Raw genomic sequence first — 72,089 nt, 5'->3', positions numbered from 1 at the left:
TAAAATATCAATTACAGTGATAAACATTTAATTCTTAATGAATTTTGCTATTAAATATCCCTTCAAAAACTCAATTTAACCAAAGTATACATAGGAAGTAGGTTTAAGTAGCACTTAATACTTGTATCCAAAATTGAATTGAGGGTTGTGTGTAATAGACTGCAAACTTTAAAACTTGTGTCTAAGACATTTTAATTTTGCTTCATATGTTTTTGAACTATACGATTTATATTTTTTGTTCAGTTATATCCTATATCCTATTTCTACTCCTTTTTATTGGATTTGATCCATCTTAGTTTTTTTTTTTTTTTTTTTTTTCAATTTACATTAACTTCAGTAAATCCTAAACCATAAAATCTATCGAGAGATAAACTAAATTGAAAAGGAAAAATGACAAAAAGGATTTAGAAAAAAACAATCTATACAACTTCTTTTTTGTATATTATAAATATGACAAATATGAAAAGTAATTAGATATATGATAAGAAAAGGGAAAAATATATACAAGAGCATACTCATTTTTAACTGAATTGAAGTCCAATACTTACTTTTCTTAAACTTTTATATATATATATATATATTAAATTGTGGTCGAAGGAGTAGTTGCTTTAAAAGATGCCTTTGTTCTCTTCTTTTTATTTTTAATTTTAAAATTTTTGCTTTTTCCCTTTTTGTAACCCACAAAGTTCATAACACTCACTGTTTGTACCGTATGATGCTGAAAGTACATTATCATCTTCTTTTTATCTTTCCAAAATGTGCTTTTCTATATTTACAGAAACAAAACAAAGCAAAATGACAAAAACATTGTATATAATTGCATCACCAATCAGATTCAAAGGACAATAATCACCATTGACTCTACAGCTTTTCTCAAAAATCAACCCTTTTTATACTTTTATTTTTGTACCAATCTACTATTTCATACCAATTTAGTTATTAAGATTTCTAACCTAAAAAGACTGAATACCTAATTACATATCCAATATCTTTGTAAAATACAAATTCTATATCACAAATTAATTAAAAAAAATTATTAATCTTTGAAAAAATATTTCATTTGGGACTAAATTTTTACAATCAAACTTATTTATAAAAGGTTTGAAGAATGAAAAATGATATTTTTAACCAAATAATAATAAATATATAAGCTTTTAGATTTGTGTTAATTGAAATCCCTATTTGAGAATATGGGGTTTATAAAATGATAAAAGTTAGTCAAATTTGTCCTCTTCTTTGAACACCAAAACATTGAAAAATTAACAAACTTTACAAGCAAAGTGGAAAAAAGGAGAGATAGAGGTGAGAGAGAACTACTTTCCTTGATTTCCTCATGAATGTTTCCCCATTTGCCATTATTTCTGCCTCCTTTCTTCTGCAGCCTAAGTAGCCTTTACTTTTGCTTCCTCTCGTCTTTTCAACTCTTCTTTGTACTCAACTTTGGTCCCACAAAGCAAGTATTCTCCCCAAATATTAGGAACTTCCTTGTTAGCTAATTTGAGTTTAATATCATTTGGGGGCTGAAAATCAAATCTCTTATCAATTTTCTTTTGCTAACTCCATCGTCGAAAATCAAATCTTCGGGATGGCGTTCATCCATTTGCAGCACGTGAAAAGAAAGAATTATAGTCTTCTTGTCTTGAACTTTGATTGTGTTTTTGGTAATGGTGAGATTTTACAACCCGAGAAGAATGTAGTAGACAAGAGTGATTGGAAGTGCTATTAACATCCCAAATATGACTCTGCAGAAATACATGGAAAACCCCATTTTTTTTAATTAGCACATGATCCAACCGTCAAAGCAAATATTAATATTAATTAGAAAGAAAGTAATATTATGAATAATCTTACTTTATCACCAAATAACGCTATTATCAAATTCAAAAGTTTAAGCTATGTTTGGTAACTATTTATTAAGTCTACAAACACTAATTCTATCAAAAAAAAAAAAAAAAAGCAAAACATAAATTTGGATTCTTTGTAACACTCCAAAAGTTAACTTTTTAAAAATTGAATTAGATAAACGAAGTAATAAATAAGCTTAATTTTTAAAAAACTAAATAATTATCTGACAAATCTAATCGTTAGCGAACTTATTGGTTAGAAACTTACGCAGTATTAAGAATGGCAGGATGGACGTTGTACTCTTTAGCAAAAACAAATGGAACAATGCCTTGGGGCAATGCAGCCTAAAAAAAAAAGAACAGATCAAAATTACCATCAATAACTTTGCATTAATATGATAAACCAATTTCCAAATTCTATAACAGTGAAACATATAGTGAAAGTAACCTGAACAATAGCAACACGAAGGAGATTGCCGTGCAGACCGATAGCAACTGAAGCAGCCGCCATCACAGCAGGGCCTGTGAGAAACCTCACAGCCATAGCAAATGCAGCAATGGAGTTTCCACAAGCAATTAGTTTTGGCTGTAAAGCCATAAAGATACCTGTGAGAAAAAGTCATTTGGACCATTTAATGAGATGAGATTGATTTGAGAAAAGTAAAGAAGAAGAATGAACAGGAAATGTGACCATAGAGAACTTAAAGCCATGAAAGAGAATGAGGTATTGGGACCCACATGTTGGGTGGTAGAGATTCATTTGTAGTGAAGGAGATAAATATATTTATGGATTTGGTTTGTGACAGAGAATGTGAGAAGCAAATGGATGGTTCTGAGTTGGTGTTTAATTGGCAGTAAAGGACCAAAAGCTATAATTTCAGACAGAGTAGACAATAACACCAACCTAATATCTGCCTAATTTAATTTGGGATTTAAGAAAAAGATCTACACATATAACAAATCACCTTTTCTATGTGAAAATTTTGCAAAAATCCAAACTAAAAATATTGTACCCTCCTCTTATGTTAGGAAAATAGAAAAGTATCTCTTTAATAATCATTTGAACTTATTTAATAACTTTTTAATTTTTAGTTTTGGTTGTTAATGCTACCCTATTTATATGTTCTTTCACTCTTTCACTTTGTTATTCACTTTTGTTTACAAAAAAAAGTGAGAATTTAAAATTTGATAGTGATTTTTGGTTTGTTGTTTTTGAAATTTGTGTTTGTTTTTATAATTTATTTACTCATTTTCATCTTCTCTAAATAATTATTTAAATTCTTCACTAGATTTTAAAAACTATTCAAAACATAGCAATGTAATTTTTAAATAGATAACAAAATAATTATGGTTAAAAACTTAGTTTTCAAAACGACACAAACATAGAAAACCTCATCGAAAGTTTTCCAAATTAGAAAAAAAATGAAAACTACTTTTTTTTTTTTTCCTTCAAGGTCAAAAGACCAATCAATCAGTTACACCCTTTTCCATAATGAAACCATTTTGTGCTCTTCCAAATCAGAAAATCAAGACCCCCAAAACTCAATCAAACAACAATAGATGAACACGTTTCCAAACATATAAAAGTAAACAAAAACTTTGTAGTAAAGATAAACATTGACTCACCTAAGCTAAACATTGCCATTCCAAGCCCAGCATCTGAGAGAATTGAGATTGATTGTGCTATTATTTTAGGCATAGACACATGCCAACTGCAGAATTACACACAAAATAATAAAGAGACTAAAACAAAGGAGTTAAGTTAACACAAGAAACTAAAGTCATTCAAAATCAATGGCTTAAAGTTTAGAACATAGTACCGAAATGCAATAAGAGACCAAGCAAGGCCAATGAGACTTGAATATGTGTTTGGATTTCTAATCAACTTTCTCCACACCATGATTAAGATTAAACGTGTCATAACGCTCGTAGGAGGCATTTGTTTCGCCGCCCCACTCTCCGGGGCTGCAGCCATGGCAGTGGCGGCGGTGGTGGCGGTACTGGAGCCGAGCTTGTGGAGTCCTATAGGAACTTGTTCTTCTTTCTCATTGTCTACATCCTGAAAATTTAACTCTTCTCCTCTGAACTTCCCCTCACTTTCAGCAACTGATTAATCATAGTCACAACATTAGTTTATTGTTAAATACATTGAATGAGGATTTTGATTACTGGTTTTTGGGGTTTTACCTTTTCTCTCACCATTTTGTGGGTGATCGGCGATGAACATCCTGATTTCTTTGGCGTTTTGATCGGAGGAGCGTCCAATTTGTTCATTAGCTCCGAAATCGGCTCCTTTAAATACATGGAGACCGTCGGTTTCGGAAACTGGCGAAGCGCTTGAACTCCATACGAACATATGAAGCTCCTTCGCGTCATGGCTGGCTTTACTCGTCGGACCACCGTTCTGCGGCGCCGGCTGCTGCTGTTGCGGCGGTTGTGTTCTACCGCTCTTCGTGAACTCTGGATTCGGCGCTGGATAGAAACCGAATCTCGGCGAATTCACTGTCGGAATACCGGAACTCTCCTCGAAATTCGACGGCCGAGGTGTCGGACCTCTGGACGACTGAACGGAATATAACTCCGGCTGACCGAAATTGGAGTGTCGTCCTTGATATCCCATCAGAGAGTAGAAATCCGTGTGGTTGAAATTCGAACCTCGTGGCGTAGGGTTTCTCGAAGAACTTAAACTGTAAATCTCTGCTCCAGTGAGATTCGACGGCCGCGGCGTCAACGCCGGAAGCGAACAAGGCCCTAACGACCGCCGTGAAGCGTTGGATTTCCTCACAGTGACGTGAAGCTTGCCGTCGTTGCCAATTTCAGCGTCGGTTTCAAGAAAATCCCTCCCGTCTAACGAAACCACATCGGAATCGACCTTGAAGGAAACAATGGAGGCGGCAGTTTCAGGAAATTGCTCCATAATTAGAATCTTCGCTCCACGATACTCAAACAGAAAAAGCAAAAGCGTATACCAAATAATGCACTGCATAACAACAACTTGAACCATCAAACTTCCAGAGTTGCCTCCATACATAGCCTGTAATAGAGGAATCCCCATAACCAACGTATTCGGCAAAGTTGAAAGCGAGAAAATCGTAATCATCCACTCCAAACTCCCATTCTTAGTGAAATTCGCCCAAATCGTAAGAGCAACAAGCATAATAATCTTCTGCAGAGTATCCGCGGCGATGAACCGAAAGTTCATAGCATAAGGATCATTAGTAGAGATGAAATGAAACGAAAGCAGCGGAACGGCGAAGATGGCAACAAAGCGATTGATGCCGGAACACTGGTCCGGCGAGAAGATCCTCCACCAACGAACAGAGCCGTAGGCCAAAATCATAGCCACATAGAGTGGAATCACTGCCGTCAAGACAGTATACAAGTCCTTTCCGGTGATCATCTCCGGCGAGGAAAAACAATAAATGGGGGTATCTCTAGAGCTTCAAAATTGAAGTGGGTAAGAAGGGAAGTGACTGAAAATTCGATTCTGGATAATGGGGAAGTAGAAAACCGTTAGATAACGAACAGTAAGAGAATTATTTGGGTGGTAGCAGAGCAGAGCTGGAAATTACAGAGTGGAAATTGGGTTCCACTACGAATGAGTTAGAGAGTGATTTGTAGAAGGAGAGAGGGAAGAAGTTGGAAGGAGAATATATATATCCACACACATATATATATAGAAATAAAGAGAAAAGAAGATAGATTGAGGATATTGTGGCTAAGAGAAAGGGTGGGTGGAATGGAATGGAGCTATGGCTTTTGGGTTCTTTTGGTTCCTTTTCCTTTATGACTTTTTGGGCTTTTTTTAGGGGACCATCCCCTGTAGAATTGGGACACTACTCTCTATAACTAACTATACCATGTGGTTGTCTTCCTCACTCTTAACCTAACCCTTAGGTTAACGTTTAACTTCCTTTCCCACCACCATGGGATTTCAGTCATCCTTTTGCTTTCTCCTATTATTGTTTTAGTTTCACAACTCAAACATGAAAAATAAGGATTTACAATTGCTAGTATTTACTCCAATTTTCTCTATTATTTGTTATATTTCCAACAATGATATTACTAATGTGTACTAATTCATTTGACACTCTATACTCAAGTTTACACTTTACCTATTTAAAATAGTTAAAAAGTATAACGTTCCTCATCTCTATGTATGTATTTTTTCAATAACAAAAGAAAAATATATATAAAAATATATATGTTATAAAAAAAAATTGTCTTTGTCATTGTAGTGCATGGCTTCAAAGAAAGAAAGATTGCATACAAAGAACTTATATGTGGAAAGTTCTTTTTTTCTTTCTAGCGGGAGAGAGAATGAAAATATTTAGGAGTCGTTTCGATGGAGAAAAAATAGGAATGAAAATAACATTGATGAGAGTTAATGATGTCTCATAATAGTAAGTCTAGCAATTAGATCACTGAAAATTTGAAAATTAAGGATATAGATGTTTGGTTGTGCATGGAAATAATATTAAAATGTATGAGAATAGTACGAAGAATTTACGAGAATAAATCAATTTTGTATTTATCGTAAAATTGATCCTTAAAACTCTATAAAACTTTAATACATTAATTGATACACAGTAAACCTAACTCAAAATTCTCAAAATTGATTATTTAACAATCAAATAATAATATCAATTAAATATATCTGAGATAAGTTTGATGAATTTATAGGATAATTATCATATATTAATCAATAAATAATTAATAAATTCCAATTGACTATTGATAAACTAATTATAAAATGATCAATAAATAATAATGATAATGATCATTAAATAACTACAAATTAATTAATTAAAAATAAATATGAGTATATATATGTGTGTGTATATATAAATAAAGTAATTGTAAAGACCCAACTCCTTATACTAAGTCGAAGTCATTACTATTTAAAAAGAACATATAAGTTTGTAAAGTTTTGAAAATAGAATAAGTCAAAACCTCAAGTTTTCAAATAACATAAAATATTTAACAAAGAAAATGTGAAATAAGCGTAAAACGAAGTCCTAACTCGGGCCCTATCTACTTTTAACGAAATAAAATAACCAATAAAATAAACGAGAAACTAAAATGCAATACTAAAATCCAATTTTGACACAAGTGGAAGCAAGCGTGTCCCTATGGCCCACCACGATCACTTCTGGTCACTCGTCAGCTTGCCCTTGTTCCTAGCTCTGCCTCTGCCTGAAAAAAATGAAAATGGAAAGAGTGAGCATAAAAATACTCAGTAAGGGACCCCCTACTAGTTTCACCAGGTGTCTATCAACTCCTTATTAGAGCCTTGAAAGTGGTACTCCTGAATTGGCAAGTCCCCGAACACGTGCAACATGTGCCCCGTAGGGACAAGCTGGTCCTTGGTAATTCCCAAGGGAATACCTAAGACGCTCGGGCTGTGAGCGGTTCCGTCGGATTACTCACATCATGTCTATGTCAATGTCAATGTCAGACTGGTAATCCCGTCAGACTACGCAGTCATAAGTGGGAGCGACCCCATCAGATCTCTCCATCATGTATGTGTCATAAAGGTGGCGATCCCGAAGGACACCCATGTGGGTACGACTCTAATAAGAAGCTAACATACACCTTACACATCACATGTACACGACATCTCATCAATCATATCATAACTTGTCATGCATAACATAATTCCATCAATTCATGCCATAACATATCAACCATAACGTACCAACCCTAACACATCATATCCGTCATCCTAAACTACTACTATGTCTCTAGAACGAAGACATTAACATCGACATATTATTTACGCTAACCATGAAGTCAAATCAGCAGGCACAATGGTAAAATCTGTCCCTCTCTCTCTCTCTCTACAATCTTAGGACAGGTACTTAGCTACCATCCATACACAACCATAAATTCAAACATGCGGTCCTTTTTATGTAAAGCGAAGTTCTAGTAGGAGAATCTCTTACCTGGAGATTATTCGACAAGTCCTAGCAGTAACAACACGCTCCACCAAGCGGCGAAAGTCCTAAAGGATCAAAAGTCCACAATTTAGTAATTTACCCTCAAGGGAATTTGGTCCAAAACTTACTTGAGGTGACTTACCCAAGATCAAGGTCGGGCTCGGTTTGGACTTAGTTGGACAAGTTCCCAGCTCTGCTTCCAATTAACTAAGTCAATTTAATCCAACAACCAAATTAGTTAGGGTCAAAATAATCTTAGTTGGATAGGTTAAAATCAAAATCAACCTACCGAGGCTTACTGAAAAATGTGAGTCAAAACGGGGCTAAAAGGGAGTTGGGAGGCTCAATTGGCTCGGCTGGGGAGGCAAAATCAACGGCGGCTCGGCTGTAAGATTCGGCTCACGGATACTGGCGCAGACGCGGACGCGGCTTGCAGCAAAAGGTGCACGCGGCTCACTCGGCGAGCGGCTAGGCTACAGGGCAGGCGCGGGTCGCGTGTGGCTCGACGCGAAAGGGCGGCTCGAGTCGTGAGGGAGAGGCGCAGGTCGAGTCGACTTCAAACGAGCGAGGGCAGAGACGGAGCGCGGGTCGCGTCTTCGAGTTCAGGCGAGGGCAGAGACGGAGCGCGGCCGCTCGGCGGCGCTTCTAGACGGGGAGGAGACACGGAGACGGAGCGGCGAAGGTCAGCGACTTGAGGCGCGGTCGACGGAGCAGCGCTGGTCGGGCGACTTGAGGCGCGATCAGCGGAGCGTTTCGCTCGGCTGCCCGATCGACTGCACAGCTCGGGTTTTCGGCTTGCGGGGAACGAACGGCTGGCGACTCGGAGGCGAGGCGGTCGACGTCGGCGGCAGCCTAGGGTTTTTTCCAAGAAGGGAGTTTTCCTTTTCTTCTTTTTTTTTTCTTTTTTCTTTCTTTCTCCAAAAGTGTGATGATGGCTTGCACGGGTCCCAAAGGCTCCTTTTTAAGGGAAAATAATAATGATAAGTTTGGTATTATTCTCCTTTTCTTTTTCTCTAATTTAACCAATTAGATCACTTAAATCTCCCTTTAAATTCAAATACCCTTTCAAAAATTTTAAAAAAACCTTCACAAATAAATATTTTATCCTTAAACCTCATTAACTAAGTATCCACACACAAAAATACTAAGGCCAACCAAAACAATCATTAATTCCAAACATTTAGACAATTCGATATTCAAATATCCGGTACTTCCACATTAAATAACACTCGAAATTCCAAATTTACCCTTAAGCTAATAAAACTAAGTTCCCCGGATTTTGGGGCGTTACAGTAATTTATTAAATTAAAATAAAAAATAATTATATATTAAAGGGTATTTTAAAAAATATAAGAAAGCGGCAAAATATTTACATTGAACAATTCTAAAAATGGAAAAGCCCACAGGTCCACCATGGAAAATACCAAAAATGCCTCGTCAATAATGCGCCTAATATATTTGGTAACGCGCGTTTAGATTTGACTATTGTTTGGTATACGATCGTTTAGATTTGTTTTTTCAATTTTATCGTTTAGTTTGGTTACAACGATCATTTAATTAATCAATTCTTTTTTTCAAAATTTGTTACACGATCGTTAGATTTGGCTAAACGATTTTTTTTCAAGATTCTTTATACACAATCTTCTAGATTTAGTTACCTTGATCTAAATAGCTAAACGATTTTTTTTTTATGATTCTTTATGTACGATCTTTTAGATTTGGTTACCCTAATCTAAACAACGTAAAAAAAGAAAAGAAGAAAGACGATGCATGTAGGGAACGAAAAAAAAGAAAGAAGAAAGAAGAAGAAAGACTGCACGCAGCAAAACAAAGAGATAAAAACAAGAAAGAAAGATGATAGAAAGAAATCAAATTTGGTTACATAAATCTAAACGACCTAAAAAAATAAGAGAAAAAGAAGAAAGATGGAAAGAAATCGCAGCTAAAAAAAAAGTGAAAGAGAAAGACGATAAAAGAATCACACAGAGGGAGAAGAAAGATTGAAAAACAAACTTGAAATATTTAAAAAATGAATAATTTTATGGGCTTTGTTACACAGACCGTAAATATTTTAGTAGTTTGTTATATTTATAAAAGTTTCCCTACATCAAATTGTTTCATACATATTTTTTATTTTAATTTAATAAATTAGTTTATATATACATATATGCTCAATTTGTTTTTAAATAAATGGTAAAGAACTAATAAATTAGGGTACTTAAAAGGCTAATAGAATTTTATAAACCACAAAGGTTAATTTAACAAAATTAAAAAAATATTTATGGTTCATGTAACAAAAAACAAAGGCCCATAAAGCCGGGTAAAATATTTTCACAATTTAAAGTTTGTCCTTGCATCATTTCTCTTTCTTCTTCTTCCTTCTTTGCGATTTCTTCTTTTCTAGATTTCTTTATCTCCTCTTCCAAATTTTCTTTCTACTATTTTTGAACGATTTATTCTTCTGTTTAAATTTCCTATTTCATTTTCATCATTTTCGGCAAAATTCTTTGAAGTTACTTCATCTTCCTCATATTCGAGAATATCGAGATCGTTTAAATATCATTTTCACATGATCTAAACGATCGATTATCATTGTCAACATAATTTGAAGCCCTTTTCTCATCGTTTATAACGAACTACACGATCGTATTGATATATTCTAAACAATCGCTTACCATAGTCAACACGATTATTTAGCATGGTCAACACGATTGTTTTGATTTGAAGCTCTTTTCCCATCGTTTAGAAAGAACTACATGATACTGTGGATAAGATCTAAATGATTGCTTACCATAGTCAACACAATTGTTTAAAATTGAAACTTTTTTCCATCATTAAAAATAATTACACGATTGTGTATCATGACCTAAATGATCGTAGACTATTCATTTAGATTGTAGTACACGAGCATTTAGAAGAAGATTACTCACGTGCACGTGTGGTTGATTAACCGTGTGTTGACTATGGTATTTTTGGTATTTCCCATTATGGGTAGCTGTGGGCTTTTTTTGTTTTTGAAATTGTTCTATAGAGTGAATATTTTATCGATTTGTTATATTTTTTAAAAAAAAACCGCAAGCACAAATTTATTTTTCATATAATTAATTTAATAATATATAAAATAAATAAATAAATATATAAATATATATATATATATATATATAAATATATATATATATATATATATATATATATATATATATATATATATATATATATATATATATATATATATATATATTAAAAGAGAAAAGAGAGTGGAAAAGAAGAAGACTCATCATTTTGAGTGGGTATGGTTAATGGGCGTAAATGATACATGGTTGTGTCATACCCGTTCTCACCATTATCCCACGCAATACAAATGGGTGTAGTGAGTGGCTAGGTAGAATTGAAAGAAGGTAGAGTGGGAAATGGTACGCATGGAGAGGAAGGTTAACTAGGGAAAAAGTAGGTAGTACATAAATTAGAGAAGAAAGTGGGTGCAGGGAGAAATTTAATTTAATTTAATTTGTACGTAAAAGAATTAGGATATAAAGCTTTAATTTGTAAGAAAAGAGATGCATGCATTGTTCAGGAAAGCACGTCCAAAATAAACAGATGTTTGTAAGAGATAGAGATAGAGATTATTCTACCTGTGTGGGGAGAGAATTAATATTAATTACCCATGCATTATATTATAGAAACGACCCACTATATATTCACTTTTTTACTACATTCATCATATTATATATCCAAGTGTTTATAATATTTTACTATTCATTTCATTTTAAGTGTCTTGTATCAACGTACATGTGTGCCCCTAATTACAAATCATTGATCTATTCTGGTAGGTTATTATGTCCAATCTTCACCCAACTTAGAGTCAGAAGTTATTAGATTTTTGTCAAAACTAAACTCAGATTGAATATATGGTGAAGTACTCAATAAAGAAAGAATTATATCCAAACAATTTTTATTTTGTATATATGCAAAATATTTATACTATATAAAACAATTTCGAAAACAAAAAAAGCCCGCATGCCCACAATAAAAATAACAAAATACCCCAATCAACACGCGATTAATCTGCCACACACTTACATATAATTCTTCTTCTAAACGATTATGATACGCGATCGTGTAGGAAATCATACACATTCACATACCAAATTTAAACAATCTTGGTTCAAGATCGTGTACCAAGATATTTTACAAGCTTCTACGTACTAATATCTAAATGATCGTGTACCAAAATCTAAACGATTTTTATTTAAAGATTTTATATTTGGTACACGATCTTGTATCAATATTGTTTAGATTTGGTACACGATTGTATACCTATATCTAAACGATTTTGATTCAAATCATATATCAAGATCTTTTGTACACGATATTGTTTCAAGATTGTGTACCAAGATTTTTTTATTTGGTACATAATCTTGAACAAAAATCGTTTAGCTTTGGTATACGATCGTTTAGATTTGAAAGAGAAAATATATGAGAGATAACGAGGATAATTTACTAGGTGAGAATTTTTACCAAGTGAGAATTTGAAGTGAAAAAAGAAAGACATAAAAGAAAGAATAATAACAATTGTAGAACAATGATCATGATTTCAAAGAAGTATAAAAGAAAAATTGTAGAACAAGAAAGGAAGGAAGAAGATGAAAAGGTTGAAGGAAGAAATTGGATTCGGGAAAATTCAAAAGCAACGAAGACAAGAATGATAGAAAAAGAAAAAATAGTTGGTTGTTTTTTTATATTTATGAAAACAAACCTTTTATTAATGGATAAATGTCGAAATTTGTCAGCTTGGAAGTTTGTGGTTGTGATGGTTGAAATAGGAAGAGAGAATTGATGTTTTAATATTGTTATAAACTTGAGAAAAGGAAGGTTACGTAGGTGGGGGATTGAGATGGCGCAAGTGTGTATGCATCTGAGTTATAATAAAAGAAATTTATTAATGAAACGATCAACTAAAAAAAGGTCTTTACGTTTTCCTTTCTTCAAGCTCTAACTCTTTCTAATATCCAAATGTCGACCTTATTTTTCATGCAACCGATCAATTTAAATGCAGTAACGAAACTCTTCATTATTAATCTCAAATGTTTTCGTCTGCATTCTCATCGCGCTACTTCAATAATTCTAAAACATCTATCTCGACCAAAATTATAAACCTCGAATTGATTAAATCGTGCCTAACCATTCAATTGGAAAAAGTACTGCAAACATAATAGAAAGCCCATAGGATTTAATCAAATTAATTCCCATCTACCCCCAAACTTTAAAAAATTCATATAATCACTAGAAATTACAAATAAATATGTGTCACTACTTAAGTTAAAAGAACCCCACGAATAACATGTACGAATTACAAAATAAAAGAAAAGACAAGAGAAAAGTAAAAAGTTAGCCATTGATCTTGATCTATCGTGATTGACACCGCATCAACATTCTTCCTCCTGGTCAATCTTCGATCAAATCTAGTGTAGAAAAAGCCCCAATTGTAACTTTTCCTCAAAATCCCTTAATAAAATGATGAAACATTAATTTAATATATGAGAAACTTATTGAAGCGGTGTGGCCCTGTAAGTAGTATCATAATGGCGGTTCGTTTTAGTTCTTGTGAAGTCCAGGTCTGAGAAAGGGAGTCCTATTGAAGAAGAAAGATACAGAGAGGTGTGGTGGTCCTCCTAAATTGAAAGGAATGATTATTCTAAAGATAAAAATTCAAAGGGAAGGAAACTACATTGAAATAAGGTGATGGAGAAAAAGTTGACAAGCCAAATAAATCCTATTGCAGTAAGAGTTAGACGATTGGGGAAAGTGATGCAAAGAGAAGTTAGAAAAGAAGTGGGTGGTTGGCCTATCGCGAGGAAGAAAGAGGTGGGAAAAAGGAGTTTAGCTTCCCAAGAAGATAACACAAGGAAAAGTTTGGCTTTCCGGGATGATAAGAATTGCTTCTCGAGGAATGTCAAATCGGGAGATTGACCATTGGCTTACATGATGATAAGAATTGCTTCTCGAGGAATGTCAAATCGGGAGATTGACCATTGGCTTACATGTCAAGCTTGCTTTGACTGCATAATGTGACAAAACAGTAAAGTGACACATGTAAAGTTGTAATTATGAACTGGCGGGTAGAAAGTAACTGGTCGAAAGGGTTAGTATAAATATGAGCAAAGACCTAAGAGAATTGTTGTTAGTTGGAGGTTCCGTTAAGAGGGTGTAAAGAGTTGAGTTCTTGTTGAGAGAATTCTAGGCAAGTAGAAGTGTTCAGGTAAGGAAAGGACCAAAAGCTTTCGTGAGTGATTTTCTTAAACTCTACATTCCTGCGTGAGTAATTTTCGTAACTAAACGCCCTTGCGTAGGGTGATCTTTCTTATTACTTCTGCGAGGGTGATTTGCAAGGTAATGTTTTGTAAATATTTTCTTAATTGATTCTTCTAAGTCTAAGTTATGCATATATAACATGTTCTATATCTTTGTGTTATTATTGTTGTTGTTTGAAAAGAGAAAATGATTGCTTTCTACATGTTGATTGTTATAAATGCATGCAAACCACATTAGCCTTATTCCTATAAAGTGAGCAGTGCTTATATGGTGTCTGCATAATGTGAATGTCATCATGTGGATGACCAATGCAACAAGAAAGAAGTGAATCAAGAAACTTTCCAAAGGCTATGAATGGAGTGAACATCACAATAACTTAATTGCAAGATACTAGCAAGAGTGAATCGATGTAGGCTTGGCAATGGGAATGATTCATATTCTTGGTAGAAAGGAATAGGAGCTAATGTGAGACTTCTGTGATTTACGAAATGGGGCGTTAGAAGACACATTTGATAAAAGAAAATATTTTGTGCTTTGACTTGTATTCCCAAAAATGGTTTTCTAAAACTTTCACCCACACCCTCTCCTAAATCACCTGTTACAGACTTGAAAGGTGGTGTGATGTCAACTGAAATCATTCTCCTCCGAAATGATACTAGCTGATCTTTAAACTTAAATCTTTAAAACAATTTGCAAGCGGAAGCCTCTATACTTTAGAAAACAAAACTGAAGTGTGGCCCATTTGGGAAAAACAATGTTTTAATGGAAAACACATAAAGCATAAAAGGTACAAGTTTTCACAAATCATATGATAACACATTTTAATATAGTAATTTCTTTTTCATGACTAAAAATTGATTGGCCTGGCAGTAGTAAGTTCCGCACTTGGGAATTCACAATCTGTACCTGGAAAGAGGGAAAACATTTTGAAAGAGTAAGTAAAAGAAACTTAGTGAGCGACAGTTTTATAAAACAAGTTTTCATAAACTTTTTAGCATACAATTGTAGCTTAAATAAAATTTATCAATAAACATTTATTTTACAACATGATTTTCTTGAAACATTGAACTTTAAGTAACATTGCATAGCTTTTGGAAGACATGATCCATAGCCATATACAGTATTAAACCTCTTCATCCTAAGACGGAACATGTAATAGGAAACAACTTTCACTGTAATCCTCCTCCAGGCATAATAAATATACCCTTCCTGATGGCCCATAGTTAAAAATAGACTCGTCAACCCTACCATCAGTTTGGAGTTAACCACATGTATACAATATGTCCCATGTAATATTTGAGCTATGATAAAACATACTTGGAAACCTTGAAACATTCCTTTGCTTTCATAATTCATAATCATATCAATAAATTATAAAATATCTTTTGGGAAATTGGTTTTTAAAGCATTTAAGTTTTTGCAAACACAATAGAAACAGTAACTTGAACATTTCCTTGAAACATACTTTGAGCAATAAATCATGTTTTAAAGAACATTTTAAGAAATCATTTTATCACTCACTATACTTGATTTGATCCTTGATTTAGGGATTCTTCCAATTTCTCCTTGACCTAAAAAATTCACATTTAATTCTTAATTAATCCCTTGCTCATGAAAATATCCAAGAATTTTCTTAAAAATTGCAAAATAGTAAAACAACCCAAAAAACAACACAGAATGGCCTACTGGTGCTAATGACATGGTGGTTATTCTTAGCGTGCAAGCATGGCCTAGGCAAGCCTTGTCGCGTGTTAAACTCGCTGAGGGGTGTTGTACGTGTTTGCTTACCACACAATGAGGTGTCGTGCATCACATGCTAACCTCCCAAAGAGGTGTTGCGTGCGTCCTGGCCGCACACCCTACGCGCATCACGGTTACGTGCCTTGTGCTCGTTGTACTACACATGCTCCATCCTTGCATGTTAATCTCTACGCACAGCCTGAGCCCATCCTTACCACTCAACATTGCCATGGTCGTGCCACGTGCCTCAAGTCAAGCCCAAAAACCTCTATGAGATATAGATTCATGCCCATCTTGCCTTGCTTGACACTCGGCCATTTTCCTAGAAACAAATTTTCGTCCAAAAACTTGACTTACCTTTGAAAAATCATAACTTAAAATTCATATATCATTTGGGAAAACTTTCTTCTACAGAGTTACTTAAAAATGTTTTAGCATTCTTACCTCAAAAATTTAGAATCAAATCTCAACAGACGCATTCTATAGTCATCAAAATGTGCATCTAGCTAAGTTTCTTTCAGAAAATGACCTTCTCATCTTTCCTTTGGTTAAACGCAAACCTCCTTGCCTCCAACTTGATCAGCAGCCCTTGAGTAACATCTAGACTTGACTTCAAATCTTTTGAAAGTAGTTTAAGGTATATGGCATGAGTGAATTGTGAGAAACCCTTGCTAGAAGTTGCCTATTTATAGTAAGACTTTGCATGAAAATGGAATGACATCTCCAGCTTTGCTAATTCACCTCTTAATTTCCTTAATCCACTTTCCACTTCTTAATCCACCTCCACCTTGGCTGCAAAGTGCATAGAGTTTAATTAACACACCTGGATTTACATTAAACCATTTGCCTTTAATTAGCCACGTAGCTTGCCTAAACTCCTTACTCACCTCTATGGTGCTTCCCGCATGCATAGCCCTTTCAAACGCCCTAGTTCCTCGCTTACTAACCTCTATGACTGTAAGCTTCCTCGTATATGAGTCCTTCCTCACATAGACTTAGTTGCCTACTTCTTTGCTTGCTAACCTCTTTATTAATCTTGCCTGACATATAACTAACCCTCCACGCATGCCCAACAAACCTTGTTAACATCTTGATCAATCATCTCACCTAGCAACTTTTTGTTCACTAAGCATCATTAAATGCCATAACTTTTCTTTAGAGGTTATTCCAATGTTGGTCGTCTAGCCCATGATCAAAACATCTAACCTCTTGTGTCTTTAGAGGTTATTTTTATTTTTTTTGGCTGCCTACCCCATTGCTCTTAACGCCTAGCTTTCCTTTCTTTTGACACTTTGTCAATTTTTCAACTTTTCCTTTCTTGACTTAAACTCAAAACCTCAATATTTAATCTTTCCAAGAGTTGAGTTAAATTTTCTCTTATCTTTACCAAATCTTAACAAGTTTCAAAGTCATTAGAAAAATGGGGTTTCACACTCACTCGCTAAGTATTTGACTTATGTGTTTAAGTTTGCCTTCCCTAGGTCATCAGGCATTGAGGCTAAGAAAGAAGAGGTAAGATAGACTGTGGCTCAAAAAAGTTGATCAAGTTATCTATCTTTGAATAGTTTAAAGTTATTTTGTCCGAGGGGCGTTGTAACATAGTTTTGTGCTTGGGTTGATCTTGTCTTGGAGATGGATTGCTAGGTGAGCAAGGAAAAGGATAAGAAAAGGATTCTTATACTCCTAAACACTTTGGCACAATGAGTAGGAATCTAGTGGGTGAAGGAAGGCATGGAGCTTAGGATTTAGGTTTCATCTGATTGGCTTGCGAGGAAGAGATGTATTTGTAAAGTGTTAAAATGAGTAATAAAATTGGAGTGTGTTTTCTACATTATTTTTCCGTTCTCTTACGTTGTTTTCCTTTTGTGCTTATCGCTTAGAAGTTGAGTTAAGATATGAAAGCTAGGCGTTTAAGCTAAACTATTTGGTCTAGTGTTTTCTGTTGTGGTAACTTGAAAAGATCTTCCTAGTTCAAGTTGGAACTCTATGATGGAGTGATTGAGAATTCTGCTTACTAGGTGTTCAACTTGTTATCTCGTGGAGAGATATGCGCGTTGGGTATCTAGGCGACACACCTCCTCTTAGTCGCATGATGTGGTTGGTGGGGTGAGACGTAACAGTTCCTATCTTTGTAAAGTGCTCTAGAGCAGTGGTATTGCCTTATATTTCACTATTGGTTTGAGGCATCAAATGTCATTGTTATAATTTCTGTATTAAATCAGAGAACACAACGACAAACCAACCAGAACACAATAGCCAAATAACCACAAAGTAAGCGATAAAAGAATAAACAACACAGATATATAGTGATTCGACCAATTTGATCTACATCCACTTTGAGAACCAACTTGGAAATATTTTATTAAGAGCAATATCAATCAAGATACAAATTACAGATCTCACCAAAGTAATATGCAATCTGTAATTTTACCGTTGAACCCGACTTTACCGTTAACCAAACACCAAAAAACTGAGAGACCCATGTGCCAGATGTTACCTCTGATACCGAGACCCAAAAACCCACCAGAAACTGCCTCCTCAAATTAGAGACTCACGTGTCGAATACCTACTACAAACCCAAGAAGAGCTAACTACCAAGAAAAGCAACCACGGTTAAAACCGTTGTCAATGAGTGTCACTGAGAACGCTGAAAATCGCTCACGAAACGACATTGGAAGAACCACCCCATCGCACTCAAAACTCGTGCCCGAGATGCCACCTACGAACCACAACGTCGGAAGAATGCCTCTCTCTCATCGAAAAATGCATCAAATGCCGAACAGAAAAAGATACCAATCACTCTTCACCTCTTCGTTGAACACCACTGCACCATCAATCTTCCTCTCTCAGTTTAATAGTCAACCGCCTCTGTCCTTTTGTTTCTCTATATGTTTGCAGCTGTTCTCATTTTCTAATCTTCTTCTTTTCTTTTCTTTTAATAACCTAAGATAAAAAGATTCAATTAATTGCAAAAATGTCATTAAGGCGTAATTACAATTTTTCCCTCAATGATAAATTTATTTTAAAACTCTTAAATATTTTATTTTTCTACAATCTCCCTCATGACAAACTATTTAAGACACCAAACATATTCTCTCAATCACCCTATCATCCATAATTAACCTTCAGCTCATCTAACCGGTATTTAAACATATGAGCTGGAAGAACCTTGGCTACTAACCTATCCTTATACCTAGGTTTACTGTCACCTTGAACCACTTTGTTTGAATGAGTTTTTGAATAAGAGGCTTTGTAACCAATGACCATGTCTGATTCTTTTGCAAAATAAGCAACTCTGCTTCCATTGTATCCTTCCATTATTTCTTCGAATTAGATGTAATACTGTCATTGCAAACTCCCTCATCAATCAAAGTCCTCTCGTATTGAGATTGTACACCATCAAATTCAAACTATCTGTAGCCTCTGTTTATGAAACTAGTGGTGACTAATCACTAGATACATTTGAACCTTTGCCTAATGGTCATACTCTAGAATAACTTCTGACCTTTGTTACAACATGATCAACTGTTTGTTGTTTCTGTTGTTTGAATTTATGTCCTAAAACTCGTATTTTGTTACTTGATTCAATAAATTTTTTACTGAATGCTATAATCTTGAAATCAATAAATTAAGGTCCCGAGGCTATTTTACTAAATTTGTCAATACACTTGAACTTTATGTAAAGACATAAAAATGGATTAAGTTCAAGTTAATAGCCCAAATAGTTTATAGTGTATGAATAAGGTTGGACACTTTATTCTGGAGAAACACTATGGATGCAGTCCTCTCTATAGTTAGTACAAACGATGTAATCCTGAATCGTTCATGTGAAGATATAGGAGTGGGGGCATCTTATGTAAATGATTTGCATAAGACTGGAACCATGAAATAGTCACTTTTAGTTATAACACCATAAACTATATAAACTGACTATTTCAATTATGATGACCTAGGTAACTTGATCTTATTCATGAGCTAACTATGAACTTCTGTTCATTCGGTAGTATCCTTAGATCTGCATAGGTGAGGGCAGCTCTTCTTCACTGGCCCAATAAGCCTCTCATTTCAGGGATAAGACCGAGTGAATAGCTAGGGACATAGAGTGCAAGACGGAATTCACTCCTACCCACTTCTAGAATAGTAGATAAGTTGTTCCCTTAAGGACTGAATCCAAGTCTTGAACAAGGGGCCCCACCTTCTCATTGGCCCGAGAAGGATTCAGGTTTATAGGTTAGACCATAAACCAATTGTTCAATAGTGGATCGTGGGTCTTAAGGAGCAAGATGTAATCTCGGAGGTAAAACTATATTTTGACCCAGCCAAGATTACGAACAACCTGTGAAGGATCAACTTACCCATATGGTTATATCAGGTGGACATAAATATATCTATAGTGAGGGGAGTGCAACTATGAGTCTTTAGTGGAATGACTCATTAATTAATGAATATTGATTAAGCTTGGTCTAAAAGAGTTTAGCCAGTTAATCTCGAAACATTGGAGCCCATGATCTATAGGTCCATTAGGTTCTCCTACTAGCTCATATGGATTCAACTAAGAACAATATGTTGAAGTAACTCGAATTGTTTGAATTAGGAAAAGAAAGAGAAACTGACATATATATATATATATATATATATATATATATATATATATATATATATATATATATATATATATATATATATATATATATATATATATATGATATAAGTTGGTAGATATAAACTATAAGCTTTGTGTTTAAATATGATTTAAATAAATATGAATATAGATTCATATTAGAAGCTTGGAAAGTTTTGAAATTGTCAAAATTGTAAAAGTCAAACATGTTGACTTTTGACTTTGAAAAACAAAATTTTGACTGGATTTACATTCAAATATGATTTGAATTTTAGAAAAATAAATGCGGATTCATACTCGGGAGGTTGAAATTAGTCAAGACGGGTAAAATAGCAAAAAGTCAAAAAGTTGACTTTTAACTAAGCAAAGTCAAAGTTTGACTTTAACTTAATTGGTCAAATGACCAAATTGTCCTTTGATTAATTTCCTTATTAACTAAAAGTTAGTTGGAAATGTGGCAGCTTATAATGAATTAAGAAGCCACTAATTCCATTAATAGTTAATGGATTAATTAGGTCTTGAGATTATATGAAATAAGTTGCATGCATTTTGCATGTAATTTTTCTATATATTCTTCTCATTTCTGAATGAGAAAATGATGATGATTATGATTCTCATAAAATTATCTAAACGATACACCTACCTCCATCCTTCTCTCTAAAGCTTTTCTTCACAAAAATGAGTCCCACAACTCGGTTCTTAGTCCTGAGATTAGTAGGTCAATATAGTGGTTGTCCTTGCTCGTGATCTTCAGGCAAAGAAGTTTTTTTTGGAACAAAGAAGAAGTTGTGAACTACAAAGGTAAGCTCATCGTTTACCTTCTATATTCCTCGTTTAGGTCTATCATTTATTCGCAGCATGTTAATTTCTAAATCGTTTAGATGCATATAGAGTAATTCATGATCCTAGTCTTCCATTGCATGTTTCTCTGATGCTTTTTTTCCATCATCTGTTGCTCTGATGTCGTAGTAGCACTACCTAAAACTGTAGTACCTTCCAACACATACAGATCATTCCTCAAGGTTCCCCTCAGTTTAACTAAAGAACCATTGGTAACTTTCATAAGTCAATTCTTAGATTTTATGGTATAACTTAATCTGTCTAATTCACCAAGAGATATTAGATTACATTTGTGTTCTGGAACATACCTCACATTAATAAGCATTCTGATCATCCTGTCATATGTTGCAATTTGAACTGAACCAATTCCCTTTACATCACGGATACCATTGTCACCAATAAGACTTTTCCCCATCATTTTTCTAAAGTTAAAAAAAAAAAATTCCGATTAGCACCTTGAATCCATGCTCCAAGCATCCTTTATATCCTTGTGAGACGCCATCAAGATCTCTGTTGAATCATACCCATCAATAACATTCGCTTCACTAGTCTCAGTTACATGCTTGCTACTTGATGCTTCCTTGCTCTTATTCAAAAGGCAATGTTTCTTAAAGTGTCCTTTTTTATGACAAAGGAAACACTTTCTACCTTCCCCCTTTGAATTCATTCTTGAACTTTTCTCTTTGCCTTCCCAGCTCTTTTTGTCAAGTCTTCCTCTTGCCATGACTAACTCTTCATCCATGCGTTCTTTCTTAATTTCGAGATGTCTAGCCTTCAAGGCATCCAACACTATATCCATGGTCAATGAATCCTGACCATATTTAATAGTTGCCTTAACTTCTCGATATGTTTTAGGTAATGAATTTAAAAGAATCACTACTTGATTCTCACCGATGTTATTGAGATCAACTACAATCTTATGAAATTTATCCAAGTTCTCTTCTAAGCCTTTACTTTGGTCCATCTTATATCAAAAGAATTTCTCCTTTATATATAATTTATTTAGCAAGGACTTTGTCAAGTAGAGACTTTCTAGCATTTTCCACAACTCCCCCGTAGTAGTAGCCTCATCCACTAGCCTAAGCATTTCATCTGACAAATACAGAAGAATTGTTGAATAGGTCATTTCATCCATATCCCTTTTTTCACTTTTTGTAATAGTTTTTAGAAGGCTCCCTTCGATTTTAGCTACTTTTTGTTGAACCAAAATAGCTCTAATCTTTTTCCTACAAAGAGCAAAGTCACCATTCCCATTAAACTTAGACACTTTAAACCGTGTCGAAGCCATCTTTACAAAAAAATGATTTAACCAACAATATGGCCAACTACAAACTACTATACAAAACCCAAATCTTCTTTGGATCTAACGAAGCTCTAATACCACTTGTTATGATTTCTGCACTAAATCAGAGAACACAACGACAAACCAACCAGAACGCAATAGCCAGATAACCACAAAGTAAGAAATAAAAGAATAAACGACACAAAGATATATAGTGATTCGACCAATTTGGTTTACATCCACTTTGAGAACCAGCTTGGAAGGATTTTATTAAGAGCAATATCAATCAAGATACAAATTACAGATATCAACAAAGTAATATGTAATTTGTAATTTTACCGTTAAACTCGACTTTACCGTCGACCAAACACCAAGAAACTGAGAGACCCATGTGCCGAATGTTGCCTCTGATATCGAGACCTAAAAATCCATCGAAAACCGCCTCCTCTAACCAGAGGCTCACGGGTCGAATACCCACTACAAATCCAAGAGGAGCCAACTACCAAGAAAAGAAACCATGGCTAAAACTGCCACGAATGGTGAGAACGCTGGAAACCGCACTCATGAATCAACCTTGGAAGAACCACCCCACCTCCGCTCGAAACCTACGACCGAGATGCAACCAATGAACCACAATGCCGAAAGAATGTCGCTCTCCCTCACTGAAAAATGCATCGATTGCCGAACAGAGAAAGATGCCAACCACTCTTCACCTTTCAGTGGAACGCCACCACACAATCAATCTCTCTCTCACTTTGACTATCGTTCGCCTCTGTCCTTTTGTTTCTCTATATGTTTGTGGCTGCCCTCATTTTCTAATCTTCTTCTTTTCTTTTCTTTTAATAACCTAAGAGAAGAAGATTCAATTAATTGCAAAAATGTCATTGAGACATAATTATAATCTTGCCTTCAATGATAAATCCATTTTAAAACTCTTAAATATTTTGTCATTTTTCTACCGTCATTAGCATCATTTTCATCCTTCGTCAAGTATTAGGTAAAAATTTGACCTTTCTAAGGTATTTCTAACATTTCTTGCTCTAGTTAGTTTGTTCTGGCCCAAAGTCCCGGTGTTTAAAAATTTAACAAATACAATCATTAACGAACACACAATTTAATGCAATAAAATCTATGACATTATTCTAAGCCAAAAAAAATTATTTTCCAAAAGTCCATGAAGTCAACTATTTTATTTTAATTTTTCAGGTTTTCCCTTCCTTTCCATCTTTTTTCTTCTGCAATTTTTTCCTTTCCATCGTCTTTTTCTCTTCCTTTTTAGCAATTTTTTTTTCTTTTCAAACTGTTATTTGGTTCAAGATCATGTACCAAATATAAAATATATATTTTTTATTTTTTTTTTCTAATTATTATTTGGTTGTTCAAGATCGTTACCAAATATCAAAGATCTTGAAAAAAATCATTGGAATAATGGGTAGCCAAATCTGAACGATTGTTTACCAAAGAATCTAAAAAAGAAAAGCCGTTTAAATTTAGCTACCGAATCTAAACAATCGTATACCAAAAAATCTTGAAAAAAATCTTTTAGATTTGGCTACCCAAATTTAAACAATCAAATCTAAACAATTGTGTACAAAAAGATTATTTAGTACACGATCGTTTAGACTTAACTATTCTTTGTACACAATCGTTTAGATTTTGGTAGCTAAATCTAAACGATCATGTAGTAAATAATAGCAAAATCTAAACGATCGTATTTACCAAATGAATCTTGAAAAAAAATCATTTAGATTTGCTACCAAAATCTAAACGATCGTGTAGCCAGAATTTTAAACGATCTTGATACAAGATCGTGTACCAAATATATATATTATGTGTGCTGAGTGCCAATTAATCACATACTAACGGGAGCATGTTTGGTATTTAATATTGTGGGTCTGTAGACTTTTTCCTTCTTTTAAATTGTTCTATACAATGACAATATAAATATTTTGTCGTTTTGTTATATTTTTTTAAAACCCTATATAATATTTGATTTAAGGTAAATCCAAGAGGCAAAAATATTAAACTACATATATAACCTATCCTTCTGAATTTACCTTAAATCAAATATTATGTATCATAAATATAATTTGATAAATTCTTTTTTCATCTTCTCCTACTTAACGATATCTTTTTCTTCCATTTCCAATCAACCAAAATGTTTATAAATATAATATATTTAATTTTCTATTTTTTGTTTTCAAATATTTAGATTTATATATTATTTTGATTTTCAAATTTCAAATTTTCGATGGGATTGTTTTCTAATAAAAAAATGAACCAAAATTTTTATAAGTAATTGCAAAATATTTTATTTAGGTTCATTTCAATATTTTTACAACCATCACATTTATAATATAATATAAATGGACTTAGATTTGAGTCAACGTCCTGTAAAACTTAAAATGAATGACTTGAGTGAGATATAATATTGTAAATCAAATTTTAGGAAAATATGAATAATAGATCAAATTATTGTAGTGTTATTAATTTTACATCGAAACATATGTGTATTTTATAATTTAAATATTGGATAATTATTTTGTATATTTTAATGCATGCTATATATTTTTTATTTTATATAATTAAATTATATTTAAACTATAAAACATGGAAAAAAATTTAGGAAAAAATATAAGAAGAAATGAGAAACAATAAATCGTTATTGAATAAGTTTCTTATTCTTGTTTATTTTATTTTCAAGAATAGAAAACATAAAAGGTATTTTTTAAAAATATAACAAATCGGCAAAATAATATTTACATCGGAACAATTCTGAAAACAGAAAAAGCCCACAGGACCACAATGAGAAATCTAAAAGATGCCCAATCAATACGCGATTAGTCAGCCACACACACGTAATCTTCTTTTGAATAATCATGATACATTTTTGTATAGTTCTTTTTCAACGATGAAAAAAAACTTCAATTTTAACGATTATGTTGACCATACTAATCATGTTGATCATGAAAAATGGTCATATTGATTATAGTAAGTGATCGTATAGTTCAATGTAAATAGTCGTTAAAAACTTCAAATTAAACAATCGTGTTTTGACTAGGTAAACGATCATTTGGATAATATCAATATGATTGTATAATTCTTTTTAAACGATGAAAAAATTGTTTCAAATTTAAAAGATTGAGTTGACCATGGTAAACGATGGTTTAGATCATCTCAAAATGATATTTAAACGATCTTGATATTCTTGAATCTGAAGAAGATTTGCTTTAAAGAATCTTGCCAAAAATAGTGAAGATGAAATAAAAAATTTAAACAAAAAAATAAATCATTTAAAAGTATATAAGAAAGAAAATTTAGAAGAGTGGATAAATAAATATAGAAGAGAAGATAAATGAATCGCAAAAAAGAAAAGAAAGAAAAGTGATGGATTATCCGTAATATTTCAAGACAAATATGAAATTTATGAACATTTTCATTATTTAGATTTAATATTATTTCAATTTTATAGGTATAATTTTAAATTATTTTTAAATTATAACTTTTTAATTTTGTAATATGCATATTTATATCATTTTAGTTTAATTTTTTTAATATATTTCAATTTTGGTTAGAATTTTGCAATATATAACACCAACTAGATTTGCTTAAATATTTTACAACCTTAGACATTTAATGGAAAACAATTTACAAAACGTTTTTCAAAAGTTAATTTTCCTTAGGCTTTGTTTGAATGACTTTTAGAAAACGTTTCTCAAAAGTTAATTTTCCTTCTAATACTTTTAATAGAAAACAATTTACAATCAAAACAATCAGATATAGTTGATGGCTCTTTCTTCCATGTGTTTTTATATACACATTTGTTTAGTTTGTTATATACCAAAATCGATATTACTAATGTGAAATCATTAAAAAAGAAAAAAAAAACTATAAATACTCTAAACTAATAATTTAAAACAATGGTCTCAAAAGTTGGTTATATGAGTGGTCATCGTCAGAGTTCATCATGAGGTGGTTGGAGTTGGCCAACGGTGATAGTGGTCGGAATTAGGTAGTTGCAGCGTCAATTGGTGATGGTTAAAGGTGGTGATCGGTGGTAAAAAAAAGAAAAAAAAAAACATGAGAAACGAGAAACAAAAAATAATTATCTGTAACGCCCCAAAAATTAAGATAATTTTGGAGTTAATTATCATAATTTTGTTTAATTAGATTTAATTTATTGGACGTTGTTTTGAATTTCCATTTAATGAGAATTATTTGTTTATGTGGAAATTGAAATTAATTAAATATTTGTTGGATAAATATTTAATTAATTAGAGATTTTGACATGTGGCGTTTGCTGAGATTTTGATTAAATGGTAAGTTAAGAGGATTAAGTAAAGTTGTATATTTTTAGTGTTGTTGAAGTTGAATTAAATTAAATAATTATGGATGTTATTTAATTAAATTGTTGAGTGGAAAATTTGTTGGAGATTTGATAATTATATGTATTTGTGAAAATATATATGTATATTTTATTGTGTAAAGAAAAAACTAATTATATTTGTTGAAATATAATTATTTAAAGAAAATATAATTGTATTTTGGAGAAAAGATATTTATTAAGGGAGAAAAAGTAAAATAATTATATTTTGGGAAAATATAATTGTTTGTAAAAGGATAATTATTTTGGAGAAAGATAAATAATAATTAATTATTGTAGAGGATAATTAATTATTTTGGAGAAAGATAAATAATAATTAATTATTGTGGAAGATAATTAATTATTCTGCGATAAATATTGATTTTGGAGAGAAGTTGTTATGATTGGCTAAATAAGAAAAGAGAAGAAATTGGATTTATTTAGAAAGAAAATTAATAATTATATATTGAAATATAATTATTTGGAAAAAAAATGTAACATCCCAAATCTTGAAGAAGTTTTTATTAATTATGTTAAATTATTTGGGTGTTATATTAAAGATTGAAACTAAAATTTAATAGTTGGGTTAAAATAATTCATGTTGGAAGTTATGAGAGATTGATTGGAAAAGATTTGATTGATTAGAAAGAATTAAGAATTTCAGTTAATTTGAGATCTTGAAAGGAAAAGTTGATTTTGGTGGAATTAGATTTAATTGAGTATATATATATATATATATATATATATATTTAATTAATAATTTAGATTTTTGTGGAATACGATATTAATTATTTGGTTTTGTCTAAATAATTAATATGGAAAAGTGAAGTTAATTATATGATGAAATATAATTATATTTATTTGGAAAAGAAGATAATCCATGAGAAGGGAGATGATTGATTTGATTGGACGAGAAAATATATATTTATTTAGAAGAGAGAATAATGGTTTAAATAAATATATATGTTTATTATAGATTTTTGTGAGAGAAAAAATAATAATAAATAAGTATTATTATTATTATTCTTAATGGTTATAAATGCTTAAGATTTTGTGTATTTAAGGAATTTATTTAGGAAAGATAATGAGAATAAATGCTTAAGATATAATAATAAACATTATTGTTATTATTTAGGTCTATAAATAACATTGAAATATTTAAGTTGAAAAAGAAAAGGAAAAAGAAAAAGGTTCATCTTCTTCATTAAGATAACCCTCTGTTGCCGCCTCACCAATTTTAGTTATGATTGGTTCCTTTGGCAAAGCTTGAAGATTTAAAGTGATGAATTTTTCCATCAGAGAAATTTGCAACTTCCATTTGGGTAACCTTGGTAAGCCAATGAAATTAAATTAATATTTTGTTGATTTAATTTTGGATATATTTAAGGTTTCTTTAAAGGTTCAATTGGCTAATTTTTTAAGATTTAAATCTTGGATTTTTCCCAATCAAGGTTTAATTGGTTTCAACCCCAACTTTTAGAAAGTTAATTAATTTGGGAGAATTTTTGGATGATGGCCAATTGCTAATTTCATTAATTAAGACACTGAAATTTCTTTTACGATTAGGATCAAATTAATTGGAGAATTTTTACTGTCAGCTAGAGAGTACTTTGTTTGACTAAAATCTTCAGGTAAGAGATTCTCCTATTAGACATTCGAACTGAAGTTAAGAGCTTGCATGTAATTTTTTCATTATGCATTAATGTAGCTAAGATGCATAATGTGTTGACGTTGATGATTGATAATGATGACTGATATTATGTTTATGATTGGTAGTATGTTGATGATGATGATATATTAATCACATGATTAAGGATGTTAAGATAATATTCATGTCATGTTTATGATATGTTACATGTTATGGATGGGCCGCTTTCTATTAACTTTGTCTATTAGAGTCGTACCCACATGAGTGTCCCTCAGGATCATCGCCTTTTTATGATTGTGTAGTCCGACGAGATTACCAGTCCCATATAAGATGATATGTATATAAGTGACTCAATGGGGTCACTCACAATCCAATTGTCTTAGTGTTTCCTTTGGGTCCACTAAAGGTCAGTTTGTCCTAGGTGTCCCTTTAGGTTCACCGAAGACTAGAGATGTTTCTACGAAATTATAGATTGCATGTGTTTGGGAACGTGTCAGTTTAGGGGTATTACTCTACAGAACTCTAATGGGAAGTTAACAGACACCTAGCGGGACTAGTAGTGGGTCCTTTACTGAGTATATGTTTATACTCACTATTTCTATGTTTAATATTTCAGGCAAAGGTAAAGGTAGAGGAAAGCTGGCGAGCGATAGAGAATGATCCGTGATATGCCATATGAGGACTCAATTTTGCTTTCGTGTCTATGTATCGGTGTTTCAGTATTCTATTTTTAATGAAAAATTATTCTTCCTCTTTCCAAGAAAGTGTCTCTTGTTGCTATTTCTTTTTAGCAATGACCTCAACTTAGTATAAAGAGTTGGGTCCTTACAGTTGGTATCAGAGCGTCAGCTTTTAAGTTCTGTAGACTAACTTATGATGTGAGTCTTTGATTTTGTCCCTATGGTTATTATGGTCATTCGTCACTCGCCAGGTATGTTTTTACGATACATGATTATGAATATGCATGTGAGCTTGCCTGTATTAAACTAGAATTGCATGAGTGTTATGATTTAATGGTGATGAATTTGGTGGTGAAATTTAAGAAAAATGTTGCCACGTAGAGGTGCTTACCTCAACTTAGTATAAAAAGTTGGGTTCTTACATTATCAAACAAGTTCCTGTTTATGTTTTTTTTAAAGAAACAAAAAACATAAATAGTTACCGAGCATAATCCTATTTCTCGTTCTAAAAAAAACAAAAAATAACAAACAAAAAACAAGAAACAAGAAACGGGCAACAAGAAACCGTAAATGAAAAACAAAAATATCATTAAATGAGCCCTAAATATATTTCTTGTTTTCAAAAGAGTGGGTACAGGAAACAGTAAATAGAAAATGGAAAACAAGAACTTTATCTACGGTTATGTTATAAATCTTAGTCGTTGTATGAATTTATATTTTAAGACAATATTGAGTGACTTCTATTGAATTCTTTATTCTATAGAGCGAAAAATATAAATCTTAGGGGTGTGTTTGGGCCTCGAGTATAGGGAGAAAAGGAAAAGAAAATTGGGCCAAAATTTGTTTGGTCCAAGTATTATGTTAAAAGGGGATTAGGGTTTTCCTAATCCTCATATAACCTATCTTCTTCTACAGAGAACCTATCATACGCCTCTTTTAACCCTACCGAATTCCGTTTGAAATCTTTCGTTTTCCCTGTGTTTTTCGTTCCATTTTCCTCTCATTATCTTCTTAATTTTGTGTGATTATCTCGATTTTACCTATCTCTTCTCCTTTCCTCTTCAAGTTGATTTACATTTCGTTCGTCCCCTTTTTGAAGGAATGTCCTTGTTGTTCGTTCGTCCCCGTTTTTCCCTACTCTCCCTAAAACGCCTCTCATCCTCTCTATTTTACGTTTCGTTGATCGGTTGTCACGAACGTGCGTGACTTTCGAAATGCTTCTCATCATCTTTCCATATTTCCATACCCTTTCATCTACCAAATAACCCTTGCCGCTCCCCACTCTTGCTGGTCTTATAACGAGTTTACTGCACTTTTTTTTTTTACCGAACAGGTATGTTGTCATACATGCTACACTATATCGGTGAAAGGAAGTCGAGTAGGGGCATGGGAGCATGGCAGGGGTTCTCGGTGTGCACCAAAGGTATGGTCAACCTATGATGAGTATTGTGGTGGTGTGTCTGATTTTATTTTTTCATGTTTGTTCTTATTTTGGGTCGATTATGCATTTCTTTTTCTATTGCTAGTGATGAGTTTAATGTTATGCATGATTCTATTAAATATTTTTTGAAATCTTCGTTTGTGGATGTTTAACCATCATCACTCTCTATTCTTGACATCCATATGTGATCAATTTTGGGTCAATTATGCATATCTTTTTCTATTGGCAGTGATGAGTATAATGTTATGCATGATTCTGTTCACATATTTTTAATGCTTCGTTTGTGAACTTGTTTAACCATCATCACTATCTGTTTTTGACGTTCATATGTGATCAATTTTGTTTTCGCTCCCTCTATGATCATTTATGTTGCAACTCTGTCTTCTGAACATGGATTTCTTTTACAAGTTGTTCAATTTCAATTGTTGCATTCAATTGCTCTTAGACCCCCCTTCTGTCTGAGAATTGTATTTATTCTTGTAGCCTATATAAAACAATGTGATGCCTACTGTGTACTTGTGTTGAAAAAAAATGTCTGGCTACTTTTTTTAGGGTTTGACTGCATTTTTGAAATCCCCTATTTTATGGGAATCTTGTTGGACTTAATTAATGGTTGTTGCCCTATTTATTATGATACTCCATTTACTATATATTTGGACCTTTCTCCATGCATTACATGCTCGACTATCTTCCCCTTTTGGTATACTTCCAGTCCCCTGTTTATAAAATTTATTTGGTCTACTTGCATTCCATTACGTTTGCCACTTTAGCCACTGTTTTCAATACTTTACAATTCAATCATTTTTTTAGTGTAACATTTAAAACCACACTTCATGTATGTCTCCTATGTTGAAAGATACAGTTATTTCAACTTTTTTGTTTTGCCTTCTTTGCCACTGTTTGTAATTATTTACAATAACTGAGAAAGTACATTTGTTTTCTTGCTGTTTTGAATGCTCAATTGCTCTTCGTTTGATGAATATTTGCTATGTTCTTCAAATTTTTCCTACTTGTTTGTTTTTTACAAAACAATTCTGGCTGTTGTACTCTGTTTTCTACCTATGGCTTTTTTTTCCTCATGCATTGTCATAACAAATGCTTACTATTTTCAATGGTCTATGTTTCTTTGCGCACTGTGTTGTCACACTAACCACTGTTTTGTGAACATGTTGATCTCTATTTTATGTCTCTCTTTGGTTGGTTTTGTTTTACATATGATGTTATCGAGTCCACCGCACTAAATTCTACCGCAAATGCGTTCTTCTTGAACGTCTTTGAGGGAATTTCTTAACTCTGAGGCAACTTCCTTTCCCATACATTATGTACTGACACATTTATTTTTTGTACGGTTCCATGGATTTGTAAGGTTTCGTTTGTGGTTAAGGTATGTTTCATTTGCGTTTTTCGTTTCTTTTTTACAATACATAATCTTTACGGGCATGCATATGTAATGACAAGGTCATTTGTTGTCTAAATCTTCAGGTTGTCGTACTTAAAGCATTCGTAAACGAGGTACTACGGCTTTAAACCTCATTCATTTATGAAGTTGATGTATATGTGGTCTACTTAATTATTTTTGTAATGAATTCTTTTCTTTCGTTATTATTGATTTATGTTTCTTGTATCAAATGCTTGGAATTATAGCTTATAAATCGTATTTTTCTTACTATGTTAAGTGATACTATTATTTATTCATTCCTCTCCATACTATATTTTCCACTGCCCATATGTATGAATAGCATATTCATTACTTAGCTACTGTTTTGAAAGTAACTACTGTCACATGTACCTATTAGGACTAAAAACGTAATAACTTAACAAATTTTATCATACATCAAACTTAATTAACATTGTTATTTAAGAAAAATTGATTGTATATACATACGAATAATAATAAGACAGTGAGCTATAGATAAGAAAATTGACATTATTATTTAAGAAAAATTATTGAGACATTAATGTATGTAACAACTTTGGCATTTTCAATTAAATGTTAAAATATATTACTTTATTTTTTACAAATAATTTAGGGTGGTATTAAGTAATCTTAAATGCTAATAAATTTGAAATTCATTTTTTTACTAACTTATTTTATGTAATATGTAGTGGGTTTAAAAATTACTAACTGTAGTTAATTTACAAACATTTTACTTTAGAAAAAATTAATTTAGAAACTCCTTCAATTACTTTAGAAAAAATTAATGGCAAATATATTTTACAAACTCCTCAAAATATTTTAGAAACAAATTCCATTTATAAACCAATTTTACAAACTCTCCCAATTCATTTAGAAAATATTTGTATTTATAAACATATTTTACAAACTTCCACAATTAATGTACAAACAATGTATATTTATAAACATAATTTTACAAACTCTCCCAATTAATTTGAAATTAAATAAATTTTGAAAACATATTTTACAAACTCCCCCAATTACCTTACAAATAAATTCCATTTATAAACCTATTTTATAAACTCCTCCACATAATTTAGAAAACATTACTATTTATAAACATATTTTACAAACTCCCACAATTAATTTGTTAAAATGTATATTTATAAACATAATTTTACAAACTCCCCCAATTAATTTACAAACAAATAATATTTAAAAATATATTTTACTAACTTCCCCGTTTACTTTAAACACAAATTCCATTTATAAACATTTTACAAACTCCCCAGATTAATTTTCAAACAAATTTATATTTGTAAACATTTTTTACAAACTCCCCTCATTACTTTAAAAAATTGAAATTATAAACATATTTTAGAACATGCACTTGTTAATTTAGAAAATGCACTTCTTAATTTATAAACAAATGTTAAAATTCAACATATTACCAACATTTCTAAATTTAATTTGAAGTATGTCATTAGAAGCATTCGAATGTAACGCGTTCTTAGGATTCTTTTTCAACAGAGTATAAATCTAGTATTTATAATGGACGAACACGAGTTTGCGTCGCTTCTAAATGCGTTTATAACATCTCAATGTCAGTTACTACTAATGTCAAACCTGTTAAATAACGACACGAAGAGGATAATACACATCCCCCATGACACTAGGCATAGGATTAGACAGTTAGCCTATTTCCGCATGATTCATGCCTCAAACCTAGTGTGTCGCCAGAATACGAGAATGGACCGAAGATGTTTTGCCATTCTCTGCACCTACTGAGGACCATTGGTGTAATGACCCAACTTTTTATACTAAGCTGAGGTCATTACTAAAAAGAAACAATGACAAGAGACACTTTTTGAAACGAGGGAAAACGAAATTTTCATTAAAAACGAAATATTAAAATACTGAAACATAGACGCGAAAGCAAAACTGAGTACCCATATGGCATGTCACGAATCCTTCTTTGTCGCTCGCCAGCTTTCCTCTACCTTTACCTTCGCCTGAAATATTAAACATAGAAAGAGTGATTATAAACATATACTTAGTAAGGGACCTACTACTAGTCATGCTTGGTGTCTGTTAACTTCTCATTAGAGTTCTAAAAAGTGGTACCTAAGAACTGGCACGTTCCCGAACACGTGCAATCTGTGATCCCGTAGGAACATATTTGGTTTTCGGTGAACCCAAAGGAACACCTAGAACAATCTGGTCTTTGGTATACCCGAAGGAAACACTAAGACAATCGGGCTGCGAGTGATCCCGTCGAATCACTCGAATCATGTCTATGTCAATGCCAGACTGGCGGTCCCGTTGGACTATGCAGTCCTAAAAAGGTGGTGATCTCGAAGGACACCCATGCAGGTACGACTCTAATAGAAAAAGTTAACAGTACACCCTATCCATAGCATGTAGCATAACATAACATCATAACATGACATGAATATTAATCTTAACGTCCTTAATCATGTGATTAATATATCATGCATCAACATAAACATCAACAGTCGTCAACATAATACTACAGGTCATTACCTGGAGATTTTAGCCAAACAAAGGTATTCCCTAGTTGATAGTAAAAATTCTCCAATTAACTTGATCCTAATCATAAAGGAAAACTCAGTATCTTAGTTAATAAAATTAGCAATTGGCTAACATTCATAAATTCTCTCAAATTAATTAACTTCTCAAACAAAAGGGGTTGAAACCAATTCAACTTTGATTGAGAAAAAATTCCAATATTTAAATCTTAAAAAGTTTAGCAATTGAACCTTTCAAGAAACCCCAAATAGATCCAAAATTAAATTAATAAAATATTAATTTAATTTCATTGGCTTACCAAGGTTACTCAAATGGAGGTTTAAAAATTCTCTTTATCCTTGATGGAAAAAAAAAAAAGACAAATCTTAACTTCAACTGATGAGGAGACGACAACAGAGGGTTATCTTAGAAAAGAAGAATCTTTTCCTTTTTCCTTTACTTTCTAACTTAAGCATTCCAATGCTATTTATAGACTCAAATAATAACAATAATATTTATTATTATTATTTCCTTTTCCTTTTAGGATATATATATATATATATAATACCAAATATATACATATATCTTTATTCCCATTATCTTTCCTCAATAAATGCCTTAAATGCACAAAACCTTAGGTATTTATAACCATTAATAATAATAATAATACTTCTTTATTATTATTATTTTTCTCTCACCAAAATCTACAATAAGCATATATATTTATTTAAACCATTATTCTCTCTTTTAAATAAATATATATCTTTTTCGTCCAATCAAATCAACCATCTCTCTCCTCATGGATTATCTTCTTTTCCAAACAAATATAATTATATTCCATAATATAATTAACTTCACTTTTCCAAATTATTAATTATATATATATATATATATATATATACTCAATTAATTCCAGTTCCACCAAAACTAACTTTTCCTCCAAAAACTCAAATTAACTTAAATCCTCAATTAATTTAATCAATCAAATCTTTTCCAATAAATCACTTATAACTTCCAATATGAATTATCTTAACTCAACCATAACAACTCCACTCCATAATCAATATTTATCTTTCTGCAGAATAATTAATTATCTTCCACAATAATTAATTATTATTTATCTTTCTCCAAAATAATTAATTATTTTTTTCTTAAATAATTATATTTCAACAAATATAATTATCTTTTCCTATAACATAATAATTATATATATATTCCCACATATACATATAATTATCAAATCTCCAACAAACTTTTCACCCCACAATTTAATTAAATAACATCCATAATTATTTAATTAAATTCAACTTCAACAGCACTAAAAACCACAACTTTATTTAATTCTCTTAACTTACCATTTAATCAAAAACTCAACAAACGCCACATGCCAAAACCTTTAATTAATTAAATATTCATCCAAGAAATATTTAATTAATTTCAATTCCCATATAAATCAAATGATTCTCATTAAATGAATTCAAAATAACACCCAATAAATTAAATCTAATTAAATAAAATTAAGATAATTAACTCCAAAATTATTTTAATTTTTGGGGCGTTACAATCTTCCCTCTTTTATGAAACTTTCGTCCTTGAAAGTTCTAATCTTTGAACAACTTGGGATACTTGGCTCTCACGTTTTAATTAATAACAATTTCTAGCAAACTCCATAATCTTTAATTAAATATACACACTCATGTATATATATTTAATTAATCAAACACAAAACACCAAATATATTCCTTAACTTCCAATTCCACTTAATGTAACACCTAAAATAAGTTCCTTAAGTTTACGGGGTGTTACAATTTTCCCTCGCTAAGAAACTTTCGTCCTTGAAAGTTTTAGTCCTTGAACAATTTCGAGTATCGAGCTCTCTTGTCATCTTCTTGTTCCTAAGTAGCCTTGTCATCTTCTTGTTCCTAAGTAGCCTTGTCAACTTGGTAATTCTGCCATAAAATTTTCCTAAGTGCAACTCTCATGTTGCGCAATGCTTCGCTTCTCTTGACAAAATATTACTTTTCTCAATACTTTTCTTTCCTTTACACTTAATTTTCTGAAACCACTAAATCCAAATGGAACTTAATTCATAACCCTTCAAAAACTACATTCTAATTTCCAACTTCGAACTTCCACCCTTAATAAGGTATTCTCCACCATTTAGCAATCTTAAGAGTTGTAATGAGGTACACATTTCTCTGCAACTTCGTACTTTCACCCCAACCACGTTTGATCTTGTCAATAATCATCAGATATGCGTTGTAGAATTGCCTAGGTGCATTATATGGAACGTACATAAAAGTCAACGTTCCAGAAAGTGATTGGGCTAGTACAGAACACGCAAGGAGGAGGTCGCCACAAATGTACTTGGCGTGTGTGACACAAAAGGAGATTTCGTTTACGTATTTGTCGGTTGGGAAGGATCAGCTACGGACTCACGCATCCTCCGTGGTGCCATTTTAAGACCTAATGGCCTGAAGGTGTCCAATGGTAACTACCAACGACATTGTACTTGTAAATGCAATTTTGCAATTAACAGCTGCGATATTTAAATCGGACAATGTGATGACAGACTATTACTACCTAGTTAATGTCGGGTACCCAAATGTAGAGGGTTTCCTAGCACCATACAGAGGCCAACGCTACCACTTGCAAAAATGGCATGGCGCTGAAAATACACTTAAACGTCGAAAGAGTTCTTCAATATGAAGCATTCATCTGCTCGTAATGTAATCGAAAGAACATTTGGTGTCTTGAAGGGTCGATGGGCGATACTGCGGGAAAAGTCATACTACCCTGTAGAAGTCCAATGTCGTACAATATTTGCGTGTTGTCTCCTCCACAACCTTATCAATAGAGAGATGACAACCTTTGATATAGTGGACAACATAGATGAGGTTGATTCCACCCACGTGACTAGTGTCGCCGATGACTTACATTACATAGAGACGTCCAATGAGTGGACTCGGTGGAGAGACGACCTTGCTGAAGAAATGTTTAGTAAATGGAAGTTGCGTAACCAGTAGAACAATTAAATATTCATCGTTCATTTTCATACTTAAGTAGTGCTTGCATTGGGTCTTATTTTGTCATAGTTTTCGGAATATATTTATCTTCAATGTATTGATTACGCAAGTAAATTAATGGGAAACTATTATTCAGTACGACTTGAATGTACTATGTATGTAATCTTAGGAAATTAATGAAACTAATATGTTTTCGTTTCATTTCTAGCATGGCAAGTTCATCGAGACTACCTAAGCACAATTGGACTAAAGAGGAAGAGGTAGGCCTCGTCGAGTGCCTCGTGAAGTTAGTCAATGCTGGTGGGTGGAGGTCCGACAATGGGATGTTTTGACCCAGGTACCTAAATCAGCTGTCGAGAATGATGGCCTTCAAGATCCCAGGTTCTAACGTCCATCCTTCAACGATCGATAGCCGAATAAAATTGTTGAAAAGAATGTTCCATCCAATTGCGGAGATGGGTGGCTCAACTTGTAGTGGTTTTAGGTGGAATGATGAACAAAAATGCATTGTCGCAGAGCATCGTCGTAGAGAAAGAAGTCTTCGACGATTGGGTAAAGGTGCATTACTAATCATTTGAACAATTACTGTAATATATTTTAAAAAAATGGACTAACAATTTATTATTGCACTTCTACAGAGTCATCTGGCGGCCAAGGGCTTCATTAATGAGTCGTTTCTCCACTATGACGAACTGTCGTATGTGTTTGGCAAAGATCCTACAACGGAAGGTCAGGCCAAGAGTTTTATGGACGTTGGGTCAAACGATCCTGCTGGATACGCAGCATTTGTCGCTAACGCTGCGTCGGATACGAACTTCCAGCCAATGTACAGTCAGGGATTGAACATGTCGCCTAATGAATTGATGGGAACAAGAACCGATCGAGTAAGTGAAGGTAGGTATGTTTTGAGCGGATCTAAGCAAAAACGTGGAGGACAGGTCGTAGACAGTGGGGACGTAATTCGCACTGCGATTGAGTACGTCAAGACGCAAGCCAAACACGTCAAGAGGTTGTTCGACAGTTGGAGGCCATCCCTGAGTTGACATTGATGGATAGGCGTCGGTTAATGCGTGTACTCATGCGTAACGTCAATGACATGAAAGCTTTTATTGAGGTTCCCGACAATATGAAGTACCCGTACTGCAGCATCATTCTTCAAGAAAATCGATGACTAGTTTGTTTGTTGTATTTGTATTAGTGGCTTTTCTTACTTCGACTATATGCTCTTCTTCTTACTTGTTTTGTCTTACTATCTAACGATCTTCTCTTTCTCTTCAAGTTTTATGGTTTGTATTTTCATTTTGCTTTCTAATGTAATGGTATCATTTTGTTGTATTATCGTATTAATGTACTGTTTTCGTTGAAGTTCTTTTTTACAATATTTCTAAATTGCGTACACGTGAAAATAATTTATGTTTAAATGCGCTAATGAATTTACGGATTTACGAATTAATTTTGCACGACATAACATAAAAGAAGAAACAAAATTATTAAATGGGATTCAATTTAACTATTTTAGAAAACACATATTTTGTTACTCACACGGTACGTAAAAAAAAAATTGAAAACGTATATACAGAAATATGTTTGGGTTATTCTAATTACATAATTGAATATTGATCATTTAAAAAAATATTTAATTATATATTTTTTATTCTTATATTAATATTCCTAATTTTAAAAAATATCATAAATCCAATTAACGTAATCTTTGCCCCAAACAAGTTTTATAATAATACTACACTCATAACTCTTCCTCCAAACACATTTTATAATAATATTATAATAATAATCTTTCGCCCAAACACATATTATAATAATATACTACAATAATAATCTTTTCCCCAAACACATATTATTATAACACTACTATAATAATCTCTTTCCCAAACACATACTATCATAACACTACCTTTCCTATTTCTTCCCCAAACACATATTATCCTAACACTAGGATTATCATAATCCTACGATTATCATAATTCTTTTCCCTCATAACTCTTTCCCTCCCCCAAACACACCTTAGAAGTTTAAAGGTTGTTTTCAAATATATCAAAATGAATCAAATTATTCACAAATATAATAAAATATAGCGATAGACTATCATAACATAAATACACACAAATACTAATCTAGTAATCTACTATAGATAGACCGTGATTTATTATATTTGTAAATATTTTTCAGTTTTTATCATTTAAAACAAATCCTTAAAGTTCAATACATTAACTATAATACAAAATTTAAAAACTATTAAAAAGTAAAAACTTTGTTTTTAAAAAGGAGAAAACCAACTACTAAGTCAATGTTTAAAGTAAAAGAGTAAATTATTATAGCCTAATGTTATTATAATTGAGTTATAATAGCTTGTGTTTGATGTGTAAATTATTTTAGCTTGAATTATAATAATATGTGTTTATGGTGTAGATTATTTTAGTTTGAAAAGAAAATAGTAAATACAATAGCAAATAATTAAAAATAGATTTAGAAATATTTTTAAAAACCAAGTTAAATTTTGAAAATTACAAAAAGAAAATTTAAAAATCATTTTTATTTTTTAAATGGGACCGAGTTCAAGTGTTTAGTCATGTAAAGGTAAAGAAACAAAAAATTTAAAATAAAGGTTTTGTTTGGAGACCATTTTATTTTTTATTTTTTATTTTAGAAAATTATCGTAAACTTTTTCATCCTTGAAAATATATTTGAATCCTAAGCCAAATTTTGAAAATAAAATTAAATTCTTAAAAGGAAAATTTTTATAAATATAACAAACGATTAAAATATTTACGGCCCATGTAGCAAAATTAAAAACCCATGAAGTTGGTCATTTTAAAAATATTCAAGGTTTTTCTTCCCTTTTATCGTCTTTCTTCTCTTCTTCCTATCCGATTTATTTTTCTTTCCATCATATTTCTTTTCTTCATATTTTCCTTTTTTTTCCCAAATTATTATTTGGTTCTAGATCATGTATCAAAAATAAAAAGATCTATTTTTTTATTTTTTTTTCAAATTATTATTTCGTTGTTCAAGATCATATAGTAAATATAAAAGATCTTGAAAAAAATATTATTTAGATTTAACTATTCCAAATATAAATGATCGTGTACAAAAAAAATAGTCAAATCTAAACAATCATGTACCAAAGAATCTTATCGTTTAAATTAAGATAGTCAAATCCAAACAATCGTGTACAAGAAAAATAAATGATCATATAACAAAAGAATTTTGAAAAAACGTTTAACCAAATCTAAACGATCGTGTACTAAATGATCTTGAAAAAAAATTGTACCAAATCTAAACGATTGTGTACCAAATCTAAACGATTGTGTAACTAAATTAAACGAGCATATATAGAAAATCTTGAAAAAAATCTAAATGATCAAATCTAAACTATAGTCAAATATAAACGATCGTCTATCAAATATATTACGCGCATTGTTGACGACGTAGCTGACGAAACATTTTTTATATTTTCCATTATAGACTCAGGGGTTTTTTCTTATTTTCGAAATTGTTATATACAGTATAAATATTTTACCGTGATATTTTTTAAAAGATTTCTTTTTAAAAACTATTTTTTCTTATTTAGATTTAAAAATTGGCTAGAAATTTTAAAATGTTATCTAAAACGTTGGAAAAGGCAACAAAACAATATGAGAAAGCAGTGCAAAATTGTTAGCAAAGATCCCCGGAGTTTTGATTTTCAATTTCTAAGAACTGTGCTTCTATTCATAATTTTTTTTGGCATGGCCTTTCATTTGTTTTTCTAAGCATTTTAATTCCGAGACCAATTTTTTTTTTTTTTAAAAAAGAAATCTTTGCTTAAATTTTAAAAACACTCTGAGAACGGTAGACAATGAAATCCCCCATAAATCAATATATGAAAATTATCTTTAAGTTTAATTTTTGAATTTTTAAATGATAAAATATTTGAAAATATTTATAAATATAGTAAAATATCATAATTTATCTATAATAAATTAAGATGAATTATTATTTGTGATTATAATGATACAGATGAACACATGTAGAAGTCTTTCTTATCTATACCAATCCATCATGTAGAAGTCTTTCATATCTATACCAATCCATCATTGATAGATTGTGATATTTTACTCTAATTTATAAATTTTTTTTTTGGTTCATTGTGTGAAATTAGAAAAAAAAAAGAAAAAAGAAAAGAAAGGAAGTATCCATGTGTGAACATTACATTTTTTATAAAAGTTTCTTCCAGGTGATTGTATTTCTTCGTTTTAGGTCAATTTCTTCCCCACGTTGCTGGCAAGCACAGAAATGAACAAAACCCACGAACCCAAGACATTATCAACAAAACTTCTTCCCCACCCGTTAACGACAATCCTTAAACTACCTATTACTAAAAACTTTCCCACTATTTCTTATTTAATACATACCTACAATAAAAGAAACTACCTTTAGATATAACGGTGATCTTTGGATATCTACCCACTAGGGACTAGTGAGTAGGTTAGTATTGTTCCTCTTACTCCATGTAAAGAATTTAATGATGAACAGCATGATATGACTACCCAATTTTATCAATTAAAAAACAAACTCTACCTTTTGGGGGATGGGTTGTCATGTACGCTTCCTTTTGTGTTTGTTGAAATTTGGTTTCATAAGTTGAGATTGAGTACCTGTGAAGCCTTGGTCTCGGGTCAGAACTGGCACCAACGGGATTGGTGGCTTTTTTGTTGGAGCATTTGGATCAATCAAGCCAATGGTAAGAGTATTAGGAGATGTAGCTTTACTTCTTTGTCTTGGTGCCTCAAGTCTCTCTAAAATCCTTGACGTTTTGGCAGCCAATGGTCTGTTGCCATACGAAAGAGAGAGAGAAAATCCATCCAACTTATCTTTGGAAACATAAACTGGACATGTTTCAGGGAATTCATGAGTTACTAGCTTCTCCCAAGTTTCAGCAACTCCAGATTCTGTGCCATCCATTGGGGTGGTTACAATTTCAATGTCTTTTACATGATTCAGAGTTCCTTTTAAAGAATCATGGACGTTCGTTTCTTTGCCGGAGGTTCCCTCTTCTGCTGTTGGAGTTGATGGCCTGTGTACAGAAAGAAAGTTATGATTTTTCAGCTCTAGTAATCATCATTGCAACCAAAATTTCAAAATATAAATTAAGGACTACGCTATTGGGAGATGCAGAATGTGGGAAATACATAATTTTTTTTCTTCTCAGATGTGATGTCGTATTAAGTTTGACAAGAAATCCCGCCAAATTTCCTTGAAATGTGGGATGTGGCACAGAAATGTGATACATATTATTGCAGGCTATAATACTGTATGTTATCTTTGTCTCCAGGAAATTATTTGACATTAATTAGATTTGAGGAAGGAGGATAATGGTAGTCTCCCACGATTTTTAATGAGAAAACCAAGATGGATTAGATTTCGTTTTGACTCTGACAGCTTTGTTTTAGACTTTTAGTGCAATCATCACCAGGTCCAGAAAGTAGAGCCAGGTAGGATATTATATTTAGAATTCATTTCTAGTTTTACGATTTAATTCCAAAATGCTGTTGAAATCTTAGGAAACTAAAGAGAAAAAAATGTATATGTTTTAACCTTTGACCAAAATTGTCAAAGTAAACTTGATTAAGTAGTATTGACATGCCATCTGTCTTCAATGACGAGAGAATCAAATTTCTTCCCTTATTGTTGTACTAAAAAATTATTTGACCAAATTGCTTTTGATCGGTAGAAAATTAAATAAAGAAAACAAAGTTACAAATAGTTTAGTTAAAAAGGAAAATTTATAAGTGATTAATTAATTCATTACCACCTTGGCTAATGTGAAAAAAGCTATAATATATGATAGGATGGAAGAGGATTACTACCGGAACTCCAAACTTTCTTTCACGAGAACATTAAGTTTTTGGTGGAGGCCTCTTTCATGCATCAACGGGTTGTAGTCTTTTAGTTCAACCTGAAGATGAACCCCACGATGAAATAATTAAAAAGAATAGCATAACGGCATCTTATTTCTTCCTCAGTTTATATAATAATGCACCTACAAAAGTTTAAAGACAAATTCAACCTTCTCCAATGAGACTAGAATGGAACTCTGGATCTCCTTGCTAACATGAGTGGTAATCAAAGACTTGATATCCGGTACATAGTGAACTTCCTCGGAGGCAGCAAGACGCTGCAATTTTTCCTTAATAATTCAGAGGTAAACTGACAAGAAAGCTAAACCAATTTGTGTTTTGCACTCGTTATAGTTGATCATGGGGAATAGATTCTAAACCAAAACGATAAGACAGAGAATTCTAGGTAAGGACAATTATCATTAAATAAGAAAAGAAAATTCATATGTCATGGGAAAGATTCGATTATTACCCTAAGAAACATTGATCCATTTTGTGACGGTTGTAGAATATAATAGCAAGGAAATGTTGATTCATTCAAGGTCTCCATATTCCATTTTGAAAGGCAAATCAAACCCTGATCTAGTGAGTGGAGAGCACCACAAAGTCCTTGAAAAGCTACCAAATAAAGAAATGAATAAATAATAAAGCACTTGACGAAAAGCACAACGAAACAAATAAGTAGAGGTAGTCCTATGCACCTAAAGCATTAACCGCAAACGGATCATTGTCTGCTGAAGCAGATTCTAGCTCACGTAAAGATGATGGAACTACAACATAGGCGGCTCCCATAATAATACCTACATCGAATTGTCAAAACTTAGAAAAAGAGATACCATAAACAGTTGACTACTTTTTAACTCATCTGATGACAGAAGTTAAAGTTTGGCATAAAAAATCAAAGATGACCACCGGTCTTTAGTGAACGTGCAAGCATTAATATATAATACATTATTATTTATGTCATGTTCTGGGTTGGTCAGAAAGGTCACCAACCCATAACCTTCAAGTCAACTTAAAGGGAAGCGGGAAAAGGGTTTTTTACAGAATAAAATAAGAGTAGGTAAGAAAACCAATTATTGGTGATACTTTACATAACGGTTAGAAGTAACAGTGTGTAATCTTCGTTTGAAAAACTATTTTGAAAGAATTATAGATGTACGATGCAAAATAGGCAGTCAAAAGAGTAAGAGTAGTAAATTGAGATAAAAAAAACACCTTCTTCCGCGACTTGGATAATGGAGCAACAGAAGGGGGAAAGTATCAGACAAATGCTAATTTCGTATACATTCTCCTATCTCAAGGAAAATTCAGATGTAGTAAACATACCAACAGGGAAGGCAGTGAGGGCAATTGACAAAAGTTTAGTTTCAGAACCAACTTACTTTCGCATAAGGTTCCCAAGTTGGTTCGTTGTACGACGTCAAATTTAATTTGTGAAGCATTTTGTTGAGACTTATCAAGGCACTGAGCTGATGGCAGGAACAGGATTGTTTTCTCTCCAACTTTCATCGAGTTTTTCATTATGCCAGAGGTATCCAGAAAATCCCCGCTAATTGCACAGGAAGATTCCTTTATCCCTTCGCTTCTATAGACTTCTAATGGCATACCATGGCATCTGCATGTCTACAACATTTTCAGTAACAGTTAAAATTCTTACCCAAGGCCTAAGAATACAGAATAAAGCTACGAAAGCATTACATTCGGCATTTGGTATTTTGCTCTGTTCCTACTTAGGAGAATATGAAGTCTAGTTGAACTCCAAGCTATGGACATTGTTTTAGCTTTACATTTTGCAACATTTGCAAATAAACATGGTTTAAATTTGATCTATTTCTTTTGACTACATATCTGACCGAATCCACAAAGAGCTAAAATGATACTGAAATATAAAAAATAAAAAACTACAAGATAAACCAAGTCTTCCAACATATTTGGATCCTTCTCTCTTGAGAATTCTCCCACACCCTGATTCATTCACCATAATAAAGTCTACCTTTCATTCCTCACTACCTCAATCTTTAACAAATCCGCTAACAACTCTTTTTCTAATTACCACTATACCCTTAATCGCCTAATATAATACTCCAAATAGCCGCCCCATATCAAAATTTGCCTCTGGAAAAAAAATTGAACAAGAAAACACTGAACAGTTAGGAATCAGAACAAAAAAACATTGTGTAGTTCGGTGTCTGACTTTATAAACGTGATTTTCAGTTGACAAGTGTTACAAAAATTCATAATGGACTATTTACTTAAGTGTATTCCTCTTCTTTTTAAGGAAAAAAAAGTATTGCACTCGTAGACCTGATCTACGAGTACAATTTAAAACAACTCTGGTCCACGAGTATGGATAAAAGCGTGGACCTGGTCCACCGAGTTAGGATAAAACTGTGGACCTCGTCCACGACTATTGGCTGATATGGTATGCTGACAGGGTATTTATGTTTGGCTTGTTGAACTCATGGACTTGATCCACGAGCCTTATACCTTTTTGTGATAATACTTTCATTCTTTACTCTAAATTTGTTATATAGCCTATTTTTTAATATGTTTGTCCGACAACATTATTTATGGAATTGCCCCAAAAATCTAAATAGTAATTTACTAAATTTCGTGAACTAAGTTGTTACAAATTTGAAAAAAAAATAATTCAAATAAATCATTGGTTCAATCAAAGTATCAGGCCCAAAAATATTTTTTAAGTCTAATTTATTTTTTCATTTGGATATGCCAAATTAATTATAGAAGTAGGTTTCATGACAGTAGAAGTTTTGCACAAAGAATCTATAATCTGATTGACAGAATATACCTGACAAGTGGAGAAACCATCAATCATCTGCGTGACAGTCGTATACAAGTTGCAAGTTATCTGGTTCGTGGAATAAATGAGGTTTTCTTTAAAATCAAAACATGCTAATAATGGTTCCTTCATATCATCCTTGAGGTCTTGCAACCAACGTCTCACAAGGCTTTGAAATATTCTGACATCTGCGAATTTGTTAAATATTTAAACATTAACTTCTTATTTCAGCTCATTCCACTGCCAATAGAAAGCTACGATGCACTACGTAGAAACATCAGAGGATTATAGTTTGTGAGGTGAAGGTGCCTAACCAGGTGAAAAAACGAATTCATAACTATGGTAAAAAATCATGGTTAAATAGATTAATATACATTGAGGAACGATGATTTTTTAGTGAGAATCACTAATAGACCAAAAGATTGATGCTGATATGCATTAGTCACCCCCAATAGTCAATGAAGTAATATCCTTTATACAATTTTTTCCATCATCAAGATTGCTCTACGACGTCCATTTTTACATTGGATCAGAAATGGTCGGAATTTTCCACTTGTAAATGAATACATATGCACCAACTAGTAAAAATTTCTGGAACTGTTGTTTCTTATTAATTAAAAGTGATCACGTGAAAGATCACCACAGTAATCAACAGCCACAGAGCTATAACACGTCATGAACTCTCAGAACTTAATTTCTTTTCACATGATATGTGTAGGAGAGTAAACCATTGTTCTGTGTCTACCTGGAAGGTATAATTTAAGAGAGCAGCCATCAAAGTCAGAAATGCGTTTCATTAGCCCATTAGGATCCTCTTCAATGACGTTGAGATGACTTGACTTCTGCTCAAAGATCACAAACTCAACTAAAACACGCATACTAGCCGCCTCCTAAGGAATTTAAGAACGCAATCCAAAAAAGAAAAAAAAAACCCTTATTGGAGTTATCATACCAATTGAAGGTGAACCAAAATCTTAGCAGTTCAGCTAAATAAATGGCCAACCTCAAGTGTTCTTTCCAAGTTTGAATCCAAATCATAATGTGAAGATGCGCTTAATACAATCACTTTCCTCTTTACATCTTCACATTCCCACGAGTATAGAACTTGATCGCTTAAAACAGCCGATAATTTCACATCTTCAGGCAACAACCAAATTCAATTCAATAAACATCCAACAGAAATGCAAGTAAAAAGAAATTATAAAGGGAGATACCAAGACAACGAAGAGTTTCATAGCCATCGATTTCAGGAATAAAGGCATCCGTTGGCAAATTCCTCACAGCACGATGAAATTGACAGAGACTAAAGCATCTAATAGGACTATACGCAACCTCCAACTGTTTCATTCAGCTATTCAAACAATTCAGATACGAGAAAACAAAATTTTCAAACGCCTTCGATCTAATATCGTGTGTCTATCTTTGTGTGTGCGTATGTGAGTGAAAGTTTTTGCATATTCATACAAGAACATCATGAGGAACAAAGGAGGCATTCTTCACATAGCACAAGCCGATTCTAGAAGCGGATGATGATGATGAAATTGCATAGAGATTGGCGAGCTGCAACAAAGACTAAACAGATGAAGACGAAATGAAAAAAAAAACTGTGAGATTGGTGAGGAGGAGAGAGAAGGAAAATGAGAGTTGTAGGAATCTGATTCAGAACTGTTCTGTTCTCACATCGGTTAAGGCGGTGAGGATGGGAGGAGGAAAGGTTCTGAGATCAAGCAAAAAACACAGCAGCGCCATTGATTTAGGTTGAGGTCCAGGAGTTGGTTTTCAATTTGCTTGGAGTTGGAGTTGCCATTGATTTGGCGCGAAATTGTCCCGTAAAGAGAAGAGCTTAAACGAGAATGATTCGGAACCTGGGCCTTGGGGCTTCCTCTCGGCCCATTCCAAAATTTTGTGTCATGTGTGACCTACCAATACCGCTACCGATTTTTAACAGAGTTTTAACTAGAAACATTTAGGCAAAAGACATAATTTAATTGAGAAATTTTACAAATATCTTAAAATAACATTTTTTACTTAATTAGAATTTACATATTTTTAAAGAAAATTCTATCCTTTTGATTGACATTAATTATATAGGTAATTTATTTATAATTAATAAGTATTTTTTTACCTTATTTATATTATATTTATTATTATTATCTAAAATATAACTTCCTTAATTATGTTTTTAATTAATGTAAAATATTTATTATTCCACCAAAAACGTTAAATTATATAATTGATTTTAAATTATAATCAAATCATATATTTAATTATTTTATAATATATCTTTGAATATGGAAATATTTTTCTAAAATCTATTTCTTAATTAAATCATCTCCACTTAATTTCTCATCTTCGTCATCCACTGCCTGCATCCGCTGCCTACACATTATCCAATTTCTCCACCAATTCTGTTACATCTTCTGCCAGAAATCAATTGAATTTCTTCACCAATTCTATCCAGTTTCGTTATTTCGTTTGTTCGCCTGCACATTATCTCAACATTTTCACCAACTTCATCCGTCGGAAATCAATTGAATTTCTTCACCAAATCCATCTACCTGCACATTATCTCTCAATTTTTTTCGTCCTTTCGTTCACCTCATACATCCGATTAGTTGTCTTCCTCAATTCGTTATATTTTTCTGTACTCCATTAAATCATAGTATTTCTAGAATGTTTAATGTTTTATTCCCAAATAATTGTTTTAGACATATACCACTTCATATATATAACAATTCATATATAACATTGTAGATTTCATAGAACGTTTTAAACTTTGATTCCATAATATTGCATTTAGATATATACCACTTGATATATACAATTCATGTAAATATATGTTGACATACAGTTTCCAAAAAAAAAAAAATATACCGGTTCTGTTATTTAGTGTATATATACCCCTTCATATATACAATAATACATATAAATTGACTTACATTTGCCAAAAAATAGGATATGTTAAATTGATTTATGAATAGTATATATGAAATAATACATTGTATATTTTATGAATGAAAATTCGTGTTTTCAATTTGTTAAATTGATTTATGTATTTTATTTCAAATATTAATATTAATATGTAAAAAATAATAAGTTGTGTTTGAAACAATAGTGATTATGTATGAAAGGTAGTATACTAAATATATTAATTTGAGAAAATTTGATTAGTACGCTAAAAATTTATGGAAAAATATGGAAATAAAATAATTGAACTAAAAACTGGAATATGAATATTTCAAATAAAATTACGAAATAATATACTAAAAGTCTAATAATAAGAAGGAAAAGCTAATTCAATAAGAAAAACTTGTATCTCTTTCAGTTATGGCCAACATGTCCACAACGACCATATTTAACGCGTCTCTTGAACTCTGTTTTAGAAGGAATTCTAATCTTTTTTGGTCGACCAACTGAACATTTTACATTCGGTGGGAGGATGACAACTTTAATTTTTGTATTTATTGAATATATGTAGTAGTATATTTGTAACAAATCACAGAACATAAACGTATTATGCAGTAGTATATATGTACGAATTCAAAGAAAATATTAATTGAATCAAGAAAAAAAATAAAGAAAATAATACGAAACACGAAGGCAAAAAAACTAAACTGTATGTGTCACTAAATAACTGTTACTGTATATATACAAATGTATATACTGATAACATCATTTATGTATGTAGTGATATATAATGAAATTCAACTACAATGTATGTATTATTGAATATATGCAGTAATATACATGTAACAAATCATAAAACATAAATATGAATAAGATGTATATATATGATAAAACATATAATAAAAGTAGATTAAACAGTAGTATATAAATGTATATATTGTTCACGATAACTTTACTAAACAAAAACATGAATAAGATGATCGGAACATGCCGTAATTATTGAATATATGCAGTAGTATATAAATTGAGTAAGAAACAATTACAGAACATGAGAAAAAATCTATATATGTATTATTGAATATATGCAGTAGTATATATGTAACAAATCACAAAACATAAATATATTATTCAGTAGCATAGGTGAAAAATCAAATAGAAGCAACATTACCGGAATATATGTTACGAAACGGAGGAAGAAAGAACAAATTTTTTATGAAAAAAAATATAAGCATTGATAATTAAGGAAGTTACAATTGATATAATAAATATGGTTGTTGATAATTAAGGAAAATATTATTTAAGATTAATGAAATTTGGGTAATAAGGTAAATTCGCTCATTCTTTTGTGAAAAATGTTGGCTCATTTAGGACTTTATGTAATATATTAGAACGAAAAGGCTCATTGTGTAATATCATGTAGCAATTTAGACTATTCTAGTTAAAACCCCTTTTAACTATTATTGCCTACAATAAAATGTTTTATCATAAGTTTGACTTATTGTTACCAAAATTTTCAAACTACCCATTTTTATTATTAATAACATTTTAAATCGTATATGACGGAGATGCGATGAAGTTTGTGGTGCAAAATTTGAATGCCTTTTTGTTCTTTGTCAAGGTTGAAGAAGATGCCACTTTTTGTGATCTTAGAACTAAAATCATTGCTCACCAACGCAACATCCCGTCTCACCGTTTGATCTTCATTCCCAACCACCATCCTGAACATTTCATCTCCAGACCGATGATGGAATCTCACTCGTTGATTTTGGCTTGTGATGGCTCCCACATTTACATATTTTTCTGTCTTCTCGATGACGATAATGATGATGACATTGAAGCACACCGATTCTTCTTTACTTCTTCTTCCAGTGTTGAATTAAAAAATTATTTTGAATTTAATTTCAAAAATCATTTATAATTAATAATTATAATAAGGATATAATTGTCCTAAAAATATATAAAGTCATAATCAATATAATAAATTTTATTTTAGGACATTAATGAAATTTCCTAGCAAAACTATGTCTTTTCTCTAAATCTTTCATTTTTAATTTGAAACTATTTACAAAAAAAAAATTAATTGAACAAGGATTTAATTTTGGGGTTTTTAAAAATATAAAAAATCGATAAAATATTTACACTTTATAGAACAATTCTAAAAATAAAAAAAGCAAAAAAATTTCTAGACAACACGAGATTAATCGGCCACGCGAGCGCAAGTAATTTTCTTCTAAACGATTGTGCATTATAGTCTAAATGAATAATTTACTATTGTTTAGGTCATGATACACGATCATGTAGTTTTTTTTTAACGATGGAAAAAAAGACTTCAAATTTAAACGATAGTGTTGACTGTGTTAAACAACTGTGTTGACTATGGCACATGATCGTGTTGATCATGGAAAATGATTGTGTTAATTATGATAAGCGATCGTGTAGTCCAATGTAATTGATCGTTAAAAACTTCAAATCTAACAATCATGTTGACATGCTAAGCAATCATGTTAACTATAGCTTCAAAAAATCTTGCCAAAAACTGTGAAGATGAAAAAGGAGATTTAAGCAGAAGTTTGAATCCTTTAAAATAGAACAAAGAAAATTGAAGAGTGGATGAAGAAATATGGTAGAGAAAATGAATAAATGACCAAAAAAAAAAAAAAAAAAAGAGAGAGAAGTAACAAATCGTCTGCATTATTCAAAAGCAAATCTGAAATATATAAAAATATTGTACCGGCTTCATGGGCTTTTGATTTTTGTTACACGGACCGTAAATATTTTTGTGTTTTGTTACATTTATGAAAATTAACATTTAATTTAATGATTTTTGCTATATTTTTCTATTTTATTTATTTTTAGTTATTGTATTTTAAAAAGCATATTCAAAATAAAACTTAAATTAATATTTATTTTATTAACAAAATCATAAATTAATATATATATATATTATTTTATCGAGACAACTCACTAATAAAATTATAGAAAATTATGGTAAATGAAAAAATTCTTAAAAATAGTTATAAAGATGAATACTTTATTATTGTCTATCAATATCATGATAGACATAGATATGAAATTTTGATATATTTTGTAAATACTTTGATTCATTTTACTATATTTGAAAATGCCTCTGTTAACACGAGATTTTGGAAGAAATTTAATTTGTGGAATTTGAACTTTGTATTGCTTTTAGTATAGTGTAGTGCATACATATTGAATGAGAAATTTCAGCCAATTAAATTTTGCCAGATCATCGAGTCCATTGCGAAGATTATAAATGTATTGGGTCGAGCAATTGAAATGGCTTTGGCCTTACCAAATTTAAGCCCATAGTAGAAATTTTGGCCAAAGAAGACATTAAGCCCAAAAGCTTAAGCCCATCAGAAAACTGGGCGAAACCCCAAGCCCATAAGGCAACTAAACCAAAGCCCACAAAAACCTATGGAAATCCTCTGTAAATAGAGACCTTGCCTTTTCATTCGAAGGGAGGATCTTTGGAGAATGAAGAATTGAAGCTCTAAAGAATTGAATATTCGAAGTTCTAAAGCTCTCAAGATGTGAAAGTTCTTATCGACTTTGAGATCATCAAATATTGAAGAATTGGAAGATTAAACGACCTTACTTGAATTCCAAAAGACTGAAGCTCAATTAATTTACATTCACAACTTTCTGAAGATCAAGAAGCTAGAAGTTTTAAATTTAATGGACAGTTAGAGTAAAATGATAATCAGAGGTTAGCAACAACGATCCTCAAAAGTCAATCGACAGTGATCATCGAAAAATGGTTGTTTGCATTTGGCCAATAACGGACACCTAAAAACTATCAACAAAAGTAAGCCGACAATGGTCACTGAACAACAATCGAAAAAAGTTGGTGGCAATGATCACCAAAAGAAAGATTGTCGATAGTTGGTCAACAATTATTATAAAAAACGATCGATGAAAGTTGGTCTACAACGATCACAAAAAACAGTCAACGAAAATTGACTACCAATAGTCATCGAAAATGGTCAATGAAATTTGGCCGACAATGGTTACTAAACAACAATCGATTAAATTTGGTCAACAACGACCACAAAAAAATGGTCATTGATAGTTGGCCATCAATAATTATTGAAAATGGTTGAAGAAAGTTATTGACTGACAACAGTAATTGAAAAATGGTCAACAAATGTTAACTAGTAATGGTCATCGAAAAATTGTAGACGAAAGATGGAAGACAATAATGGTCGTTGAACAACGATCGACAAAAGTTGGCTAGCAACAGTCATTGAAAAACGATCTATGATGTCGGAGGTTGGCCAACAACGATTGCAGAAAAAATGATATAGAAAAGTTAACTGTCAGTGATCGAAAATAGTTGCCATAAAAACGTTCTTCGAAAGTTGGTCGACCATGGTTGTAAAAAGTTTTGTCGGAGGTTGGCCAACAATGGTTGGGAGAATTAATGGTGGTCGATAGTTTTCTTGTTGCTGGATAGAAAACGACCATCCGAAGCTTGGTTGATTACAATTGTCAAAAAGCAGTCATCGATAGTTGGTCGGAAGTGATTATGGAGAAAACGATAGACAAAAATTGGTTGTCGATGATTGTGTAAAATACAGTGGTCTGAGGTTCACCGAAGATGGTCGCTGGAGACGGTAGTCGAATGTTGGTTGGTGATAGTTGACAAAGAAAGTTGTCAGATGTTGGTTGGAGTAGATAATCGAAGGTGTTGGCGAAAGTGTTTCATACAAATTAGGAGATTAACCATTAAAGACTCAAAATTCATTTTTCTAAAAGTTAGTTTTAAGTTCTTATCCTAAACCGTATTATTTTATAAATATTATGAATATTCTACAATAAAGTTAAATATTATTAGATGTCCATAACCTTTTTGGGTTACAAATTCATTCATAATCTCCCCATCAATTTTCATAACTTTCTTGTCCCATAGTTATATTTGGTTTTGTAACCATTATTCTCACAATCCAATAAATAGAGGTTGTAGAGATCATTTGTATACATATCACAATTGAGTTCAATTGTCTTCTCTTCTTCCTCTCTTCTCTATTCTTCTCTTCGGTTGTTTCATTGTTTTTTATTGCATAACACGTTATTAACATGAGTCTCTACTACTTAGAAGGTTTTGTAGAAATTGATTTTGATTCTTGTTAAAGACCTGCTAGAATTTTCTCCATAATTTTTGAGGTATTTAGAATTTCGTTCAAATATGGTGAGTATTTTGATTTTGATGATTTTGTCGTATATGTATGTATTTGGTGTATTCATCATTGATCTTCTCGTCACCAATCATTCATATTTCTTGAATTTAAATATAAAGTTGAAAGAAGATGAATTTGAACATTTGATAACTAAGTATGCAATATATGTTAATCGTGAAATTATTTGTTAAGGTACATTTGTTATTAGTTTTACAATTTGATTTGATCGAATCGAAAAACTTTAATAATATTTTCATATGTTCGACAAAAGTTACATGTACTTTAACCTCATATTTTGGTAGAATGACTAAATAGAAAAATTTGCAATTGCACAGAGCTAATGAAAAACAATCTTTGATTGTTGGTTTCAAGTTATGTATGACATTTCATGGTAAAAATTTGTGATGTTAAATTTTGGGTGCGAGAGATATTTATATCATGACATATTGTCTTCAATAAGTATATATTCAAACTTAAATTCTATTTGAAGTGTATGTATATGTGTGTGGTTACTATTTTAGACCATAAACAATTTTCTTATTTGTTGAGGAATAAAATTTATGTTTGAGAAACTTAAATAACCTTATTTTGAGCAATCCAATTTTGATCGATAAAAAACATAAAAGATATTTAATATCAAGTATTTATTGACTTTAATTTTTTGGTTAAATCTTATAGATTTTTCAAATATGCTATTTCATTTTAGATGTATGTTATAAATGTTCTAATGTTATTTAGATTGAGGTGGTAAATCATGCCTTACTTTTAAATATAATTCTTATATTTAAAATATTTGATTGAGACGTTTTCTAATAAGTTTATATTTTCTATATCTTTAAATATGCTTGTTATATATATAGAAAGTAAAGTTAAGATATTTGTTTTCTTAATTGAATTACATTCTTAAAATTGTGATAATATTTTTTTTTTATTTTTCAAATATGGGAATAAGTATTCAATATTATCTTTAATTTTATTTGTTTGTCATGCTTATATCGAAACTTATTTGATTGTTGAATATTTGAATTATATTCATGTGAACTTTGCGAGTCTTAAAAATTTTATATGTAGTGATTATATATATTTGATTCAATTCTCTTATGACAAATTCTCGTATAATAGTTAATTACTTCTTATACTCAATGTTGATTTAATGCACCTGAAGTTACATAAATCAGTTAGTGCTCATTGATATTGTTGTGCACTAGTAGTTGCATATATCAAAACATCTTTACTCTTACAATAACAATTTGTGAGAGAAAGTTTGAAATATTATATTATATATTTATAGTAAATTTCGAACAAATAATTTAATAGCATTCCCTAAAGTGAATGTTACAATATTTAGTAAGATCGAAATTATGTTAATAGAGAAGAAGTATTTATTTAATCAGAATCATACATATTTATACAAGAATTTTATTTTCTAAATATGTATTTGAAAAGATACAATAATCGTGTACTTGTCCTACATTAAGAGTCTATTTGAAAAATTAAAATCCTTAACGATGAAAGTTAGGAGAACGATGTATGAAAACAAACTTTGAGAAATTATTTGTATCCCTCGAAGAGATCATAGTTTTTATTTTAACCTTATAAATATGATATTATTTGGATGTCACAGATTACTTACAATCTTCTGAAGAGATGATTATTCTTTTCACCCATTTACATATATATGAATGAAATATTTGGGTTTTCTTGTAATCTCTTGAAGAGAATAAGAATGATTGATATTTATCTGTTGCATATAGTAAATCTTTGCTTTTGGAAGAGATTCATGGTTTATTAATTTTTGTGTTAGCGCATCCTATTGATGGTCACATATATACTTATTATTTGGTTTTGTAACCATTATTCTCACGACCCTATAAATAGAAGTTGTAAAGATCATTTGTATACACATCACAATTGAGTTCAATTGTCTTCCCTTCTTCCTCTCTTCTCTATTCTTCTTTTTGGTTGTTCCATTGTTCTTTATTTCATAACAATAAACTTATTTTTGCAAAATCTATTTTAAATGATTTCCAAACACAATTTTTTTTCTTTTCGGAACAACTTATTTTTTAATTTAGTCACTTGAAAACTCAATTTAAACATAATGTTTAATTAAAAACTATTTGAAGTGAAATTACTCGAATCCAATCAAATCCCATTGGAATTTGGAGTAAAATAATAAGTAAAATAAACTCCCATTGGAATTTGGAGTAAAATAATAAGTAAAATAGAAAAGTTTAAAGTGGATAGGACTCCGATAACTTATGAAAAGTTTTTCTATCTTCTTATTTATTTAGAATAGCTAGGGAAATCATGAGGAAATTAAATGCATTAACTTGGTACAAAAAATATATAAATAAACGGAGTTTGTACACGTTTACAAAACTCAATATTCTGAAAATGGTAAAGTCTAGCATCTTTGAATTTAGAATTTGGAGGAAAAAGAAGTAAAAATTAACCAAAAGGAACAAAAACTTGCAGCCAATAAACACCTAAAAGGATCAAATAAGCTCCAAGTTTTGCATGATGCATACGACCGGCGGACACCAAATCAAAATACAAGTTAGTCATTGACTTGAGTCAATCACAATGAACTTGTAACACAAGGATTCAACGTAGCAAAGCATAAAATTAAATTCGAAGTATCTGATATTAACAAATTTACAATCTCTTTATATATTTTTAGCTTCAATCCATGAAAAGCTTACTGATTAAGGGAAAACTTTTGGTCATCGGTGATTTAAATCTCCTTAGTTTAAGGGATTTGTTTTCTTGATTGACTATAAAGCAAATTTAGAGGCCTAGTTTGTTGCCTCCATGGCTGATTTCGCTATTGGTTTGGTGACTCATGTTGGAGAGCTACGAGTGACGATGTATGGGTTTTTAGATTTTGATCTTTTTTATCACGATCAACAAAGTGAGACGAAGCTTCCTTTTGACACCTATAAATAGAGGCAACAAGATAAGTAACGCATTATTAACATTAGTTTAGTTTGGGAAAATAACAAAATAAATATATAATTATAAAAATGGAAAAGTAAAAAAAATATATTAAAAATGAAAAATATAGAATGCCTAAAATAACTCCACCTAATCTAAAACCTTTAACTTTCAATTGAATGATATGAATAACCACACAAAATTTAAAAAAAAAAAAAATCCAAATACACTATAATCAAACCAAATACCAAGCCAATCAATTAATGACGCGCCAAAAATCAAATCAATCTAATTAACTCCCCTAATATTCTCTGTCTACCTCTTCATGTGTGAAACCCTCGCGTTTGTTCATAACCTCTGTTTTCAAGCTTGAACCAAGGCAAAGAAACTTTCATTGAAGACAAATAACACAGTGCAGGAGCTCATAGGAATCGATTGTCTGCCAACATCCAAACGAAAAAACCCTCGGTTTGCAAGAGTGTTCATTCAACAAGTCGTTCATTGAAGTGGTCATACACTATCCAAAAAACCTTCGTTGAATCGTGGCTGTCATTGTTCGTTTCACTCCATTGCGTCTAGTCGTCTACCGTCCAATAAACAATCGTCTATCATCTGACGTTCGTGCGTTCATTGAAATCATGTTCCGTCGCTGTAATCATTTGTCTGCCATCTACAAAACAACAATCCACTGTCCTTTTGCCACTTACCGTTTAATTTAAGATTGAAGGTAAGGTTTATAAACTACTAGTTTTCCTTTCTAAAGCAATGCCTCAAATTTTTTATAAATGTGAATGAATCTATTAGACCTTTTCAATCACTTGATTCATGTGGGAACCAGATTAATTCCAGTCCCGCTACTTTAGGTGCCATTGTAACGACCCAACTCCTTATACTAAGCCGAATTCATTACTAATTTGAAAGATAAGTAAAATTTCTTAAATTTAAGAATAGAAAATAAAACAAAACCTCAAATACTCATTAAGAATCATAAACAAATGTACGTAAAGATAAAATTAAATAAAATCCTAACTCGGGCCTTATCTAGCTTTAAAGAATAATAAATAAATGAAATAAAATAAAACAAAATAAAGTAAAAAGTGCACCTGATCAATGTCATAAAGCAAAGCAAAAAGATCCCTATGGCTCACCAAATCACTTCTTGTCATTCGTTAGCTTCCCTCTACCCTTACCTCTACCTCTACTTGAAAAATTGAACAAGAAAGAGTGAGTATAAAAATATACTTCGTAAGGGATCCACTACTAGTCCCGCTAGGTACCTGTTAACTTCCTATTAGAGTCCTGCAAAGTGGTACCCTTAAACTGGCACGTTTCCGAACATGTGCAATCTGTGATCCCATAGGAACATATATGGTTTTCGATGAACTCAAAGGAACACCTAGGACAACTGGCCTTTAGTGTACCCGAAGGAAACACTAAGACAATCGGGCTGTGAGTGACCCCATCGAGTCATTCATAATCTTGTCTATGTCTATGTCATACTGGACTGGTGATCCCGTCAGACCACACAGTCATAATAGGTGGTGATCTCGAAGGACACTCATGTGGGTACGACTCTAATAGCTAAAGTTAACAGCACAACCTAACCATAGGTAACATAACATACATCATCATAAGCATGACATAAGTATCGATCATGTCATTTTAATCAAACATTGTCATCAAACACATGACACAGTCATCATCATCAATATACTACCCGTAAATAAACATATTAACAACCATCATCATCAATCACCTAGCGTCATGACAGTTATTATCAATAGCATTAAATCATGCATCTTAGGTAACATTAACGCATAATTATAAAATACATGTGGTCTCTTAAATTCATTTCCAGGGTCTAGCAATAGAATCTCTTACCTGGTGATTAGCTTAAACCAAAATTATCATAACAGTCATGATCAAGCTTCCCAACAGTCAAGTCCTAAATACAAATGAACCCAATAACTAAAAATTAATAAATTAATTAACAGTCGCCTAGGAACCAAATTCCAATTATTTCAACTTACCCAAAGTTGAAGATAAATCCAAATTTATCCTTGGTTTAGGAAAATTCTTCAGTATAACTCCCAATTGATCTATCATAAAAATAATTTAATTAAATCCATAATTAAATTATTTAGGGTACAAAGATCAATATTTGTTGGGCACTAACCAAAACTCAACTCAAACTTACCAAAAATAGATAAAAAGCCAAAAATAAGTTTGGTGGCTCAATATGGCTTGGCTAGGTAGCTCAGCTGAAGGAAAACAGGCTTGGCTCGATAGGGAAATAGCTCAGTTGAAAGCACGACTTGCGGCTAGAAGAGGACATCGGCTTGAGTAGGGATAGGCTCAAGGCGCAGCTCGGCTGAAGGACGCACGCGCGACTCGTGGCTCACGACTGGAGGAGGCGCGCACAGGGAGACTCGACGCAACACGTGGGTTGGGCTTGGCGAAGGTGCAGCTCGGTCCAGCAGGCGTGCAACATGGGTCGGGTGTGCGACGATCGTCGGCCGAAGATAGCTTGACAACAGTGTTACTGCACAGTGGATGACATGACGCGGCGGGAACGAGTGATGACGGAGGAGATGACTCAAAGACGGATGAAGATGGATACGCCAACATGCAGATGAAGTTGACTCGAGTGGGTCGGGCGATCGAATGGCTTATAAAGAAGAAGGTGGCGCTGAGGACGACTGTTGGCTCGGGGACGGAGACGGTGACTGCACGGCAGAGACGAAAACGTAGTGAAGACTTGGTCAAAAAAATGATGGAGGTGGCGGCGGTGGCAGGTTGATGGAAAGAAATTTAGGATTTTTAAGGTTTGGTTGAAGAAGATGATGGGTTTCCACGCATCCCAATGCCCTATTTAATAATAACTCATTTGATTTTTCTTTTCTTTTTCCTTTTTCCCTTCCCAAAATTTTCACTCTCTCTCTTCATTTAAATCCCACCAAATCTCCTCTTTAAACTCAAATTTCCCTCTCTCTCCAGACCAATCATCTTTATCTTTCAAAAATAAATATTCCTACCTAATTATATTATCCACATAATATAATTATTTTACCTTCAAAATTTAATTAATTATACAATCAAATATATAATTAATCAAATTTTCTCAAATACATCCTATTAATTCATAAACTCCAACCACTAAAACAATTAGATATTTTCCTAATATCTATTAAAATCCAATCTTCATAAATCAAATAAATCAACTAATTAACCAAATAACACCTAAAATTACAAAATTTTCAAAATTAAACTTAGAATACTTTTGAAATTATTTACTTTGGGGCGTTACAATCTTCCCTCCTTTGAGAAACTTTCGTCCTCGAAAGTTCTAATCCTCGAACAGCTCAGGGTACTGAGCTCTCATGTCATCCTCTCTCTCCTATGTGGCCTCTTCAACTCCGTGATTTCGCCAAAGAACCTTGACCATTGCAATCCCTTTATTACGAAGCACCTTAACCTCTTTTGCCAAAATCTCAACGGGTTGTTCCTCATAGCTCAAGTTCTCATTAATTTGCAATGGCTCAAAATCAACTACATGTGTCGGGTCTGCAACGTACTTTCTCAGCATAAAGACATGGAATACATCATGAACTGCAGAAAATGCTAGAGGCAATGCCAAACGGTAAGCTACGGGGCCAATATGCTCAAGTATCTCAAATGGCCCTACAAAATGTGGACTTAGCTTCCCCTTCTTCTCGAATCTAATAACACTCTTCATAGGTGCTATCTTCAGAAAAACCATGTCTCCCACATCAAACTCGAGATCCTTACGTCGTTCATCTGCATAATTCTTCTCTCTGCTTTGTGTTGTCAACATATGATCTCTTATCTTCTGTATGGCTGCATTGGTAGTTTGAAATAGCTTAGGGCCTAACATTCTCTGCTCACCAACCTCACTCCAACATATAGGAGACCTACAACACCTACCATACAGAGCTTCAAACAGTGCCATGCCAATGGTAGCCTGGTAACTGTTATTATAAGCGAACTCCATCAAATGCAAATGAGAGTCCTAACTCCCTGAAAACTCTAGAACACAAGCTCGCAACATATCTTCCAAAATTTGGTTTAACCTCTCTGTTTGATCATCAGTTTGAGGATGAAAGGCTGTACTGAAATCTAACCTTGTGCCCAATGCAAGATGAAGTCTTTTCCAGAACTTTGATGCAAAACGAGCATCTCTGTCAGAAATGATAGATACATGTACTCCATGCAGTCTTACTATCTCGGTCATATATAACTATCCCCACTTACTGGCAATCTAAGTGGATTTTTCTGAAATAAAGTGAGCTGACTTCGTGAGTCTGTCAACAACAACCCAAATGACCGTATAGACCTTTAGGGTCCTAGGCAGTCCTGTAATGAAGTCCATCAACACACTCTCCCACTTCCACCCTAGTACACTCAAGGGTTGCGACAAACCTGCTGGCATCTGTCTTGGTGCCTTCACCTGCTAGTATACTAAGCACCTACTAACGAAGTCTGCCACTTCTCTCTTCATATTTTGCCACCAGTAGACTCGCTTCAAGTCCTGGTACATCTTTGTACTACCTGGATGCATAAAGAATGGGGAGCTATGGACCTTAGTCTAAAGCTCTGTCTTAACTACATTATCCGCTGGGACGCATAAATGCATAAGTCCACTTTCAGAGGATATGGAGAACTCCTCAGCTTACCCTGCTTCTGCCAAGCAACGTCAACCAAATATGGATCATTTAGTTGAGCAACAATAATCCTCTGCCTCAAGGTCGGCTGTACTGACAACTGAGCCAACTGTGAAGTAACTTCTCCTACTGAAACTGCAATCTCAACTCTCTCAAAGTCTCTAAGCAAAGGAGCTTTTGGTGATAAGTGCAGCTGAATGTGACACCTTCCTACTAAGTGCATCAGCTACCATATTCGCCTTACTTGGGTGATACAAAATTTCGCAATCATAATCCTTTACTAACTCAAGCCATCTTCTATGTCTCATTTTCAACTTCTTTTGAGTGAATAAGTATTGCAGGCTCTTATGGTCAGTGAAAATCTGTATCTTCTCACCATACAAGTAGTGTCTCTATATCTTCAGTGCAAAAACTACTACTGCCAACTCTAGATCATGGGCAGGATAGTTCTGCTCATGACTCTTCAATTGACGAGAAGCATAAGCAACTACCTTACCTTGCTGCATCCAAACACAACTCAGTCCTTTCTTGGAGGCATCACTATAGATCACGAAACTTCTAAACCCATCTAGCACTGTAAGGACTGGTGCAGTCACAAGCTTCTTTTTAAGCTCCTAGAAACTACTCTCACATGTTGGGCTCCAAATAAAAGGAGTCCCTTTCCTGGTCAACTGCGTCAACGAACTGGCTATACGAGAGAAGTCTTCTACGAACTTTCTGTAATAACCTGGTAAACCCAGAAAACTATGAACTTTGCTTACTGTAGATGGTCGAGGCCAACTAGTAACAGCTTCAATCTTTGCTGGGTCCACAGGGACTCCCTCATTGGATACTACATGGCCAAGAAAAGACACCTTCTTCAGCCAGAATTCACACTTAGAAAACTTAGCGTATAGTTTATTGACTCGAAGAGTCTCCAAAACTTAATGCAAGTTCTCCTCATGCTCAGTCTCTGTCTTGGAGCAGACCAAGATATCGTTGATAAAAACTATAACAAAAGTGTCTAAGAAATCCTTAAACACCCTGTTCATTAGGTTCATAAATACTCCAGGAACATTTGTCAAGCCAAAAGACATTACAATGAATTCGTAATGTCTATATCTGGAACGAAAAGCAGTCTTATTGATGTCACTGTCTTTAATCCTTAGTTGGTGATAGCTTGAACGTAAATCAATCATAGAGAAAACAATGGCTCCTTGCAGTTGATCAAACAAGTCATCAATTCTAGGCAATGGATAGCAGTTCTTGACTGTCACCTTATTCGACTCTTTATAATCAATGCAAAGATGCATTAATCCATCCTTCTTCTTCACGAACAGTACTGGTGCTCCCTAAGGTGACACACTAGATCATATGAAACCCTTGTCCAGTAACTCCTGCAACTGAACCTTCAGCTTCTTCAGCTCTGCTATGGCCATTCTGTAAGGAGCTCTAGATATTGAAGCAATGCATGGCTCCAGCTCAATAGCAAAATCGATCTCTGTAGGAGGAGGAAGTCCTAAAAGCTCATCAGGAAAAACGTCGAGGTATTCTCTCACCACCGACTCAAATGACAAGGAAACTTCTAGCTCTCTAGTGTTCATTACGCTGGCCAAGATACTCCAAGTACCCTGGTTGAGTAGCTTACTAGCTTTCTAGCTGAGATAACTTTGGGTAGGACCACAGTCTCTGCCCCTTTGAACTTGAAACTAGCGTACCTGTCACTACAATACTAGCTTGTTCGGCCTCCTGACGAGTGATGGCAAAATATAGTAGAGACTCGTGCTGATAACATGTTATAAAATAAGAAAAAAGAAGCTAAATAAGAACAATGAAACAAAACATGAAGGAAAAATAGAGAAGAGAGGAAGTAGAGAAAACAATTGAATTTAATTGTGGTGTGTATAGAAATGATCTCTACAACCTCTATTTATAGGGTTGTGAGAATAATGGTTACAAAACCAAATATAAATAGGAGACCATAAAGTTATGGAAACTGATTGGGAGGTTAGTGGATGAATTTGTAACCTACTAAGGTTGTGAACATCTAATAATATTTAACTTTAATTGAGAATATTCATAATAGTTTATTCTTAATATAATTATGATTTATATTCATTTCGATTTATCCATGCTTTCTTTTCTTTCCTCCATCGGTAGATAAATTTATGATTGGTTGAGGAGATAGATTTAGCATTTTAAGTAAAAGTTCATCTTGTTTAATGGAAGCCTAATCTAATACTTGGATCCACTAGACAAATCAATTTAAGTAAAAAGAAAATTAACTACTTAAGAGTGTAAATGGTGGTAGAATCCATTAAACAAGCGAGAAAATAGCTTTATTAGAAATAAAGTTAGTTCATCGTATAAAAGAAACTTGAACATACGTCTTTGAGATGATAATTGTGGCTTTAAATAACGAAAGGTTCTATGTTAAGTATTGATAATATGTATGTGCTAATTAACTTGTAGAAATACTTATCTTATTCTTTTGTTGTTATGGTTAAGATTCCGATGGCCGTTTTTCATAATGACAATGAGATAATCGACAATGTTATGTAAATTACAAAAATGGATGGAAATCATAAACTACTTAATTAATTGACAAAAAAAAAAATAGAAGATAATCATATGACAACATGTTGGTAAAGAAACTAATTATAAAAAATAAATGTAAGGACAATAGATAGCAATCAATATCATTTGTAATTAAATAAGAATCAATGCTAAATTAAATAACAATAAGATGTTACATTGATATCATTAACAATCAGATAACAATGAACATCAAATAAACAATAATCAAACAACAATCAAATAGCAACCGATATTATTGATAATTAGTGATAAACATATGGCAATCCGATAACAATCAAATAGTAATCAAATGTAGTTATGCATTTTTTAACTCCGAGAGCACTTTTGTCATTCGACATTTTCAATAGGGCTAAGCTTTTTAATTTGCAATTCCTTGACATTTAGAAAAGTTGGGTCATAAGCTTAATTTTCATTTTATATTTTGGCATGAGTGTATGTCACGCCCCGCCCCAAATGTCACTTCATGCGACCAAGTGGGAACGCTCACTCAACACGTATCTTCCCACGAGATAGCACGCTGAACGCCTAGTAATTGGAAAAACTTCTTAAACCACAAATTTAAACATAGAATTTGAACTTGAATGAAATAAGAAACTTCGTTGATAAACAAATCGTAAGGGTACATATGATTCTTAGTACATAGGTCTTTCAAAGGAAACATAGTAGACTCAAATCAATGACTTGACTCTTCTCGTCTAGCTTCTACATGCTATGTGAATAATAGTAGCCACTACCAAAATGATGTGATTGAGTAGGCATGAGAGGTGATCAAGATAGCAAGTTCAACGTCGAATGTTTCTTCGCTACCTATGGGGGGAGGGGGGATCAGACAAACATTTTAAAGGCTAGACAAAATTGTCTAGTGAGTGAGGTCTTTTATCTAATAAATTCATATTACTCATTAGAGGTAGTAAAATAGCGTGTAATTTAAAACATTATTAATCTTGATTTCATCATCACAAGTCATCTCGGTCAAAGGTCTTTTTGCTTACCACATAGTCAACCCGCAAAATCAATCCATAAGTTGAATTAAGTCTTTGTACCCTTACCTTGGCTCAAGTGTTTACCACACTTTTTTGCCAAGTTGTAGCTATGCTAAGTAAACTCAATACCCTTTAGCACGCTTTTTCAATTTCTCTACCCATTACAGGTCTTCCATTGTCAGATTACACAGCAGACAAAGGGCATCTCATACCAGTTCACACGACAAGTATGAGGTATCTCATCCAAGATTACACAGCATGGATGAGGCATCTCATCCAAGATGACACAACATGGATGAGGCATCCCATCAAAGATGACACAGCATGGATGAGGCATCCATCAAAGATCACACATCATGGATGAGGCATTCCATTCTAGATCACATAGCAAGAATGTAATTCCTTAGGGTACAAAAGTCATCCTGTTTTAGTTTTTCTAGGTTTAGGAATTCTTTAGGATGCAACCGTTTTTTCCATAAGACTACCAGGATATACGCACACTCATGTTTATATATGTAAACACAATGCTTTAGGCGTATATCCACATATCCAAAGAGATATCTCTGATTATATTTTCTTCAAGAAGATTGTTTGCAAGACATTCTTTTATTTGCAAGGGTTACCATCATATGCATCTTTTAAATTATTAGTTGACATTTCTCATGCATGGTATGATCATTTTATTTCCAACTAAGTCCAGTTCATACATAGGATGGTGCAAATTGGGATTAGAAAACATAAGGGAGACGACGTTTAATCCTAATCTCTTAAACAAGCACATTTATAGATTCATTCAATGCAAAACTTTCAAAATTCTTTTTACGAAGAATAACCACTCACTATCACAAACAGCTAGCTTCTGCATCTTACCTTCAACTCAACTTTCCCTTTCGAACTCGCTTGCAGGGTCCTTGTCAAATTCTATTGATTGTGGTTCTCTGAGACTTCAGGATTCTTCAAAGTTTCTCTTCGGGAAGCTTATGGTTGGAAAAATAACCTCAAAATGACTAAAATTTCACTATTTATAGCCTTTTTCAGGAGGAGTCTGCCCATGCCAGAATGATTACTATTATCAATGGCAGAAAGAGGTCTAATACTAAATCTCCACATGTCTCTGTCATATCCTTATCTTGGATTTGGATTGGACAACAATGTGAACTCGTCTGTTGACTCTTTTATGTGGTCAATGATGTCATTACTTTCTGAAGAAGTATGCCTATTTCACGGTGGGTTCTTGGCTCAGTTTTTTACCGCATAGTGCTTTTTGCCTCGACCATCTTCATCGTGCGTAGTCTTATAGCATAAGATAATTCGTGATTTTTGGATCTCACAGTGTAAAGCCTCCCTTGATTTATTATAATGATTTTAAGTAATTTTTTTTTACCAAAAGCATAATCCTCTCACAAAAAAATCTATTTTAAAACATTCACATCAAAATTATTTCTATAAAAAGAATCTAGGTTAATTTTCATAAATACAACAAACCGCCAAAATATTTACGGCATGTATAACAAAATCAAAAAGGCAATGAAGCATACCATTTTTTAAAAATATTTCAGGTTTGCCATTCCTTTTCATCGTCTTTTTTCTCTTCCTCTCCTGCGATTTTTTTTTCTTTTCATCTTCTTTCTTGTCTTCTTCTTCTGTCATCTTTCTTTTTTTTTTTTTTTTTTTTTAATAATGATCTTTTTTCCAATCAATTATAAATCTTGTATTATTTTTTTTAGAGTTTTATTTGGTTCAAGATCATGTATCAAACATAAAAATTCTTGAAAAAAAAATCATTGGAAAAAATTGTTGGAGCTCAAAATACTATCGTACGATCATGTACGAAAGAATCTTGAAATAAAAATCGTTTACATTTGGATCATGTACCAAATATATTATGCGCACGAGTGGTCAATAATTGTATGTTGACAAGTGCATTTTTTGTATTTTCCATCATGGATTTGTGGGTTTTTTTGTTTTTAAAATTATTTTATACGGTGTAAATATTTTAGCAGTTTGTTATATTTTTGAAAAAATCCAAAAAAATCTACCTTTAATTTGAATTAGATGAACAAATTTAAAATAATTACTATTTATTTGTGTTTTAAAATGTGGTTTTGTTTTTGTTTATTTATTACATTTTGTAAGCATTGTAATTAGGAATAAAAAAGAAACGAAAAAAGTACCACCAAATTGAAACACTCCAAAACCAAAACGGGAAATTAAACACGTACTAAATGAAATGATGATTCTTGTTATTTTGAAGATGAAGTAAGTCCAAATCCCAAATATTTGTATAGATTTTAGGTAGGCCACATACTCCTATATATCACCAAGCAAGCAAGGCCACGTGGGTGGGCTCCCAACATATACCCATTATTCTTCCTCATCACATTTAGAAAAAATGAGCTAAGGGGGAGGGATGTTGGCAACTCCATTTGGCTTATTTTGGATTTTTGCATGCCATTTTCTGCTACTTTCAAATAATGTACTTGTGCTGGCACTTGGATTTCCTTCATTTTAATCATAATTAATTTCTTTTTTCTATTGTCGATCTTCACTCATTGAAGTAGAGGTTCCACAAAACCAAATAGCTACCATGTTTGACTTTTTTCTTTTTTTTTTTCTTTTTTATGTTGGTGATGGACAAAGGTTACCTATGTCTCTTACCTGGTTTATTTTATTGAAATATATATTATTTACCACCAAAAGTTGATAGCATGTTGATGAAAACTTAGGAGGAGTTGATATGAACTTATATTGATCTTAAAGATAAAAGGCATATGTGATAGAATAATAAGTATTGAAATTCGACTTTTAAATGCAACTTTTCTTTTATTATTGGAAATTGTAGAAAGTCTTTTTTAACTTATATCTAACCGTAGATATGATGGGAATGGTAGAAATGTGCAGTGAAAATATGATCAATTTTACCCTAATTGCATCTAATCCTATTAGAAATTAAAATGCATTTATCTTGTCATATCTCCTCTCGAATCACCTCCTCTCGACCCGAGAGTCGGTATGAAATCAACCGACATCGTTCCGCTTTTGAACGATACCAACTGACTCTTAACATGTACCTATGACATGAGACGTATGTGGAAGCAAAATAGCATAACTTAAGAAATTTTAGTGCAACCCATTTATTAAACAAATTTTACAAAGATATTTAACAACTTCGATTTATGAACCCAGAGCAAACTCAAACAACCCCTTTTTAATTGATTGGTCAAGCAGTAGCAAAAAAAGCTTAGCACTCATATATGCACAATCTGTACCTGAAAAGAGAAAAAATATTTTGAAAGGTTAAATCGAAAGACTTAGTGAGTGACGGTTTTATAAAATATTCTTTTGAAATAATGAATCTTTAAAGTTTAACTCTAAACATAAATAATTTATCAAATGGAACACATAATAAAGAATTTCTAAAACCTTTCATTTGGTAAACTCGTTTTGTCTTTAAATAACTCTTTATCTCTGTTAATTCTATACCTTGGAAACTTGGTCACGATAGTAACTAACTCAACCTATCGTGTCTGATAATATCGATCAAGATAGCATAGTTTTAGTATACTATCATGCCTCTGCTTGGTCAAGATAACATGACGTTATCAAAACTATCTTGCTTGATCTTAATAGTAGTGGCTAAGTGATCAGCAATGCCTTATACCCCTAAAATGTTGTGCATGTTGATCGTTGAGATCTCAGTATATAGAAAAAACATGGTTTTCTTGTTTAAACCTTTCTCAACAAACTCATGCTTTTGCAAACCTTGTTCATATACTATAGACCGCTTAGATCATATACTCGAACTTGATCCACATTTATATATTTACATAAAGTTTAAGTTTACTCAAGATAACTTCTGAACCTTGGTTTATTAGATTTAAAATTATAATATTCAATTCGACTAATAATTCATCAATTACAATTTTATTGAACAGAATGTAATTTTTAAAAATTCTAACAAGATATTAGAAATTTATTATAAAAGTCGAAATCATTGCTTGCAGGTAAAAAGAAAAATGATAGCGTAAAGTAATGAGAAACAAGTATAGTAGCAATGTAAAAGCTTAAAGAGTGAAGTTGGAAGTAGAATGTAAATATTAATTTGAGCAAGTGTGCAATAAATGCACTCAAGTTTATAGATAATCCATTGAAGTAGATGACGCTCCTTAAATAGACACCACACATCCACATCTCATGATGATCCAAATTCAATAGAGTTGGTAATCTATCGTAACCCATCCAAAAGGTTGTTTACACAATTTTAAAGTTTACAAGTGTATTACGTTTTCTTTAAGTTTTTAAGTTTTTAAATCTATATATAAAATTCAACGTTCAAAAATGACATTTTTTTTCTCCAAATTATGAATCTAATCAAACTCAAACTTAAAAATTCAATCACTAATTAATGTATTACATGGTTAAATTCAATTATAAATTTATACATATTTGAAATTTTAAGATTAAATTGGACTATTAGATCTAAAAATTGGATTTAATTTTCAAATCTAATAGTTCAATAGGATATTGTGTATAGTGAATATATATTTTTAAAATTAGAAAACAAAACTATAGAAGAGTGCAAAAACACATATTAAACGTAAATTAAATTTTGACAACCTCTTAAAATAATTAAAATGGAAACCTTTGAGAACAAAGTTAAGACATTTTAAATTTTAGAAATTATTAAACATAAAATAATAATTCAAACACTGCTAAAAACTTTTATGGATCAAATACACACAAAAAATATATGGAAGTTTAGAAACGAAACAAATACTTTTTTAGGGTTTTTTTTTTTCAAAAATAGGAACAAAGCGCGAAAATATTTACACTGTATAGAATAATTTTAAAAAGGAAAAAAACTCACAAGCCCACAATGTAAAATAAAAACAAAATCCTCGTGATTAATCAATCACACAAGCGTGAAAAAATGATTTTGTACCTAGTTTAAATGATCTCATACCCAGTATAAACGATCTCGTAACTAAGTCTAAATGATCTTGTACCCTTGTACGAAGTCTAAAAGATCTTGTAACCTTATACCAAGTCTAAATGATCTTGTAGCAAGTCTAAACGATCCTGTGACAAATCTAAACGATCTTGTACCCTTGTACCAAGTCTAAGAGATCTTGTACCGTTGTACCAAGTCTAAACGATCTTGTACTCTTCTACCTGGTATAAATGGTCTTGTAACAAGTCTAAACGATTTTATACCCTTATACCATGTCTAAAATATATTGTACCCTTTTACTAAGTCTAAACGATCTTGTATCTTCTACCTGGTATAAACGATCCTGTAGTGTTGTACCAAGTCTAAACGATCTTGTGCCCTTGTACTAAGTCTAAAAAATCTTGTACCCTTGTACCAAGTTTAAACAATTTTGTACTCGTCTACCTTGTCTAAACGATCTTGTTGCAAGTCTAAACGATCATGTAGCAAGTTTAAATGATTTTGTACTTTTCTACTTAATCTAAACGATCTCGTAGCAAGTTTAAACAATCTTTTACCCTTGTATCTAGTCTAAACAATCTGATCTTGTACCAAGAAGAAGAAAAAATGAGAAATGAAAAAGAAGAAAGAAATTCTAGAAGAGAAAATGAAGAAATTGGTAAATATTTACCTAAATATCATAATATTGTAAAATGAAGAAGTAATAGTATGGAAAAATTAATAATATGAAGAGGAGATGAATAAATCGAAAAAAGAAAATGAAAAAAAAAATGAAAAATGATAAGCATTATTCAAAGGCAAACTTGGAATTTATGAAAATATCATGGGCTTTTTGATTTTGTTATACGGGCCATAAATATTTTGGTGTTTTGTTATATTTATGAAAATTAACATTTTTTTTATCCAATTACTTTCAATAAAATTTTAAATGAATCCTTGCTTTTACTTTGTTGTAAATTTCTCCAACAACAATAATAATTTCTATAAACATTGTCATTTCATCAATATTATCATAAATGTTCTTTTGTAAAATTGAGATACTAACGTTTCTTTTAATTTAACGTAAAAATTGTAAACTTTCGAACATATTTTTAAGGAAAACTTGTGTAAATGTAACAAAACACCAAAGTATTTACAATCCGTGTAACAAAACCTATAAAATTAGCCATTTTTTAAATATTCCAGGATTGCCCTTCTATCTTTCTTTTCTTCCTCGCGATTCGTCTTCCTCCTACTATTTCGTCTTCCCCATCTTTCCCTGCAATTTCGTATTTCTTTTCCTGCGACTTCGTCTTTCTTCTTTCCTTTTTTTTTTCTGCGGTTTCTTTCCGTCATCTTTCTTATTTTTTAATTCTTTATTTACATCGTTTAATCTTTCCATCATTTTTCTTCTTTTACTCTTTTTTTTTCGGTTCGAGTTATTTTCATCGTCTTTCTACTTTTCTTCTTATTTTTGCGATTTCTTTCCATCGTCTTTCTTCTTTTTCTTT

At 32.3% G+C, this 72,089-nt stretch overlaps 3 protein-coding genes across 6 annotated transcripts; 1 reads left to right on the top strand and 2 right to left on the bottom strand.

Moving 5' to 3' along the window:
* Positions 1–1,181: 1,181 nt before the first annotated feature.
* Positions 1,182–5,578, bottom strand: LOC103495108 (auxin efflux carrier component 7-like). Its single transcript, XM_008456566.3, has 6 exons — positions 4,032–5,578; positions 3,665–3,950; positions 3,471–3,556; positions 2,293–2,450; positions 2,113–2,189; positions 1,182–1,742 (listed from the first exon to the last, which is right to left on the bottom strand). Exons 1-6 carry the CDS (start codon positions 5,242–5,244, stop codon positions 1,676–1,678), a joined length of 1,887 nt encoding a protein of 628 aa, XP_008454788.1. The 5' UTR covers positions 5,245–5,578; the 3' UTR covers positions 1,182–1,675.
* Positions 5,579–37,340: 31,762 nt separating this feature from the next.
* Positions 37,341–37,661, top strand: LOC103495178 (uncharacterized). Its single transcript, XM_008456647.1, has one exon. It carries the CDS (start codon positions 37,341–37,343, stop codon positions 37,659–37,661), a length of 321 nt encoding a protein of 106 aa, XP_008454869.1.
* Positions 37,662–41,838: 4,177 nt separating this feature from the next.
* LOC103495109 (uncharacterized) lies at positions 41,839–48,317 on the bottom strand. 4 transcript variants are annotated; one of them, XM_008456567.3, is made up of 12 exons: positions 48,042–48,317; positions 47,826–47,933; positions 47,576–47,699; positions 47,365–47,498; positions 47,107–47,251; positions 46,371–46,549; positions 44,944–45,184; positions 44,260–44,358; positions 44,031–44,176; positions 43,729–43,836; positions 43,529–43,617; positions 41,839–42,735 (listed from the first exon to the last, which is right to left on the bottom strand). In XM_008456567.3, exons 1-12 carry the CDS (start codon positions 48,108–48,110, stop codon positions 42,258–42,260), a joined length of 1,920 nt encoding a protein of 639 aa, XP_008454789.1. In that variant the 5' UTR covers positions 48,111–48,317; the 3' UTR covers positions 41,839–42,257. The 4 variants fall into 4 exon arrangements, with proteins under 4 accessions (XP_008454789.1, XP_008454790.1, XP_008454792.1 ...); XM_008456568.3 differs by having other exon boundaries at positions 47,826–47,921; XM_008456570.3 differs by having other exon boundaries at positions 47,576–47,712; positions 47,826–48,316.
* Between the last annotated feature and the right edge of the window lie 23,772 nt (positions 48,318–72,089).

Source organism: Cucumis melo, chromosome 10, assembly GCF_025177605.1.
Source record: "Cucumis melo cultivar AY chromosome 10, USDA_Cmelo_AY_1.0, whole genome shotgun sequence".
NCBI classification, from domain to species: Eukaryota; Viridiplantae; Streptophyta; class Magnoliopsida; order Cucurbitales; family Cucurbitaceae; genus Cucumis; species Cucumis melo.
This window is presented reverse-complemented; position numbering and strand designations above follow the sequence as displayed.

What these genes read in the sequence shown, in the direction of transcription:
- LOC103495178 (XM_008456647.1), top strand. Translation starts at nt 37,341, where the DNA reads ATGAAGCATTCATCTGCTCGTAATGTAATCGAAAGAACATTTGGTGTC.
- LOC103495108 (XM_008456566.3), bottom strand. Translation starts at nt 5,244, where the DNA reads ATGATCACCGGAAAGGACTTGTATACTGTCTTGACGGCAGTGATTCCA. An exon ending in ACAAAATGGTGAGAGAAAAG is followed by an intron (nt 3,951 to 4,031) that starts GTAAAACCCCAA and finishes ATGATTAATCAG; the next exon opens with TTGCTGAAAGTGAGGGGAAG. An exon ending in TTCGTGTTGCTATTGTTCAG is followed by an intron (nt 2,190 to 2,292) that starts GTTACTTTCACT and finishes TTTTTTTTTTAG; the next exon opens with GCTGCATTGCCCCAAGGCAT.
- LOC103495109 (XM_008456567.3), bottom strand. Translation starts at nt 48,110, where the DNA reads ATGGCGCTGCTGTGTTTTTTGCTTGATCTCAGAACCTTTCCTCCTCCC. An exon ending in ACTTGGAAAGAACACTTGAG is followed by an intron (nt 47,252 to 47,364) that starts GTTGGCCATTTA and finishes TAAATTCCTTAG; the next exon opens with GAGGCGGCTAGTATGCGTGT. An exon ending in TTCTAGTCTCATTGGAGAAG is followed by an intron (nt 43,618 to 43,728) that starts GTTGAATTTGTC and finishes GTTCATCTTCAG; the next exon opens with GTTGAACTAAAAGACTACAA.